The sequence below is a fragment of the Panthera onca genome, chromosome D1 (genome assembly GCF_046562875.1).
Source record: "Panthera onca isolate mPanOnc1 chromosome D1, mPanOnc1 haplotype 2, whole genome shotgun sequence".
NCBI classification, from domain to species: Eukaryota; Metazoa; Chordata; class Mammalia; order Carnivora; family Felidae; genus Panthera; species Panthera onca.
The window spans coordinates 98,604,103-98,665,990 of NC_138348.1; the positions used below are offsets into that span (position 1 = coordinate 98,604,103).

General features: G+C 52.2%; 6 protein-coding genes across 18 annotated transcripts; 3 read left to right on the forward strand and 3 right to left on the reverse strand.

Moving 5' to 3' along the window:
• Nucleotides 1-1,167: 1,167 nt before the first annotated feature.
• Nucleotides 1,168-11,315, reverse strand: C2CD2L (C2CD2 like). Of its 2 annotated transcripts, none has more exons than XM_060604977.3 (14): nucleotides 9,990-11,315; nucleotides 7,864-7,959; nucleotides 7,399-7,518; nucleotides 7,120-7,230; nucleotides 6,912-7,028; nucleotides 6,705-6,816; nucleotides 6,459-6,567; nucleotides 5,493-5,557; nucleotides 5,275-5,402; nucleotides 5,009-5,183; nucleotides 4,220-4,321; nucleotides 3,944-4,080; nucleotides 3,571-3,856; nucleotides 1,168-2,260 (listed from the first exon to the last, which is right to left on the reverse strand). In XM_060604977.3, exons 1-14 carry the CDS (start codon nucleotides 10,341-10,343, stop codon nucleotides 2,049-2,051), a joined length of 2,124 nt encoding a protein of 707 aa, XP_060460960.1. In that variant the 5' UTR covers nucleotides 10,344-11,315; the 3' UTR covers nucleotides 1,168-2,048. The 2 variants fall into 2 exon arrangements, with proteins under 2 accessions (XP_060460960.1, XP_060460962.1); XM_060604979.3 differs by having other exon boundaries at nucleotides 3,944-4,077; nucleotides 9,990-11,314.
• A 3,829-nt stretch (nucleotides 11,316-15,144) lies between these two features.
• DPAGT1 (dolichyl-phosphate N-acetylglucosaminephosphotransferase 1) lies at nucleotides 15,145-20,198 on the forward strand. The gene is made up of 9 exons (XM_060604972.3): nucleotides 15,145-15,537; nucleotides 15,876-15,996; nucleotides 16,170-16,383; nucleotides 16,624-16,770; nucleotides 18,263-18,347; nucleotides 18,708-18,896; nucleotides 19,205-19,292; nucleotides 19,452-19,607; nucleotides 19,686-20,198. The coding sequence occupies exons 1-9, from the start codon at nucleotides 15,377-15,379 to the stop codon at nucleotides 19,749-19,751; spliced, it is 1,227 nt and encodes a 408-aa protein (XP_060460955.1). The 5' UTR covers nucleotides 15,145-15,376; the 3' UTR covers nucleotides 19,752-20,198.
• A 743-nt stretch (nucleotides 20,199-20,941) lies between these two features.
• On the forward strand, nucleotides 20,942-22,264 carry H2AX (H2A.X variant histone). Its single transcript, XM_060604976.3, has one exon. It carries the CDS (start codon nucleotides 21,006-21,008, stop codon nucleotides 21,435-21,437), a length of 432 nt encoding a protein of 143 aa, XP_060460959.1. The 5' UTR covers nucleotides 20,942-21,005; the 3' UTR covers nucleotides 21,438-22,264.
• Nucleotides 22,265-22,587: 323 nt separating this feature from the next.
• HMBS (hydroxymethylbilane synthase) lies at nucleotides 22,588-30,420 on the reverse strand. 3 transcript variants are annotated; one of them, XM_060604975.3, is made up of 15 exons: nucleotides 30,229-30,420; nucleotides 27,391-27,438; nucleotides 27,170-27,219; nucleotides 26,769-26,841; nucleotides 26,263-26,312; nucleotides 26,122-26,177; nucleotides 25,667-25,744; nucleotides 25,360-25,437; nucleotides 25,161-25,236; nucleotides 24,229-24,342; nucleotides 23,938-23,976; nucleotides 23,593-23,712; nucleotides 23,319-23,372; nucleotides 23,126-23,212; nucleotides 22,588-23,028 (listed from the first exon to the last, which is right to left on the reverse strand). In XM_060604975.3, the coding sequence occupies exons 3-15, from the start codon at nucleotides 27,203-27,205 to the stop codon at nucleotides 22,855-22,857; spliced, it is 1,035 nt and encodes a 344-aa protein (XP_060460958.1). In that variant the 5' UTR covers nucleotides 27,206-27,219; nucleotides 27,391-27,438; nucleotides 30,229-30,420; the 3' UTR covers nucleotides 22,588-22,854. The 3 variants fall into 3 exon arrangements, with proteins under 3 accessions (XP_060460958.1, XP_060460957.1, XP_060460956.1); XM_060604974.3 differs by having other exon boundaries at nucleotides 27,170-27,223; XM_060604973.3 differs by lacking the exon at nucleotides 27,391-27,438 and having other exon boundaries at nucleotides 27,170-27,223.
• Nucleotides 30,421-32,097: 1,677 nt separating this feature from the next.
• On the reverse strand, nucleotides 32,098-49,596 carry VPS11 (VPS11 core subunit of CORVET and HOPS complexes). Of its 3 annotated transcripts, none has more exons than XM_081790357.1 (17): nucleotides 49,393-49,596; nucleotides 41,677-41,888; nucleotides 40,944-41,088; nucleotides 40,716-40,851; nucleotides 40,003-40,166; nucleotides 39,220-39,467; nucleotides 38,327-38,528; nucleotides 37,766-37,917; nucleotides 36,511-36,697; nucleotides 35,742-35,888; nucleotides 35,430-35,618; nucleotides 35,161-35,322; nucleotides 34,796-34,935; nucleotides 34,509-34,711; nucleotides 34,214-34,385; nucleotides 32,730-32,952; nucleotides 32,098-32,603 (listed from the first exon to the last, which is right to left on the reverse strand). In XM_081790357.1, exons 2-17 carry the CDS (start codon nucleotides 41,865-41,867, stop codon nucleotides 32,439-32,441), a joined length of 2,826 nt encoding a protein of 941 aa, XP_081646483.1. In that variant the 5' UTR covers nucleotides 41,868-41,888; nucleotides 49,393-49,596; the 3' UTR covers nucleotides 32,098-32,438. The 3 variants fall into 3 exon arrangements, with proteins under 3 accessions (XP_081646483.1, XP_060460954.2, XP_060460953.2); XM_060604971.3 differs by having other exon boundaries at nucleotides 40,944-41,051; nucleotides 41,609-41,888; XM_060604970.3 differs by having other exon boundaries at nucleotides 40,944-41,051; nucleotides 41,600-41,888.
• A 208-nt stretch (nucleotides 49,597-49,804) lies between these two features.
• On the forward strand, nucleotides 49,805-61,536 carry HYOU1 (hypoxia up-regulated 1). 8 transcript variants are annotated; one of them, XM_060604962.3, is made up of 26 exons: nucleotides 49,805-49,995; nucleotides 50,802-50,899; nucleotides 51,115-51,208; nucleotides 51,387-51,465; nucleotides 51,614-51,768; nucleotides 51,862-51,938; nucleotides 52,236-52,417; nucleotides 52,644-52,759; nucleotides 53,990-54,182; nucleotides 54,373-54,507; nucleotides 54,665-54,747; nucleotides 54,846-54,978; nucleotides 55,133-55,320; nucleotides 55,521-55,659; nucleotides 56,393-56,453; nucleotides 56,632-56,711; nucleotides 57,116-57,301; nucleotides 57,393-57,565; nucleotides 57,720-57,807; nucleotides 57,922-58,044; nucleotides 58,229-58,362; nucleotides 58,488-58,572; nucleotides 59,224-59,464; nucleotides 59,559-59,606; nucleotides 59,860-59,937; nucleotides 60,064-61,536. In XM_060604962.3, exons 2-26 carry the CDS (start codon nucleotides 50,809-50,811, stop codon nucleotides 60,126-60,128), a joined length of 3,027 nt encoding a protein of 1,008 aa, XP_060460945.2. In that variant the 5' UTR covers nucleotides 49,805-49,995; nucleotides 50,802-50,808; the 3' UTR covers nucleotides 60,129-61,536. The 8 variants fall into 8 exon arrangements, with proteins under 8 accessions (XP_060460945.2, XP_060460943.2, XP_060460946.2 ...); XM_060604960.3 differs by having other exon boundaries at nucleotides 49,805-49,988; XM_060604963.3 differs by having other exon boundaries at nucleotides 49,805-49,988; nucleotides 60,067-61,536.
• Nucleotides 61,537-61,888: the final 352 nt, after the last annotated feature.

Genomic DNA, 61,888 nt, shown 5'->3' on the forward strand with positions numbered 1-61,888 from the left:
TCCTGGTAAGCAAGTCGCTCCTGTGTGGACCGCTAAGAGTTGCACTTTTTAGATCAGGCGAAATAGCTAGATAAATCTCTTTGAGTTCTCATGACCTAGAGTTGAGCGGATCACTGTATACAAATTAGCTAAATGTCCATACTCTACCACTCTTTCTAAATATCCCATATTCTGTGACTAGCATGGACAGGAACGTGGGGAATATCGCCAGTCCCGTGCTGCCTACCCAAAGGCATGTGCCCTAACCCCCCAGTGATGTAGGTCAGAATGGTGAGGCTGGAGGTGACCTGAATGGTTATCTGGGCCACTCCTCATTTTAGAGATGAGGAAGCGGAGTTCCAGAAAGGAGAAGTGGTCTGTCCCAAGGTCACTTGGTGTGTCTGTGGCACACTCAGGCTTTCTGTCCCTGGTCCAGGGCTCTGTCTGACACCCTGTAGCAGCTTACCCAGGTCAAGTCCTGTGGAAGGTCCCGGAGAACAGGGACCAGGGGTGTAGATTTTGCTAGTATCCCTAGCTCCCTGAACCTTGCCCACACTTAGGAATGAAAGACTTTTCATTGTGATGAAACCCTTATGAGACTTCCCCCTCCCAATCTGTCTCTTCTGAGGCAACAGTTACACTTATTCAGCACCGACCATATGCCAGCAGAACTGTGAGCGCTCGACGCATTTGCTTCTCAGCCACATCCAAGCCATAGCTACTATCACGGTTCCCATTTCACAGATGAAAAAACTGAGGCATTCTGCGGTAACGTAACTTGCCCAGGGTCACGCAGGTAATTACAGCAGCTGAGATTCAAATCTAGGCAGTTCTAGAGCCAGAGTCCCTGCCTAGGATTCTGTTCTATCAGGGAAGCAACAGCCTATTCAAGAAAGGGGAGTGAAGATGCCTGTCCTAATTGATTTTTTTCTTCTCTGATGGACTTCTTTTGCTACAGTATCATCCCTCAAAGGCCCGTTCCCTCAACCTCTCTAGGTCCTCTCAGCCCACCCTCCACATCCTCATCCTCTCTAGGTCCCTTCTTCCCCACGGGAACTTCTTAGCAGCCCCAACACGTGGGTCGCCTACTCCACCTCACCGTCTGGGCCCCCGTCTCTGACCCTCTCACCCCACCCATCCCACAGCCTCGCTGCCCACTCACCTTTCAAAGGATAACCAGTGGTCCAGTTTATAAACTCCAATTTGACTTTAATTTAATAAATTAAATTCCAAGCCATCACACAGCAATGGACATCATCATCTCCCAACACGCGGAGGGTGCAGCCCTGCTCTCGCTCCATCATCATCAGTCTTTAGTAAAGCCCCTGGAGCCATCGCTCTGGGGAAGGCTCCCACCCAGCTCTGGGCTCCCTCCTTCCAACAGAGCCACTGCTCACAGAGAAGGCATCAAGTACAAAAACGGTAATAAAGGGAGGGAGGGACGAGGAGCAGGAGGGGAGGCAGGGAGGTGGGGAGTACCTGCCCCCCAGCCCGGGCACCGGCCCGGCTTTCTGTGAGCTGCCAATGTCCTCAGAGGCAGACACTGGTGCTGGTCAGAGTGGGGACCTGAGGGAGACATGGGAGTCCTGTCCCAAAGGGAATTGCCTACCTTCCTGGGACAGGAAAGAAGGGTCACCTGGGAGAGATGCCCTCTCTCGTCTGTGCACTGAGGGTCCTGGACCACACATATAAATAGAAAAGAGAATAAATAGGGGAGGAAGGACCAGCTGAGGAGCTGAGCACCCTGGGAGTCCTCTGAGGGGCCAATGTCGACAGCACAACCGGTTCCGAGGAATGCCCACAAGTGCAGGGGCAGAGCCCTCCTCTTGCTCCCAGCCACCCACTCCCTTTTCTGTGTTCTCAGCAGCAGGTGCCTGCCTCTCTCATGCTTCCCGTTGTAAGTACCCTTCCAACTGGCCCCACAGCCCAGGGTGGACAGGGCTTCCTGGAACCCAGAGGGCTTCCCTGGCCCAGGCTGTTGGGAATCCAGGAAGGGGAATGGAAGAGGATGTGGAGGGTGGGCTGAGAGGACTCCTGCCCTCTCCTCGCTCAAAAGGTGAGGAGGGCCCTCAGAGCTGGGGGCTGGGGTTGCCATTGGCCTTGGGTTTGGATTTGAAGGAAAAGCGCTTGATAAGGCGGCGAGAAAAGCTGCCAGCCTTCTTTCGGACACTGGGTGTGGCCGTCGTGTTGGAGAGGTCGTCGTGTGATTGGCTCAGACCAGCTTCCTTCTGTCGAGGCCTCCGGCGGAAGATAAGCTTCGTGCCACTGCGCAGGAAGCTCACTGTGGGGGAAGAGGGGAGGCTGAGGCAGACAGAGGGGTATGACAGGCGTGGGGTGAGGTGGGGAGCAGAGAAAGGACCAAGCACGGAGGGGTCAAAGATACAGAACAGAACCTTTCCTTCGCCTAGAAGCCAGGCTTCCTTAGGAAAGAAAGTAGAGACAAAACAATGCCTCTTATCTTTCCTGAGGAAAAAATGGTGGCGCTCATGGGATTCTGCGGGCAAGTCTAACTATTGCCGCTGAGGAGGAATGTCACAGGGCTGCTTCCCTGTAAGGACAGACTGACAAATGGACCTCTTTACTCTGGAAAGAAAAGACGGAGCAGAGGGCATTTCTAAAAGCCCATAAGAATCATGAAAGGATAGGTGGGTGGCCAAATTCCAGGACGCGAGCAGGAAAGCTGCATCTGGAAAACTTCAAGGAGGTAAATTTGGGACCAGTATAATGAGACAAGTGTTTACACAGCGGGCTTTGGACTTAGGAATCTCATTATCCCAAGAAGTGATGCAGGCTTACATCATAGTTAAAATACATGTGTGGTGGACGGACTCGTTGGCAGAGGGATAAAGATGTTTGGGGGCAAAGCCTCTCATCCTTAGAAGTTAGAAAAGCACCACGACTATCCACGGGCTGTGTCACTGCTAGAAGGACACTTCTAGGTTTGACTGGGCGTAGGGTTCCTTATACTCAGAGGAAAGCGAGTACAGAATGGAAGTCGGCGGGGGCGGGGGGGAGAGAAAAAAAAAGAAGAAAGGAAAGAACGGGTGTGCTTAGACCCAGGAAGAAAGAAGAACAGAGGTAAAGGGAAATGCTTTGGCATCGCTCCCAGTCACCTGTGCCTGTCAGATCCAGGCCAGGACCCAAGGCAGTAAGTGCCCCTTCTCTACGCTGGCTTGGTTGAAACAGGCTGGGAAATGTAGCCATCCCTTAGGGGAGGAAGGAGAAGGCAAACTGGGTTGAGAATCCCATTCCCGTAAGTGTCCAGTAGGACCCAGGTCACGATACTGGGCATAAAAGGGGAGGGGGATAAATAAACACTAAAAAAAATTTAAAGGGGTGGCTAAGTGGCTCAGCCGGTTAAGCGTCCAACTTTGGCTCAGGTCATGATCTCGAGGTTCGTGGGTTCAAGCCCCACATTGGGCTCTCTGCTGTCAGGGCAGAGCCTGTTTTGGATCCTCTGTCTCCCTCTCTCTCTGCCCCTCCCCTGCTCCCTCTCTCTGTTTCTCTCTCTCTCCCTCTCAAAAATAAACAATTTTTTTTAAATAAAAAAAAAAAAAAAGAAGTGGAGAGGACATGCCAATATTTCCCCACCTTTGTGATCCTTGAGGCTGCGGGTCTCCAGGGCGCCAGTAGACCCTGTTTCTGACTCAACATCATCCACAGATGGCCTCTCAGAAATGTCCGAACGTGTTGTCTCATCTGCTTCCTGGACGCTCGTGGGGCTGGAGAGGGGATCTAGGGGTCCTGGAGACATGGCCGGTGGGTCTGGGGGAGGTGAGGAGGGACCTCCACTGGTTCCTGCATCATCCTGCATTGAGGCCTCCAGGGATGCCGCATAGCCCAGAGACAGTGCCAACTCGTCCTGAGCGATGGGCACCTGGCAGGAGGGACACATTTTAATGGGCAGGACTGACCCGTTAGGGCTTTCTCCCTATCCCAGCTCCTCTCCTCAGAGCCCTGTTACCTTGGAAACGCCAGAGATGATGAGAGTGCTACGCTTGGTGGGTGTCTTTTTGGCTGCCCGCCCGCTGGGCTCCGTCAGCTGGCGAATCGCTGTCTCTGCTACAGGGTCCAAGCCGTTGGAAAGGTGGCTCTCCCCTGCTGGGGGTACAGAGGATTGGTAACATGACTCCTCCGTGGCTCCTTCTTGGACTTGGACTCCTGTGCCCCACCCAAAATGGTTTCTGACTCTGGGGCTCCCGTGCCAACCGCCACGCATACTTTCCGATCCCCCACTCACGGCTGCTGCTGTGGGAGGCACTGCTGGGGCCGCTGCTCTCACTCAGCACAGTCGTAGTCTTCTCGGTCACCTCCACCTTGGACGGGGAGCGGGAGGGGGAGTCTGGTGGGTGGGGGAGGGTCAGTGAGCCGGGAGGTGCCTTAAAGTGGCCCCCACCCCCTACTGTCTTTATTGAGATGCACGCTTTGGCTGACTCAGAGGGCGGGGGTGACTAAGGGACAATTAATCACATGGGTGATTAATAAGATGCCATGGGGGCAAAAAGACAGCACGGGAAGCAAGGGGAGTGTGGGGAAATGGCATGGGACCCACTGAGGGTATGGGGAGACACCTTGAAAATGCAGAGTGCACAGAGATGACACAGCGGTCCCCTGGGGGTGGGGGGAACCCCAAGAGACCTCTGGAGCTGGGAGAAATGTCCTGGAGGGCCCCTGGGAGTGGGAGAAGTACCACAGAGGCCACTGGGTTTGTTGGAGGATCCCAAGGATGCTAGGAGGTCGAGGGTAGAAGGAGGCGCAAGTAGGCAACCGGGGCCAGGGGGGAAGGGACGGCAAGAGAGCGAAGTACAAGAGTCTCGTAGAGGAGGGCCTGGCCGACCCAGCGATAAAGCAGGATAGGAACAGTGGGGAAAAGGAGGGATGGAAGAGAAGGCTTGAGAGAGAAAGATGATGAGGAAGATGTGGCTGGAAAGCAGGAGGAGCTGGAATTAGGTCTTCCCTTGCCCTTCCCTGTCCTGCATGGGTCTGCAGCCAGGGACCCCTGGCTCAAGCTGGGCTCCCTTCTCTTTACCTAGTTTCCCTTCTACACGAGGCCGGGACTGGACGGTGGTGACTGTGGTCACGATGGTGCCATCAGGCATGATGGTCCGGTCCAGCTCGATCTTCTTGGTGGGAGTGATGCTGGGGCGTGGAGTGGAGGGAGCAGGTGTACCTAGGTTCCGGGGGGAGCCCTCCTCATACTGAAGCTGCCGAGGGGTAGAAGAGCAAAGAGGCAGCACCTCAAAAACTGCGCTTCCCCAGTGTCCTCCCGTCTTCTCCCCAGGCTCAGCTTCTCACCTCCACTGCGATGGTGGCCGCTGGTCCCAGGGCTTTCCCCGGCCCTAGGGTGAGCGGGCATACCTGTCTTCGGGACAGCGGTCTGGAAGGGGAGCCCACAGGCAGCGTGACCTGGCCCAAGAGTTCAGCTGGGGAAAGGGGGAGCACTGTGAGCTGGGCCCACGACCGGGCCCCACTGAGCACCCATCCAGAGGGGTTCCTTCTTGCCCCATACTCACTGTCTCCAGAGCTGCTGTTCCTCAGCACTTTGAGGGTCAGCTCCCGACTCTGGGGGCCCAGATCCCTGTGGCCAAGAGGAGGTGGGGCAGGGAAGGGGAAGATTAGTAAACTGAATCCACCCTTGAACTGATCACAGGCCACAGGCCCGTGGAATAAGGGCTCCAATGGAGCCTGCCCTCCAAATTACCGTCTCTTCCCAGGGTGCCTGGCTGGCTCAGTCAGAAGAGCATGTGACTCCTGATCTCGGGGTCATGAGTTCGAACCCCACTTTGGGTGTAGAGAGTAGTTAAATAAATAAAATTTTAAAAAAGTAAATCTTAAAAAAGTATATATGCTAACTAATTTGGATGTAAATTTAAAAAACTAAAATTAATGTTTAAAAATCTTAAAACAATTAAACACAAGAACAAATACTCTTCCCAAGAGAACGGGACAGAACTCTGCTCAGTGAATAGTATGCTAGGCATTCAGATCCTCCCTGATCCTGCCCCATTTGCCCTCCCTGTCTCTCCATATCAAACCACCCCCTTCCCTTTGCTCAAGCTGTTTCCTCTGCCAAAAACACTTCTCTCTCACACTCTGTTGAAACCCTCTTCTTGCTCTAAGGTGCGGTTTAAATGCCACCTTCTCCACGAAGCCTACTCTGATCTTTATTCCCCATGGGAATTAATCTCCCCACACCTAAGCACGCCCACGGCATTCTGTGTAAATCTTGACTGGAGCCCTTATACCATCGTCTTTACATACATCTGTGTCTGCCTGGAGCCTGTAATCGACTCAGGGGTGGGGGTGTATCTTGGTCACGTCTGTATCCGCAGGACCTAGGCCAGGGCCTGGCATACAATGGGGGCTCACACCAAAGTTCAGTGAAAGCAGAGCTGATTCGTGCTAAGGCTATGCTGGAAGGGTCTGATCTTCAGTCTGCCCGTAGGAGCAGGGGTGGGGTTGGAGGAGTCACTCCTTACAGTGCCAGGTCGTCAGTCCACTCCACGTCGGGACCGGCACTTGTGGGCTTGGTCCACTTCTGTTGTGCAGGGTTGTCGAGCTCAGCTACACAGCATAGCTCCCCAGTGCCTGGGAGGAACGAGAAATGAGAAGATGCTCAAAGATGGGAGGCCACTGAGGAATGATGAAACTACACCCGTGGAAGAAGGGCAGGCGGCACCTGCACCCATAGCCCTGGCAGGCCCCCAGCTGCTTCTAGCTCTCACCTTCCAAATCACCTCCCAGGTGAGATGCTCGAAGCTGCCGTAGGAATAACCGGATAGGTCTGGAGATGGCTGGCTGTGCCTGGGGCACCGTGGGTGGCTTCTCACTGGGTACCTAAGAGCAGAAGGAGGGAAAACGAACGAGGATCCCGACATAGCACCCCTGGGGACGATATGCATACAGACTATTTGCTTTGAGTGCCTACTAACCAGGCCTCCAGGGGCAGAGCAAGCCCTGAGGTTGACCATCATGGCTGGCTGAGTGCTGACAATGGCATCCTCAATCAATTCCTCAATGGTGGAGAGCTCTACTTCCTCCTCGCCTCTCTGTAGGGAGAAAAGGAGAATAAAGAGGTGGGGCCCCCAGCTCTGCACCCCCTCCTTGCTCTGCCTCTTCCGCCGAGCCCTGCCCCCTTACCTCCCTGGCCTGCAGCTTGGGAAGCACCGTCAGGCTGAGATCTGGACGATCAGTGAAGGCCCAGGACACAAGCAGCCCCTCATCAGGGATTTCCTCCAGGCTGACTTCCAACTGCAGAGGAGGGACAAAGGGGCTGGGTTGACTTGCCTCACACCTCCAACTACTCCTACTCCTACCAGGACCCTCCCTTCCCAAATTCTGTCCCAGAAGGAACCAAACTGAAAGGCTGAGGCCTTGAACCGCCCCCTGCCCAACTCAGTTTCCCACATCCCCTTCCACCTGTGTTGGTGGCAGTGTCAGAGTGACGTGGTAGGTCTCCATGGAGACGGCAGCGGGGGACTGCTGGGTCACGGAGACTGGGAACATCACCTCCTCAGCAGAGAGCTGGCAATGCAGCACCTGAGACAAGCGAAGCACAGAGGCCAGGAGGGTCAGGCATGGAGGGAGGTGCCCAACCTTGCTTTGCGCTGCCCTTTAGAGAGCCCTCCCCACTGGGTTTTCCTTGGGACTTCACCCTTCTGGGGTCACAAGCCCATAGAAGAATTAAAGTCAAAGACTCCTCTCTCCAGAAAAATGCAGATATACACACACATGTGCTACATTTCGCATGCAACTTTAATGGGATTCTCAGACCTCCTGAAGCCAATCCTTGCATTCCTAAGGCATTCACAGACTTCAGGCCAAGAACCCTCAGACTAAAGGGAACTCTTGGGACCAGCCCCCCAGTGCCCGGCAGCCCCTTACCATGGTGCGCTCTGATTGGTCTACGCAGGTCACATGACTAATGCTGGCTCTGGGTGGGAGTTGGGGCACCTCCTCAAAGGCGATTTGGATGGAACTCTGAGGGAGTAAGTAATGTGGACACAGGGTCAGGTCTCTGGAGCTGCCCCCCACAGGGCTGGCCTGCTGGGTTGCTGGCTGGGTCCTGACACTGCGGAGTCCTCAGCTGCAGGCTGGCTTCTGGCCCCTTCTTGGCTCAGGGTTTTAGGACAGGGAGTGTTCCCCTTGAACCACACCTCTCTGGGGCCTACAGTTGCTGGGAAGGATGGAGGAGCTAGACCACCTCAAAGACCAGATCACCTTGAGCTGAAGACCCTAGATTCCTCCTGGAATACTAGGAGCCTCCCTCTTCTCCTCCCACCTTTCTCTTCAACCCTCAACCTACCCCCAAAGAAAGGTGCGCACCGGAAAAAAAAAAATAATAAAGGTGTTCGTTGCTACCTACGTATAATGAGGGAGAGAGTGACTCGGCTGAGCTAAAGGTAAAAGCAATAGGGCCACTTATTCAAGATAAGAGCTGGAGAAATGAGGCTAAGCCTACGTCTACATACACAGGATGCAGAGGCTCAAGAGTATGACCCTATCTATATTCTTGGGGTTGAGGACTAGCTCCACATGGGCGTGGGGAACTTTACCAGAGGCACTGGCAAGAAAAGCAAGCTCAGAGAGCTCAAGCTTCCAGAGGCCTGGCTAATTCCCCAAGGCAGACAGCAGGGTGGTATTAGGCAGCAGAAAGCTGCTTAGCTTGGGTCTTGAAAGAGCTTCCTGATTCTTACACAGCAGTGGAAACAGCCTACTGCAGTCCCATCCAGAAAGCAGGATGGGAAGGAGAACTTGAGGAAGGGGCACCCACTGAGCTGGCAGCCCTTCCTCGGGTCTTGGGATGGGAGGAAACAGAGCCACAGGGCCCGTGTGCCTGGCACACCAGAGAACACCAACTTCTCTGCGCCTGTAGCTGGCTTGTTTGAAGGCCAGGCCCAGGGAGATGGGGAGATGGATGCTCGGAACCCCAATCTCCCCACCCCCTGCAAGGGAGGCCAATGTCCAGCTGAGTCAGCTGTCCTGGGGAGTCTCTCCTGACCAAGGGACAAGGTACAGGGAGAAGTGGGTGGAGGCATGAGTTCAAGATGTAGACTTAACAGATGCCATCTGGCTTTCTGCTGGCTAGCTGGACAGAGGAGACTGAGCAACTTCTTACGTGGCCACTTTTGTTTCCAGGCATCTGGGGAGCTAGTGGAGCAAAGCCCTAGTGGGAGCTGGAAATGGAGAACCTTCTGGGTAGGGGGCTGATGGGCTGTGAGAGTGAAGACAGAATACTGGGCCGGGATGGGAGAGGGCCCCATGACACGGAGGCCTCTACCTCCCACCCCACCTCAGTCTTATGACCACGCTTCCTGCCCTACTTCCTGGGAGACCAGATGCCCATGGTGCAATGGGAGGAAGTAGGCTGGGCTGGTTTGTGACTGACCCTCAAGAGGCAGTTCCAGACTCATCTACTGAGAGGGGCATGGACTGTCAATCTGCTCTCCACCTTAACACCTTTTCCTCAATATATACACTGCAGGTCAGCAAAAAGAAGGGTGTGTTAGACTGTATCAGTGAAATTACTAAGGGCCTGGGGGGGGCGGTGTATATTTCAGGCTCCTTGGGGGATCTATCTGCCTGATCAAACCAGGGATTTGGGGCATGAAATGTTAACTGGGTGTGGTGGCATGAGGACCCGGCAAATTTCTTCTGCAGGTGCACCTGTTTCCCTTCTATCCTTGCTCCCCGACACAACCAGCACGCAGGCTACACGGAAGTGCCCTCGGGCCCAGGGATTAGCGTTGCTATGAAAACAGCAACTTGTGCTTGGGTTTGCAGCCAGAGAGTACCTTGACCACAGAATAGAGGATCTGGGACATAGCTAGATTTCTGCAACCTCCAGCCTCACCTGCACCCTTTTCTGTGATCCCAGAGGGGAAGAGAAGCCGTAGGGTTCTCCAGTTGATCCCCACCCCCATCTGGCCCTCCAGGCAAGAGCAGTCCCTCCCTCCCCGCCCTGGAAGGAAAGGCTGAGGGAACCACCTAGGTGCTCCTGTCCAACTCACCCCGTCCCTGCAGGCCTGCTCGTTCAGCGCTCGCACCCAAGCCCGTTGCCAGTTCTCTCGGAAAGACTTGAAGGCGAAGAGCGACGCCAGGAGGCCCCGGACGCCTGGCTCCTCGGGGGCACCAGCCCGAGTCGGCCGCAGCCGCAGCAGCGAGCGCCACACGCCCAGCTCCCGAAGGGAGCCCGCGGGCTCGGCAGCTAAGGCGGGTCCCGGCCCCCGGCCCCCGCGGGCCCGTGCCAGCCACAAGCCCCGGGCATACTGTAGCAGCCAGCCAAAGACCGTGAGCAGCGAGGCGGCGAAGAGGATCAGCAGGGCCGCCCAGCCCACGTCCTGCTGCCCCCAGCCCGGATCCATGCTCCGCACGGGCTCCGGTCCGGGCCCCGGCACGGGCTCAGCCGCTGCCCCGGGGGAGCATGGCCCGGGCGGGCCGCGGGGCGGGGGCGGGCTCCCCCGGGGCTGAGCGCGCGGGCTTGGGGGCTCTGCGGGGATGGGTGTCCGGAACTAGTGGATGCCACAGATCGATGAGAGGAGTCCTGGGGGCTCGCAGCGCCGGGGTCCCTCTCTGCGTGATCCGGGTCCCTCCTCAGTTGGTCCGGCAGTCCGACCTGGGTTAGTCGCCTGCCAGCGCCCGACTCCTCCCACGGCGTGGGCCCTTCTGGACCCGGGCGGGGACTCTTCTGCAGAGACGTGGGGGCTCGCGGACCGGCACCGGCTCCGGAAGGGCTGCGTGCGCAAAGCCGACATTGACAACACGGCCGGCGCCCCGCCCCCACCCGCCCTTAAAGGAGCCGCACCCGCGCTGGGCGGGGCTTGGCGAGCCCGGCGCCCAAGCGCTTAGAGGAGGGCGGGAGGACTACGCCGAGGGGAGGAGGTTCCGGGGTTGAAAATAGGCGGGATCTTTGACCACCCCGCCCCATACTGAAAAAGGGGTACTCCCTTTCCCCCCGAGCTCACAGCAAGAGCAACTTCGCTCACTTGAGGTATCTCCTCTGATTTCCCTTACGCACTTAGATTTCTATAGTTTGGACGCATGTGGGGTTAAGGACATGACCTCCGTGGATGGCGTCGGCTCCTTCTCCCAACACCCCTAGGCGCAGCAGCTTCTTTGGTTCCCATTTCTTGGCCTGAGCTAGGCCCTGGGTGAGTAAATAGGTGCAGAGCATCCCTCCTACATAGAAGTGCCTGGCGGAGGTCCAGGAGACGCCGACCAGAAAGCACTTGAACCTAGTAGAGTCTGAGAATAGAACATGGAATATTAATCTCCCTCCACCACCACCACCTCCCTTCTCCTAGCACCTAGGACCCAGGAACACCGTATTAACCTCCTTGCTCGCGTGGGTTTGTTCTGGAGATATTTCCCAAGCTTGGGGCTGCTTCTGTTTTTAAAAATAATATATTTCCATAGTAACAGCTCTTGCCCATGGAGCACGTGTAGAAGAGGTGGTAATGAGAAGGGAGCTGGCAGCGTAGCACTGGACTATCAATAGATTCAGCCAAAACATGTGATGCCATCCAAATATGTGATACCCCAACAAGTGCACACACATACAAAATGATGCTATAGGTACACTCTGGCCTCAGGATCGATCCCTTTTCCTGGATTTAAGGGAGTAGATTCCATCCGTATGGGACAGGAGCTTGTCATTTCCTTCTGGAGGGAGAGGAAGGAAACTCTTGCAACAGAATTAAAAGGAAGCCCCATTCCCCAAGAGGCCCTTCTCCATGTACATATGGCAAAGTGTTCAGCACACAGGGTAACAGGGTAGGTATTAATCTCCCTCCCAAATCCAGTCAGTAGTCCAAAGAAGGAGTATCTGGGAATAAACAATGCCTTCTAAAGTGCAGGGCTGCAGAGTTAGGCAGAATCTGGCAGGTCAGCAACAGGGTTCCTGAGCCAGAGGAGGTGGTGGGGTAGCCTGGGATGCTGGGAATTCACTGTAAGAAATGATGGGGGGATGGTTGGTAATGGACTAACCTTGCTGTCGTCCTGCCCATGCATGCATCATCACTGGACACCAAAAATAATGAAAGATTCCTAGAATGTGTTTTTTTTTTAAGTTTATTAAATTTTTAATTTTTATTTAATTTTTATTTTTTTTAGTAATCACTCAACATGAGGCTCAAACTCATGCCCTCAAGATAAGAGTCGCATGCTCTTCGGCTTGAGCCAGCCAGGTGCCCCTAGAATGTTTCTAATCATTAGGTGAGGAAAAGACATGAAATGAAGGGAAGAAAGAATCCCAGGCAGGCTCTGCACGGCCAGTGCAGAGCCCAAAGTGGGGCTCGAACTCACGAACTGTAAGACCATGACCCAAGCCAAAATCAAGAGTTGGCCACTTAACCGACTGAGCCACCAGGCGCCCCTATCATTTAAAAAAGTCTAACAGAAAATATTCCATTATGCATGTCAACACTAAGAATTTCTATACTGTTTCCATCTTTTGAAAACTCATTTTGGGGCCCCTGGGTGGCTCAGTTGGTTAAGCGTCCGACTTCAGCTCAGGTCATGATCTCGCAGTCTGTGGGTTCAAGCCCTGCGTCGGGGTCTGTGCTGACAGCTCAGAGCCCGGGGCCTGTTTCAGATTCTGTGTCTCCCCCTCTCTCTCTGACCCTCCCTAATTCAAGCTCTGTCTCTCTCTGTCTCAAAAATAAATAAACGTTAAAAAAATTTTTTTAAAGAAAACTCATTTCATCTCAATGGAATGGGAGATCTTGAGGCTTGCTTTCAGCTAACAACTTTTGATATACTGATAGGGGAGAGATGGGAAGAAAAGGAAAACGTAGCTCAGCTGCCTGGAAAGAGCCTGGATCCTGTAAGTGTCATTGCCCAGACTATTCAAAGCTGTCTCATGGACTTGGTAGGCACTATAAAACATTTTTGGGACAGGCTTTGACAGGGAATCAGACTTAACAATAGATTGGCCTTGCTCACTGGGAGGTGCTCAGGGCTCCCTAGTAGGAGACATGCATCTGAGATGTTGTCTCCTTAGCCCAAGAAACCAGCAGAAGCTACTGACAACTCACCTTATCTGTAAGTTCTAGGACCGGCTTCAGCATTCAGGCAAATGCTTTGAACTTGAACCAGGAAAGCCACAAAATTTCAAGGGTGGCCAAGTCCTGTGTTTGTTTCTCCTAACTAGTCTGATAATCAACTGGGCATTTACCATCATGGGTACAAAAATATTGAGATTATAATGTAAGTACCCAAGTAACCATTTTCTGATGGTAAACATGTATATTGGATGAAAAATCCCTAGTGTCTTGATGTTGAACAAGCCCCCCCCCCCCCAACCCTGTTCCAGTGGGGGTTGCGGGGGGGGGGGGTGTGGGGGGTTGGCTAATGATCTCTGGAGAAGGAAGAGTCAAATGTTCCCACTGCCAGGTTGGGAAGGAAGATTTATTAGGACTGAACTCCTAATAAAAAAGGAAACAGATACACTGTCCCTCAAACCTGCAGGGAGTCTCAACCTGCTCCTGATCAACAAGATAACTAAATGCTGCCTCCTCTGAGGCTCCCACAAGCTCCTCCTTTCCACCTGCTCCTGGAGTCTCACTTTCCCTATTTGGGAGGCCCTTCCACCCTTGCCACCGACTGAAATCTTTGGAGATGCTACTCTTCAACATCCTCTCACCTCCCCCTAATTGCTCTGTGTGCTCCTATTGTGATTTGACCCTCTTTCAAGACCCAGACTCATTGTGTGTGATGATGCCTTGTATACAGATATCTGTGTGTCCTTAGCCCCATGGGGATCCCCTTAGCACAGAAAACACTCACCTCTGGGGAGTTTCCAGTCTAAGAGGCACCGATACACACACACACACACACACACACACACACACACACAGAGAGAGAGAGAGAGAGAGAGAGAGAGAGAGAGAGAGAAACACTACCAGTGGAATAACAAGTACTTACAATCTGGTGGAATACTATCAAGTACGTTACTGGGATTACTTTATATATATAAAGTATATTTTATACAGAGATGAGTTTTTTCTTGCTAATTACAGCTGCCTTCAAGTCGAAGGGACATTTCACACCTGGTTTTGAGAGACAGGAGAGACCATCTTTGGCCCCAAAAGTCAACCTGCCTCTGACTCCTGGTGAGCACCATTTTTGAGAGTGGACAAAGTGAGGGGATACTTGAGTTGTCTTTGTACTCCCTGGTGGCGATTTCCTCTCTGTGGAATGTAAATCATTTTCCACTGAAAGCCTGCTGGTGAATGAAAGGGAAGAAACGGGGGAACCGTTATCTGCAAGGAAACAGGTGCCAAGGAAAAGGCACGGTAACCTAGAGGAAGAAACCTGACTGGCAGTTCCTCGGGCCCACAGGAAACCACGTGTGGGGCTCAGCCTCCTGCTTCCTTAGCTCTTTCCAATTCCACCTTCCAGCTCCACCTCTTAGGTTTGGGAGCTTGGCACAATGCAGTGTTCCAGGACTAAGGAAAGTCAAGTACCAGGTTGAATTCAAGACGTGAGGGCACTCTCAGTCCCTTCAGTGGTTAAGTGCCCCGCTGGGTTGCCCGGCAACTAACAGCTTCGGCGGGGGTGGAAGGCGGGTGGGACTTTGAAAGAAGAGTACCTGAATCAAGGACAAGAAAAACATGGAGTGGGAGGGAGTTTTCAAGTGTCTGGGCTTTAGAATTTACATCATCTTCCAAACTGTAGTTGCGTTTCCAGGAGCCAAGCTGCTTTTACCTTGGCTTCCGACTACGTTGGCAACAAGCTTTCTACCAGGAGCAGGAGTGCTCCTCATCCTCGTCCCTCCTGCCCTTCCCCTTGCCTCCAGGAGCCATCTTCCCGGCTCCAGAGGTACCCCAGAGGAAACGCGGGGTACTGGCCCTTTAAATGTGACCTGAGGCGGCCGGCCGACCTAAAACTGACGTGGAACCAAAAGAAAGCGGCGTCAGACACGTGGGACAAGGAGGTGTTCATTTTGGAACCGGGCAAGGAATTTTTCCGCTTTGGGCTGTACACCTTTAATATGGTCTTAGGAAAGTATCCACTCTTGTTTGTCTTTTTAATTACTTTCCCAATACCCTCGTGGTGACTCAACTCTCGAATAAAAGGGTGAAGTTTAAAATAACACTCCGGTTCCCGCTCTCGTGCCCGCATTAAAAATGGCCGCCGCCGCCTCCCACAACGCTGGTTGCTCTGCGAGCAAGATCCGGGAGGAAACCGTGGGAAGGCAAATGCAGTGGGGCCACAGGCGAGGTTGCTCTATAGAGGCCCGCCGGAGTCCCGAGGGCGGCTCAAGTCGGAGTTGTTGGGTTTCGCTCAGGCGGCTGTGGGAAGACGCAGCCACTTCCCCCTGCTGAGGGCCGAGGGCTCCCGCCCAGCTTGCCCTTTAGCTGCGGAGGCGGCGGAGCGGGCCCCCTGGCTGGTCATCATGTGGGCCTTCCCCGAGTTGCCGATGCCGCTGCTGGTGAATTTGTTCGGCTCGCTGCTGGGATTTGTGGCCACAGTCACCCTCATCCCCGCCTTCCGTAGCCACTTCATCGCCGCGCGCCTCTGTGGCCAGGACCTCAACAAAATCGGCCAGCAGCAAATGTGAGCGGCGGCACCCTGGTCCCGGGCGGGAGGCAAGGGCAGAGGGAAAGGGTGGGCCGGGCAACGGCGGGAACTGGGGTGCCTGAGCGCGGAGACGGAACGCTAACTCCGCAGAGAGCTCCGGGCTCTGGGAGGTGAAGGGCAGAGCTAGTTAACATCGGGAAGGGATGTAGTGGTTTGGGGGACCCTCGTGTGTATCAGGCACTCCAGCACTGGTGCCCTTCCCCCCTTCCCCATTAGATTGCTGCGATGCCTGCACTAGTGAGTGACCACGCCCCCTTTCCTCCTTCCTCCCCCCCCCCCTCCTCCCGCCCACCCCTTTTGCTGCTGGGCCACAGCCCAGAGTCCCAGGGAGTGATCAGCGGTGCTGTTTTCCTTATCATCCTCTTCTGCTTCATCCCTTTCCCTTTCCTGAACTGCTTTGTGGAGGAGCAGTGTAAAGCCTTCCCGCACCATGAAGTAAGTGGGTGAGTGGGGGCGGTTGCTTGTTGGCTGGGGGCTGGCAGCTACTTGAGGGAGTCGGGGTTATTTGGGTTTGGGTTGAGGGGCTGAGGAACGAGCGCAAAGACAGGAATTTTTGAAAGGCGAAGTGGGAGTAGGCTTGAGCTGTGACCTGCCCGAGCCTCCCCCAGTTTGTGGCCCTGATAGGTGCGCTCCTTGCCATCTGCTGCATGATTTTCCTGGGCTTCGCGGACGATGTACTGAATCTGCGCTGGCGCCATAAGCTGCTGCTGCCTACAGCTGCCTCACTACCTCTTCTCATGGTCTATTTCACCAACTTTGGCAACACGACCGTGGTGGTGCCCAAGCCCTTCCGTCCGATTCTTGGCCTGCATCTGGACTTGGGTGAGTAACCCTGCCGCTGCTGACCCTGTGGCCTCTACTTTAGGGCACCTTACGCTGGGAGATACCTAGCAGAGCATCCTTCCTGATGCTCCAGATTCTCCCCTAAGTATCCCTGTCTTGTCCCTGTGTCGTCTCAGATCCTTTCTGTTGCTTCTGTACTTTTTCCTCGCCACTCTTCTCTGAAGAATACCTTTAAACCCTCATTTCTATGAGTGGCACACTCCTGTCTTCTTCCCCCAGGGATCCTGTACTACGCCTACATGGGGCTGCTGGCCGTGTTCTGTACCAATGCCATCAATATCCTAGCAGGAATTAATGGCCTAGAGGCTGGCCAGTCGCTAGTCATTTCTGCTTCTATCATTGTCTTCAATCTGGTGGAGCTGGAAGGTAGGTGGGATTGGGGAGTAGGGAGAGAAGTCTGAGTGTTGAGGAACTTGCCTGATATCTGGCTTTGGGGAGGTTAGGGGAAAAAGCAATGTATTCAGATTTATTAAATGTGAGAAAAATAGCTGCCCTGTCCTTTATAGCTGGGTTGGCACTAATAGGTAGGTTATGGTCTTCTCCTATTGAACGTAAGCAATTTCACAGAACCTCGGAATCAGACAAGGGTCACTCTGTGACCATGACACAGTAAAACAAAAACCAGATTCCTCCATAACCATGTCTGAATATAGACAAACTGCAAGAACACTGTGCATTAATAAAAACGACTAAGACCTCCCTCTTCTGGCCAACATGGGCAGTTGCTGCTGCTTTCTGATAACTCAGTTCCCGCTAATTCTTAGATAAAATTGAGATACTCAATCACAGAATCACTTCTACTGACAGCACCCAGTCTAGGGCAAAGCTCTGCCTCCTTGCTTTGCCCACAATGACTTAAATCCTATAATAGGCGCCTCTTACTGAGGCATCCCCTGGTTGCCTGTGATGTGTGGTCTCCAATGTCTCCCTTATTACAAGTCAGTAAACCCAGCTTTGACTACCGGTGTGTTTCTGGTGGTCTTTGGCTGATGGATATCAGTAAGTGCCTTTTAAAACTAAGTACTTTTAGGAGCATTTAGGTAGCTTAGTAGGTTAAGCGTTCGACTCCATTTTGGCTCAGGTCATGGTCTCACAGTTCACAGGATGGAGCCTGGCATCAGGCTCTGTGCTGACGGTGCAGAGCCTACTTGGGATTCTCTCTCTCCCTTTCTGTCTGCTGTTTCCCTGTTGGTTCTCTCAAAATAAATAAACTTCAAAAAAAAAAAAAAAAACTAACCACTTAAAAAAAAATTTTTTTTAACGTTTTTATTTATTTTTGAGAGACAGAGAGTGCAAGCTGGGGAGGGGCAGAGAGAGGGAGACACAGAATCGGAAGCAGGCTCCAGGCTGTGAGCTGTCAGCACAGAGCCCAATGTGGGGCGCAAACTTGTGAACCATGAAATCATGACCTGGGCCGAAGTCGTACACTCAACTGACTGAGCCACCCAGGCGCCCCAAAACCAACCACTTTTAAAACATGATCTCATTTAAGCTTTGTAACATGTGGCACGTATTCTCATCAACTGTATTTTACATTTGAGGAAACTGAGGGTTAGAAAATTTAAATGGTCATGATCAAAGTCACACAGTTAGGAAGTAAAGCTGATATGTCAAACCTTGGTGTGAATGATCTAAACCCAATTGAAGACAGTAACTCATTTAGGAGGGGTTCATGAACAAGGTGGAATATTAGGAGTTGCCTGGGTGACATAAAAGGGGTAGTGTGTTCTTGAATGTGACTGGGAAGAGGTGGAGAATACAGCTTGGAACAGAACTTAAGAGACAGACAAAAATAGGACCAAGGTATGCAGGGGAAATACCTATCAACTTGTGCTTTCTTTTTCCCCTGCTTCCAAAGGTGATTATCGGGATGATCATGTCTTTTCCCTCTACTTCATGATACCCTTTTTTTTCACCACTTTGGGATTGCTCTACCATAACTGGTAAGTAGGCCTGTGGCTAGGGGTAATAACTATTTGAATATGTAGCAAGTATGGTCCTGATCTTGACCCACCTCCTGCTGGAGAGGCTACACCTGTACACACCTGCAGTGAGTGTTTTCCGGGTCTTTAGTCGGTAATATTCTTCAATTACTCTCTATCCAATCATAGTTAGGGACAAGTGCTATAGAGCCCCCAGAAAGAAATGAACTCAGGGCTTTGGGTTCTGGACAGTTGCTGAAAGAGCTGGAGTCTCTGGGCCAGAACTAGAGTCAGGGCTAGCCCAGGGCCCAGGGTACGTGATGTGCGAGAAAAGATTGGTAGTGCCTCCTGCCCCTGGCTCAGATCCTCTCCCCCACACAGGTACCCATCACGGGTGTTTGTGGGAGATACCTTCTGTTACTTTGCTGGCATGACCTTTGCCGTGGTGGGCATCTTGGGACACTTCAGCAAGACCATGCTACTCTTCTTCATGCCCCAGGTGTTCAACTTCCTCTACTCACTGCCTCAGCTCCTGCATATCATACCCTGCCCTCGCCACCGTATGCCCAGGTAGCCACTTTGGGGCTTGAAAGGGACATCATAGCTTTCTCACTTGGGATGCAGAAAAGCCAGCCTTACACATATGCTGTGCAAAGGGAGTGGGCCCAAAGAAGGGCTAACTCTGGCCATGTGGTTAGCTCTTATAAATTACAGAGCACGTTTACCTACATAATCTGATCAGCTCTGATCACACAGTAGTAAGCAGAGCCAGAAGATCTTAGGTTGGTTTCCACATTCAGTGCTCTTCCTATTAACTGGCCACAGTGAGGAGAGTTCTTGTAGTGGCCCGGTCACATAAAGCTCTCTTCCCCCTGCAGACTCAATACCAAGACAGGCAAACTGGAGATGAGCTATTCCAAGTTCAAGACCAACAGCCTCTCTTTCTTGGGCACCTTTATTCTAAAGGTAACAGGGTAACAAGGAGGTAAGGCTCTAGGCCGCCATCTGGAATTCAGGGACTGGGGAACCTAGGCCTGCATCAGATCCGAGGGGAGTTTGGAAGCATGAAGCAGATCCCCATTGCTGAAGCATGGTTGATGTTCTCTCCACCTCTGATCCTTCCAGGTAGCAGAGAGTCTCCAGCTAGTGACCGTGCACCAGAATGAGAATGAGGACGGTGCCTTCACAGAGTGTAACAACATGACCCTCATCAACTTGGTACTTAAGGTCTTCGGGCCCATGCACGAGAGGAACCTGACCCTGCTGCTGCTGCTGCTCCAGGTGTGGTTGGGGAAGGGCTTAACACTGCCTCGGGTCCCTTTTTCCAGGGTTCTGACTCTAGTGCGTTTCCCCTCACAGATCCTCGGCAGTGCGGTCACCTTCTCCATTCGGTACCAGCTTGTCCGGCTCTTCTACGATGTCTGAGTCCCCTGATCATTGCCCTGTACTGCACGGTCTGCAGGGTTCCTGACTCAGGCCCACCTCTTTCTGGACGCGAAATGCCTCCTGGCCAGGCCTCTCCCACCTTTCATTCTCCTCCAGATTTTGTACTTAGCATTTCCTTCCTGCTGTGATTATTGACCTCTAACGACTGTGGATTGGATTTTGGCTATGGCTTCCTTCAACCTGCCACTCTCCCTCTCCATCCCGTCTTTGCAGCCTCCGAAGGTGGGATACTGCAGCTTTTATGCAGTTATCCACAACTCTGACTCTGAAGGAATATGTTGGGCCTGAGAATAGAACCCTGGCTGGGAATAGGGACACGGGCTTGAAGATCACTTGATATCTGACTATAAATTAAGTATTCTGATCAGTAAGAGCAGACTGGGGGGCCAGGTGCTTCCAGTGGTGACAATAAAGTGTTGTCTTTTTCTTGTTGTTCCGGTAGGTGTATTTCCTATATGGGCATTTTAGGGTAGATTGGGAGGGTGGGTGGAGGCACCTCCTGCAAGAGGACACCTCTCTCTCGGCCCCGTCCTTTTTCTTTCAGTGTATCGGGAAGTGAACAAAGAACGGAGACTGGATAGAATACGTTGAATAAATATTGAAGTCCCGCTACTTCAGGTAGCATGAAAGGCCATAAGATTGGACTTACCTGCTCTCTGGTGTGGGATAGAATTGGGGTGGCGGGCGCGTCTTACCTATTCCCTCTTCAACTTTACCTTTGCAGGATGGGAGGAGGGTGAAAAAAAGAGGGTGACCAAACCTGGAAGGAGAGGCAGTGGTGTTGACCCCTTGCCGTTAAAACTCCTAGGCCCGCAAAGATTTCCCAGAGGCTCTTGAGGTGGCCCAGACTCCACCCTCTTTGTCTTCCGGTTCTGGGCGCCAGCTGGAGCGTTTAAATCTGGCGCCCTTCACATAGATTGGCTACATCAGGGAGTGGCTGGCTGGCTGCGTGCTACCACTCCTCCTCGCCTTTTTCCCCGGGCAAAAGGTTTTCAAATTCGACCAATCGGCGGGCGCGCTCCCTCAGTCGTGGCACGTCACTGAAGGGTTAACTGCAACCAACCGGAGGCGGGTATTAGAGAAAAGGGCCAATCAGGAGGGCGCGGGGGTGTGCCCTGGGGGCTTATAAGGGCGGCCCCTGGGCGCGCGCGGCAGCAGTTGGACTGCGGCGGGCGGCTGTTCGTCGGCCTTTTGGTAGGCGTCCCTCTTCACCGCTTCTCTACCTCGCGCAGCATGTCGGGCCGTGGCAAGACGGGCGGCAAGGCCCGAGCCAAGGCCAAATCGCGCTCGTCGCGCGCCGGCCTCCAGTTTCCAGTGGGCCGCGTGCACCGGCTGCTGCGGAAGGGTCACTACGCCGAACGGGTTGGCGCCGGCGCGCCTGTGTACCTGGCGGCCGTGCTGGAGTACCTCACCGCGGAGATCCTGGAGCTGGCGGGCAACGCGGCCCGCGACAACAAGAAGACGCGGATCATCCCCCGCCACCTGCAGCTGGCCATCCGCAACGACGAGGAGCTCAACAAGCTGCTGGGCGGCGTGACGATCGCCCAGGGAGGCGTCCTGCCCAACATCCAGGCCGTGCTGCTGCCCAAGAAAACCAGCGCCACCGTGGGGCCGAAGGCGCCGGCGGGCGGCAAGAAGGCCACCCAGGCCTCTCAGGAGTACTGAGGGGAGCCCGCGTCGCAGCCGGACCCCCCATGCCACCACAAAGGCCCTTTTAAGGGCCACCACAGCCCTCACGGAAAGAGCTGAGCCACGTCGGGCTCGGGGCGGGAGGCCGCGGCGCTCGGCTCCCCCTCCCGCGTTGTCGTCGTCGCCGCCGCCGCCCGGCCCACCCCTCCCCCGCGCGGGCTCGCGGGTCCTCGCTCTCGGTGTCTCGGGCCGAGGGGCGGCCCCGCTCGCCTGGCGCAGAGACCAGAGAGCTGCGGCTGGGAGGGGGCTGGGGGCGCGCACCTGCCCTCCGCGGCGCCCGTGACTCAGCCGCTCCGGCCCCGGAACAGCCGGTGGGCTGCGGCGAGGCCGCGGTGCCTTCTGGAAGAGCCGCTCGCAGCTCTGACGCAGGGCTGAGGCGCGCGCCGGGGCCGGGACTCTATCGCACGCGGTGCGGGAAAGACCGATCGCCGTTCGTCCTGGCAGCCCCCCCCCCCCCCCCCCGGCTCCCGCCTCCTTCGCCCGGGGGGCCGGCCCGCGGCGGGGAATGGGCGGGGAGCCCGGGTTTGCGGGCCGTGGGGACCGCAGGAGGTGTGCGCGCGCCCGCGGTGTGACCGCCGCCGGGCCCTCTGGCTCCGCCGCTCGCCCCACTTCGCTTCCGGCGACTACTCTACCGGGCCACGCGCCTCGTACCAGCACCGGCCCGTGAGTCCCCGTCTGCACTGAGCCTCCGATAGCTTCGGAACTGGAATTTTGCAGCTATAACCCATCCAAGACTAGTACCTTACATATTGGGGAGTTTCAGATGGACTAATTTTGTTTATTAAAGGATTGTTTTTTAAAAACGCAATGTCTGTGGTCGTTCTGTACGAGTTGTAGGGTTGACTTTGTAGACGCCTATCTTCCTGAGGTCGTGGGGGCTAGTGGGGGAGGGGGGCTATCTGATACGTGGCTCACCTGATAGACACACGGGTTAGCCAGAGAGGGGCAAGTCCTAGGTTTGTCTGATCACGGCTTTCTTGGTGTTCCCTGGGAGACCATTTGTTGTTTGAAATAACTACGGTGGCAGAAACCAAAAATGTCCCAGAAGAACTTTGGACAGACGTCCCAGCCTCTAGAATAAAAGGTTTTCTGTTGGTCCTTGACTGCAACCCCACCAAAAGCAAAGTCGCCTTCAGAGCTGGTTTATTAGTTGAGTTGGTTACATTCAAAGGCTGTGGCTTGAACTTTTTCTCTAAAGAGATGAAACCCCCACCTACTGAGGAGGCAAGGCACTCACACAGCCCCAAGGTGAGGCAAGTCCCTGGGAGTCTCTGACCTTGCAGTTCAGTCCCCTGGGGCAATCACTCCCCAGTTAGCAGTGAGACGGGGGCACTAGGGCTGGGATGCAGGCGCTGCATTATAGCAACCCAGGCACTTGTGCCCCACAGACCAGTTAGTGGGCATCGTTAAGCTGTCGTGCAACATCCAGGATGTTCTTGGCTCCTTTGTTCAGCAGCAAGCTGGCCAGGCTGATGCCCAGGTTCTCAGCAGCCAGCTGGGCTTGTCGTGGAATGTTCCGGGCAGTGATCCCCACCAGCTGTGGATCATCCTCTGGGCCATCTTCATGCTAGGTGAGGGAAGGAGGGGGGATTTGGTGAGCACAAAAGAGGAGGTAACACGCAGGTTTGTTTCTCACCCTCTCCCTCACCCTCCAGCTTTGGCACCTGGGCAGTGACACAAATGGTGGCCTGCATGGTCTCTTGCATGCTATCTGAGCCGTCTAGACTCCAGACTCCTCCTGTCAGGTACAGCTGGGAAAGAAAACGGTTATCTCAGCATATTCTGAGAGAACTGGTTAGAAACCTGGGCTCTTGTGGACAACTTGACGTGCACGGGGACAAGTGTCACAGTGCTTACTTGCCCATCCTTCATAGCTGTATGCACGGCCACTGGCACACTGCAGCCTCCTTCCTGCAATGAGAAGTTGCCCGGTGAACTCCAAGGACTCTGTCACCAGAACCCTCAGAGATAGACTTCTGAAGACATAACTGAAACAGGCAGGGGCCCAGTCCTGCCTATACATTGAATGAATTGCCATGAAATAAAGAGCATCAATTTGAGAAATCTCCCCCATGACTATTCCCAACTCCTCAAGTCCCCACCCCTCCAATCCCCGGAACACAGGTCCTACCAGGTGCCTCAGGAAGGCTCGCTCGGCAATGCAGCGAAGCAGGGTCTCAGGATCATGCAATACACCCACCAGATCCAGGATGTCCTGGTCCTTGGCTCGGACTTCCACGCCCAGGGCCCCCTGAGGGAAAAACAGCCTAAGACATCAGGCCTAATCTTTCCCCAACCAATGGAGCTGAGGATGGGAACCAGCCCACCTCCACCTGCTCCCTGGGGTCTCTTTTAGCCCAGAAATCTCGCAAGCCCTCCCCCTCCCTAGAAATGTTTATGCACAAGGTTGCAAGACCAGCTTTTTGGTTGAGAACAAAAGAGCACATCAACACATGGCTTCCCGGGTCAAACATACCTGACCCACAGCATACATGCACTCCTCCGGGTGGAGTATCTGCAGGGGCAGAATAGGCACTCAAAAGGGTGGAACTGGGGGTACTAAAAGCAGACAGTGGTGAGATGGGGCTTCCCTACCACACAGAAAGCCCAGGTAGGCAAAAGTGGGGGGTCTGTCCTCTGATCCCCAATCTTCCCAGCCTGGGACTCACTTCCAGCTCGTACCGTTAGAGGCACGGTGTTCAGAAAGAGAATACAGGCAGGAACAGGGGGAAGATTAACTGGGGATGGAGAAGGGACAGCCCCTTACCTGTCCCACCCGGTGCTGCCAGCCCATGCGCTGCAGGCCAGCTGCAGCCAGGATGATGGCACTGAACTCCTGAAATTCATCCAGCTTCCGAAGGCGTGTGTTGAGATTTCCCCGCTGTGCAGAGACGCTAAGGACCACAAGCGCCGGGCAGTTTGGAGCCTCATGCTGCTGCTCCCCCTGCCTGAGTCCTTCTGTATCCAACTAACATCTCACCTTTAGTTTTCAGCTTACGGATAACAGCTAACGTTTACTTAATTACTAACACTTAATTGCTACATACCAGACACTGATCTAAAGTGCCTTGCATACATCTATTTAATTTTCACAATCCTATGAGGTAGGTATTATAATTATTTCCATTTTACAGATGAGGAAAATGATCCAGACAGGTTGAATAACTTGCCTGAGATTACAAGATCTCTGGGAAGCATTCCCTGACCCCCAAGTCTGTGTTTATCGATGTTCCAGCTAGAAGCTTCTAGAGAATTCCCTACTTCGTGCACTGGAGCACTCAACGTGTACTATTTTGAAAATCAGCTTTATGAAACACTCGATATATTTAGAACATCAAAATATAGTAGAATATGAAACAAAAATGAAAGCACCCTCCACCTCCCCTGTTCCCCAGTAATCACTGTCCAGTATCACTCTGTATTATCAATGCCTGTTTGTCTCCAGGCAAAAATGTAAAACTCTATAAGCAAGGACATCGTTGGTCTCACCACTATCCCCAGTGCCAGGCACTGGCCTGAGGCTAAGAAAACATAAAAGGATTAGGGATGGATGGATGGATGGATGGATGGGTAGATGGACAAATAGGGCAGACAGTGGAGGACAGACCTGCTGGTCCATGGTCCACTTCCTCTGGAAGTGGCCCCATGGACCCCATCTTCCTCCCTGGCTACTGCCCCCTCCCTCCTCTGAAAGGATACAATGCTCTTGAACTCCAGGTGTGGGAACTTTCTCTGCAGCTGGGCCGCCCTCCGCAGGGAGCTGGTTCCCACCACACTGTTCAGAGAGAGGGTGTAAAATGAGATTTAACCCAAGAAAGGCATGGTTCCTTTCCTCCTCCTCTTAGCCCTCCGTCTTCTGTGCATGTCCCACCGGGATGTCTATCTGGGCCCCACTCACCTCTTCTCTGGCAAGGTTTCTAGGGTCTTCCCAACAAATTTTGGGTGAAAGACAACGGCATCATAAGGGTTCTCCCGCCTGGAGATGGAGGAAAAGTCACAGAATGAGAAAGAGATCTCAGTTCAGGTCACTTCCAGGGTCTCTTGATAGCCAACTAACTGGCATTTTCTGTTTTTGGCCATGCCTGACACCCCTCAGGGCAGAGGAGAGAGCCGTAGAGGCAGAGGGTAGCGTCCCAAAGGGAAAAGCAAAGGTCAACATGATGCCTGCCCCCCTGCCCATCCCCCCCGACTCGCAGCGTTCTTACTTGCAGATGGCTCCAATGGTGAAGCCAGGAGGAAGCACAGTGGGCAGGTCCTTCAGGGAGTGAACGACTAAGTCCACTCTAAAGAGACGGGAGAGGGAGGCTAGAAGGGATCCCAGCAGCAGGCCCCCACCCCTCCTCTAACTACACCTGCCTCTACTTCAGTGGTGTGCTTAGAGCACATTAGGAAGCAGGCACGTCTAAGACCTCAGGACCCTGAGACCCGCTCCTCCCCACCCTCCCTCCTGTCCCCAGTACCCCAGCCAATCCTGCCCTCCAGGCAGCCAGATGGCTAGGAATCAGAACACTCCCCTTTTGTGAGATCTGAAAAACCCGCATATGAGCCTCCTTCTAGCCAAGGGTTGAAGCCCCCAGTCTAGCTGATATCCAGCTCTGATGTGCACTGGGGTCCCAGCGAGAGACTGGGATGGAACCATGCTCTCCCGTCTTTCACATACTCATTCTTTTCCAGCGCGTGTTCCAGCTCCTTGGTAAACAGGCTCTTCTCGCCAATCTGCCGGTCAAGAAAAAGCCTCAGAGTGAATCTTTTCGGGGAAGGAAAGAGAAGGGAGGGAAAGGGATTGGGGGGAATACGTTACCTTAGAGAGCGCAGTATCAAGAATCTTGTCCCCTGTGGTGGACATAGCAACTGAGGAGAGAATCAGTCACGTGCTCATCGATCGGCGTTTAATGAGCCCCTACTGAGCCCAGCACTGTACTAAGACTCCTAATGGATACAGGCACCCCCCCACCCCCGCCCAATTCCTTGCCCTCTAGGAATGTATGATCTAGGAAGACCAGACACACTCATAATAAGACCCAAAGCAGAAGATGCAAAATGCCAGGTTAGCCCAGGGAGTCAAAGCTAGAGGTATTCAGAGGAGGAAATGGCCCTCCAAAATGGGGACAGCTAAGAATTCTCTTTTTTTTTTTTGGGAGGGGGGAACAGCTAAGAATTCTTTTGCGGGGGGCGGGGGGAACAGCTAACAATTCTTAAAGGCACTGGGACCAAGCTTTGGGTCCAGGGAAAGCCAGCAGTGTTGTGTTTTCCCCTCTGGGGTGAAAGGGCTTCCCTTTAGCTTCCATTCCTGTCCAGAAGACTCACCGATTTCAAACTGCAGGCCTGGGTATAAGGCTTTCAGCACTGCCACCACACTGTCTGTTTGTATGCGAGCCAGCTGGAGGCAAACACTCAGATTAGTCCTATCCTTCCCTGGCACTGCCCCGAGCTCACACCCTCACAGGGTTTGGGAGACTCGGAAGGAATTGGAGTCAGAGAGGTGGCTGAATGCCCACGTAGGAAGGAGAGGGGCCTGGCCTGGTCTGCTCAGCCCAGAGAATCTCTCTCCACAGAACGCGATATACCATTCTGCGTGGGATTTAACACCCAGCCCCCCACCCCCACCCCGTTTCCTCCATTCCTAACCCTCTCGGCCCCCCAGCTTGCAATACTGTGGAGCACAGAACACTTGTGACAAACTTGCTCTGCCCAGTAACCGTACTCACCTGGCTTTTTCGGGTACCCACGCGAATCACTCTCATCTTTGGGCTGTTTTCTTCCTGCAGAAAAAGTCCCCAAGTCACAGTCCCCTCTGTTCCTCGTGTGCCTCCACACCTTGTCCAAGAACCAGAATCCCTGGCTTGGAAGAAAAGAACCTCAGCCAGCCCCTGGCCTGTGGCCAGCTGAGCCTTGGAGTGGGAAAGTACCCCAAGACTGGTCCCTTTACCTGCCTCAGCACCTTGTGCCCTCTTCACGGATCCAGAGAAACAGAGACCTGAGGGAAGCAATAGCAGGACCCGCTGTTGCTGTTGCTGTTGCTGTTGCTGTAATAACCGGACAGTGGGTCCAGAAGCCCATCCCGGCTAAGGTGGTGGGAGTGCTGCACACAGCCAGGTGGGTAAAGAGATAAGGCCCATCAGCCTGGCCACAGCGAGGGTGGGCCCTGCAGTAGGCAGGGGCAGGGCAGCTGGGGCCTCGAGGGAACTTGCGCTGAGTCACTGAGGACAAGCTCAGTATCCATAATACAGCAGGCACAGGAGAAAGTTTCAGTGCCACCTAGATACGGAGAGCTACCCCACAGGTGCCACACCATGGATTCCCTAATCTGGCTGGAATGTACACATAAAGGACTGGGATCAAACAGATCTTCTGTAGAGTTCAGGTGACCTTGATCCCATTAGTATCAGTTTGTTCATCTATAAAATAAAGAGGTTTGGACTCCAGGATTTTCTGCCGCTGATGTTTAATTTTTTTTTTTTTAATGTTTGTTTATTTTTGAGAGAGGGAGAGAGACGGAGCATGAGTGGGGGAGGGACAGAGAGAGAGGAAGACACAGAATCGGAAGCAGGCTCCAGGCTCCGAGCTGTCAGCGCAGAGCCCGATGCGGGGCTCAAACTCACAGACTGTGAGATCGTGACCTGAGCCGAAGTCGCACGCTTAACCAATGGAGCCACCCAGGCGCCCCGGTGCCGCTGATGTTTATAAGACTGAAAGGCTGAGCTGCCTACTGTCCATTCACCTAGAGTGCTGCCTCTGGTCTCACCAACCAGAAATATCAGGAGGTCAGTGACCAAGCTAGGGACTCAAAGGGACATGCCTCTTCCTCCTGCCAGGGCACCCTGGACAAAGGCGTTCAGTGCCTAGCAGGTAGAATTGCGTTCCTCAGTCTCAGGTCCTATTTCTTTCTAGACCAAAGAGTAGCCACTGCAGATAATGTCAACTTTCCCTATTCTGAGATCTTTAACCTGTGGAGTTGTTTTGCAGGCAGGATTCTGGGGCCTCTGTTGTTGGGGATGTGACAGCTGGCTGCTCCTGGACCCTAGTCTATTGCATTGCTGTCACTTCTCCCATAAATAAACCCTAGGGACCCTGAGCAAATTAGGCTAGGCCTGAAATGCTAAATATGGCCCCTAAAATTCTGGGCCACTAGGAGCCCAGAGAAAGAAATCTAAGGTCTCAGAAACTGCTGGGTTCAAACAATCCCTGCATCGATTCTGCACAGCATATTTTATTCCATTAAAAAGTTATTTATTGGGGGCGCCTGGGTAGCTCAGTTGGTGAAGCCTCTGACAGGCTCAGGTCATGATCTCACGGTTTGGGAGCTCAAGCCCCATCAGGCTCCGTGCTGACAGCTCAGAGCCTGGAGCCTGCTTCAGATCCTGTCTCCCTCTCTCTCTATCCTCCCCTGCTCATGCTCTGTCTCTCTCTCTCTCAAAAATAAATAAAGGTTTTTCAAAAATTGGGAAAAAAAGTTATTTATTGAACATGTATACTATTGCTTTTAATTTTCATGACAACCTATCAGCTAGACAGGGCAGGATCTCCAGCACCATGTTATGGAAGCAACTGAGGAGTGAAATGACCTGCCCAGAGTCACACAGCTAATAATGGGCAAAAAGTTGGAGCTAGAATTTTCCTACTCCTAGTCGAAAATTTTCCTACTCCTAGTGCTCAGGAATGTGTGCAATGGTAGGGGTGCCTGGGTGGCTCAGTCGGTTAAGCCTCCGACTTCCGTTCAGATCATGACCCCTCGGTTGGTGGGTTCCAGCCCCACATCTGGCTCTGTGCTGACAGCCTGGAGCCTGCTTCAGATTCTGTCTCCTTCTCTCTCTGTCCACCGCCCCCCCTCTCAAAAATAAACATTAAAAAAATAATTAAAAAAAAGAATAATGTGTGCAATGGCAAAAAATCCCTCTCCTCACCAGCAGGCTGGACAACGGGAGATAAGCATTTTTTAAAATGTTTGAGAGAGAGACAGAGCACTGGGGGGAAGGGCAGAGAGAATGACAGGGGCAAAGGATCAGAAGCAGGCTCTGTGATGACAGCAGAGAGCCGGATGCGGAGCTCGAACTCACAAACCGGCTGAAGTCGGACGCTTAACCGATTGAACCACCCAGGGGCCCCTGCCCATCTCAGGCTAGCAGTGGCCTCCACTGGCTGTAGTCTGCATCTACACAAGCCCACAGCTCCGGCGCCGAGCTTGGGAGAGGAAGGCGCAAGGGTGGCGCTCCACCCACCATCGTAACCCGAAGGTGTGTCTCAGCTGGGGACTCTGAGTAGGCCAGGGCTGAGTGACCGCTAAAACGGAAAAAGGGGAGAAGGCGCACTTCCAAGATGTGTGTGTGCAAGTGGAAGACTTGGGGTACACTCTCCTCTCAGGATCCGAAGTGGAACATACTCCTAAAGTGGCCGAATGCTGCCTCGGCCCTGTCTCGTATAAAAGGGTCCCGATCTTGTGTAGACGAACTTATCTGGGCTGTTCACTAAGTCTAGAGCGGATACCAGGCCCGGCGGAACCTCACCCAGATCCTCGCAGGGATGGGGGTTTCGTTCCAGACTATCCCTCCACTCTTAATCCCGCCCCCACAGCTCCCTGATCTCCCGTCCTTCCTAAGGGCAACTCAGCTACTGGTCCTTTAAAAAACTATTTCGGAAAAAAAAAAAAAAAAAAATGACGGATAGTCGCTCGGACCAATAGACGAGCGAGGGTGGCAACCTGGGGCCAATCGTTGCCCGGCTAGTCCGGAATGCCGAAGTTGCGAGGATCACCGGCTCAAATACTCACCGCCGTCGCGGCCGCGTTGCCATTGTCAGACATGGCTGTGCTCAGGAGGTAGGTCCGGGAGGTGCCGCCAGGGTCCCCGGGAGTACAGGGAAGCCGGAGGTCCCGGCCAACGGGCACCAGGTGCACGCGGGGTGCGAACTCCTCCTGCAGCCTCAGACTCCGGGCTCTCCGTCACTTCCGGCGCCCGCCCCCGGAGGGGAGGACCACACTCGGGGCGGGAATTAGAAGGATTGCGACAGACCTGACCTTACCCTTCTGTTACCGCCCCTACTCCACCTGGCTGGTGGGGACCCTGGGGACCCTGTGCGCCCGTCTTCCTTGCTGGAGACCCGGGCCTATTAACCATTCATTATTACTTTTACATATACCTCGTTCTCAGCCGGGAGTACTGATGGTCAGTGACTAAGAGATGCTCCCCAGATTTACCCGCAGAGCAGCCCTCCGACGCCACCCAAAGGGCCAAGCCAAAGTTAGCAGGGCCCGAGAGGAAAAGTATGAACTCTAAAATGCTGCGTTTGAAGTAAATTGTCCTTGGGTAACTTCCATGCCCCTTCCACTGGATTCAACACCTCCAGATAAGAGGATGCTGCAGAAAGTTGGTCACCCAGAATTCTACAGCTTTATCTCCTTGGCTGTGGCACAATTAGTGAAACTGATGCGGTGCTTCCTTTGTTCTATTAAAACCTCGCTCTGCCACAGCCCTGAAATAGGCAACACTCCTATTTCTTAACTGAGGAGACTGGCTCAGAGATCAAAGGTCATGCCCCAAGAAGGGGGGGCGCCTGGGTGGCTCAGTCGGGTAAGTGTCTCACTTTAGCTCTTGGCTCAGGTCATGATCTCCCAGTTCGTGGGTTGGAGTCCCATGTTGGACTCTGCCGACAGCACAGAGCCTGGAGCCTGTTGTGGATTCTGTGTCTCCCTCTCTCTGCCCCTCCCCCTGCTCACACTGTCTCTCTCTCAAAAAATAAACAAACGTGGAAAAAAAAGACAACCCAAGTGGGAGTGCCGTTATCAATGGCACATAATTGTTAGTGGGAAAAGTGCTGGAGAAAGTGCTTGTATTAATAACCATGCACTGAGTGCCCACGTGCTAACTACCACCAAGGAACTGGACACCCATTCGCGCCTCAGGCCTTCACAACAGCTATACGCCATGTTGTCATTCCTAATGTACAGATGAAGAAACAGGTTCAGAGGAGGTAAGAGACAACCTAAATCAAGCTAGGATTCAAACTTAGGTCAGCGGCCCCGAAGTCTGTATTCGTAGCCACTGCAAATACAGTGTACTCTCCCTTTTCCACATACTACCTAAACTCTAAAGCCCAATGTCCGAGTTACTCTTCAGCTGAGTAACACAGAAGAGCAGTCTTCCGACACATTTATAGGCAGACACGCAGCCACACAAACTTCAATGGGCAGCTTCCAAGAGGTAGGAAAAAAAGCGTTTCAACCAAGGCCCTTCTATCTTGTTTATCACTTGGTACTAAATCCGGCAAGACACCAACCTATCCATAATGAAGGCAGGCTCAAACCCCAGGATTCCCACCAGAATCTGCCTCCTGCTTGAATATTTTGTGCAAACAAGAGCCACTGAGACCAGCCAGACTACAGAGCAGGCGCTAGTCTGGGGGCCTTGGTCCAGGTTGCTCCTGGAGCTCAGGTACCAGGCCTTTCGTCACTGAGGCTCTTCGATAAACTGGTCTACTGGAGGCCACCAGCCCCACCCATTACTGGAATGAGGTCTTGTCAACATAATCTTCAAAGAACCCTGCAAGAAGGGAATTGGAGTTCTACAAGAGCAGAGGGAAAGTACATCTTGCACAATTAAGAATCACCAGGAAGTCCCCAGAACAAAACCTTCAACCCCCAAACTACTATATTCTTTTATTTATAGACTCTGGGAGCAAGGACCCAAGCACAGCCTGGTGCCCTTGGATAGAGAACAAAGCAGCTATTGTCCACACTCAGAGGTTGCTGAGGTACCCTCCCCCGCTGGTCTGGAATGATCCACACTGCTCAAAAAGTCAACAGGAGGAATGGCAGGCTGGCCGAAGAAGGGAGAAAAAGTCCTCTTTAGTCCTGAGGGCTATGGCATCAGATCAGGGTGGAGTCCTGGGCATGTCTGCCTGACTCCTGTGCAACAGCCCTGCCTCTGTCCCCCATGTCCCTACTACTGTGCCTCCACTATCACACCCCTTCCCCTGAGCTGCTTAAGTGCCCCTCCTGGAGTGCATGAGCAAGTCCCGCTGCAGCCCAGCCTCCAGGCTTGCAGTCAGCCTGGCCGTGGGAGGGTCGGTCAGCAGAGTCAATTTGTTGAAAACCCCTCGGCCGAAGTAGTCAGCAATCACAGAGAAGCTATCGTTGGAGCACTTGAGCTGCAGGGAAAGAGGAGAGAAGAATCAGAACTGCAGGTGTCCTGTCCTGAGGAGGAAGAAAGAAAAGAAGCGAATGCTCCCGTGACTCTCCATGAGTGGGGCAGTCATCTACCCACTCATGCCCACCTGGTGCTGGAACTGATCATGGAGATCGCGTTTCTGTTCCTGGGCCCGGATCATATCCATGACCTTCCGGTTTTCAGGGAGGCAGGTGGGGCAGTCGGCATCACTTTCCGAGTAACTCTCAAAGCAGTGCTGGTGGAAGGAGTGGCCGCAGAGAAAGTGGACCGAGGGCAGCTCCAAGGCACTGTTACAGATGCTGCACTTGGTCTTCTGGAAAATCTTCGGACTGCAGGCAAGGGAGACCAGAAAGGAGTGGCAAAGAGTGGGGGCAGAGCCAAGAGCCGGGTGCAGAGAGAAGGTGGCTGGAGTCGAGGGGTCCCTGTTGAGGGACTACAAGGTCTTGCTCTTAACCACCAAAAGGGAGTGAAATGAGGATGCCGCCCGGGCCTGCAGAGTCTCAGCGTGCTTCCAGCAAGTCCGGCTAACCCGTTCAGTTTTCACAACCACCACTAAATTGTCTTTCACGGTTTTTAAAAATTTTTCATGTTTGTTTATTTTTGAGACAGAGGGAGCACACACACACGAGTGGGGGAGGGGCGGGGAGAGAAGGGGACAGAGGATCCGAACCAGGCTCCGAGCTGACAGCAGCGAGCCTGACACGAGACTCAAACCCACGAACCTTGAGATAATGACCTGAGCTGAAGTCGAACACTGAACCCGAGTGAGCTACCCAGGCGCCGTTTTTTTTTGTTGTTGTTGTTTTTAATTGAAGTATAACTGACGTACGTTACATTATTTTTGGGTGTACAACACGGTGATTGACAAGTCTGTGTGTTGCACTACGCTCACCACAAGTGTACCTACCATCTGTCACCACACAGCACCATTACCACACCGACTACGTTCCCTGTGCTGTACCTTTCATCCCCGTGACATTCGTTCCACAGCTGGGGAATTTGTACCTTTCAGATCTTTACTTAGATGTGACCCTTCCAGTGAGGACTTTCCTGGCCACCTTATAAACGAGCGCACACACACACACAGCACCCCACTCCCCTTCCTAAACTAGTTTTCTCCTTAGACCTTATCACCATCTGACATACTGTAATATTTCGTTGAATGTATTCAGCGCCTGCCTACCTCTATGTTGTAAGCTCCACATGGCAGGGGTTTTTTTTGTCTGTGTTAAGATCAGTGCTTGCCATCTGACTCCTGATTTTAGCTCAGGTCATGATCTCACAGCCCTCCCCTGCTCTCGCCCTCTCTCTCTTTCCCTCTCTTAAAAAAAAAAAAAAAAAAAAATGTGTCTTTAGAAAAAAAATACAGACTCATAAAAAGAAAAACACCTGCTGCAAGTTAACATCCTCCAAAAACCTAATAAATAACGATCTATGGAATAAACCATTCTTTGGAATTCTTCCATTAAAACAGATCTTCAAAAATGCAAAGTTTGAACACATTTTCATACAATTCTCTATGAAAAGTATTTAATGACACCCAGTGAAGAACAAGATTATCCCCCCTCCACATATCTAGTCGCCAAGTACCTCGCCTTGAGCTCCTGGATCTCCTGGCGGATGCGGGTGGTCTCCTCTCGGTACCGTCGCACCCGGAGCTCGTCCTGTGCAATCTGCTGGCTCTGTTTCTGTAGTTTTTGGACCAGGTAGTCCCGGATGACAGACAGGGTGGCTGTGGAGTTGTGGGCCAGAGTCTGCACCACTGAGATTGGGCCCGGAAGGAAACAAGACAGTGAACCGAGCAGCACCCTCTCGATAGAATGGAAGCGCCCCTGGCCCGGAGCTGTGGGCAGCCTGCACCCCTCCCTACCGCCCTCTGAAGTACCTAGAAGCGGTGGCATGAGGTTCTTGCTCTCGATGTGCTTGAGCACGGCCGCCACATACTCCTTGCAGTCCTCCTCCTTGCGGGCAAAGTAGCTGAGTGCCTGCTCCCACAGGGACGGCTCCTGCTCCCCGTGGCGCTCGCACACAGCAATCACCTGCCGGTACTGCTCATGCTGCATGTGGTAGTGCATGATCTGCTGGAACCTGGGGCCGGGGCAAGGCGCACCTCAGTGGCTGTCCCTGGAAAACCGGATCCTCCCCCTTCCCTGAAGTTGCCCCAAATCTTACAGCTTCCCCTGCTCATAGAGGTAAAGGACCCCATCCTGGAAGTCGTGCATCTGGCAGAGGACCAGGGCCTTGTCAAAGACGTCGCAGAAGCGGCCGCTCTTCAGCAGGGAGATGGCCTCTGCATGAAGCTTCTCTTTGACCTAGGGAAGGAGGGTAGAGTTGCTGGGCATAAGGGGGAAAAAAATCACAAAGGTCTCTTGTGACAAGGCAAGTCAACTGCCTCTTCGATCGCCTCTTCACGGAGGAACCAGTTAGCCCCCAAGGGTGAGGGGTCACTGGTCTAAAGAATGCAGCAAAAGGCAACCACAAAAGATGGAAGGGCTGTCTTTTCTCCAGCACCTGCTGCAGCTTTTGCCAGGCCTCACCTGTGGATCTTTCTCATGGGCCCAGTTCTGTAGCCGCAGCTCAAGGAGTGTGTCATAGATGCCCTGCGGGGAGTCAGGCTGTACTTCACTCATGTGTTCTAGGAAAGCTTTCAACTCTCGAGGGTTGTTGGCAAAGATGGGGATGAACTCCTCTGAGTTGGCCTAGGATGGCAAGGGAGGAGAGAGGAGGCCGAGTGAGTGGGTATGGTGTCCATGAGGCCCCGGAAGTGATCCCTGTTGTCCAAAAGCCATTCTCCGTGACGTCTCACCCTGCAGCCTGGAGCCTCCCTGTCACCTCGGCCTTCGAGGCTAGGCTGATAGTCGGTACACAGTCCCTTTAGCAACTGGGTCGTCTGCTCTGGTATGTGGTGCATGAGGATCTTGCCATAGCGTTTCATGTTGCTCTCTGCCTGCTCAAAAGGCAGCTTGCCGATGTACCGAAGGGCTTCCTGATAATTCTGTGGAGAGGTAAGGGCAGAGTAAGCGCATGCTCCTGCCTTCCCACCAGGAAGTACTTTCATCATTCCGGGGATGTCCTGGAAAAAGAACAGGTCTCTGTCTGGGTCAAGAGTCTCACTTACTTTAATGTCCTCTAGCTGAATCTTTAAGTACCACTCATGATGTGCATGGTTCTCAGCCAAGTAGAGGGCATGGGAGTAGTAGCCAGCCTGCCGGAGCACCTTGATGGCTGTCTCCACATCAAAGTGGACTTCACTCTCACTCTTGGTCTGCCAGGGAGACGTCAGACAAAATCATTCACAGAAAGGTTGTGGTTGGGGAAGGGAGAGGAAACCTGCATCTGAGACCAGATTCTTTTTTTTTTTCTTTAACACGAACGCTAGGCCCAATGTGGGGCTTGAACTCACGACCTGGAGATCTAGATTTGCATGTTCTACCAACTGAGCCAGCCAGGTGCCCCCTGACAGATTCTTAAGATAACAATAAAGTTGAGGCCGGGAGGGTTGGAGACAAAAAAAAAAATTAAAGAAAGTCCATGGTTTTAAAACACTAGGTCCTCCTACTTCTCAGTAAGCTTTTAAGAGCTAAAGTCTTCCTCTTCCCCTACTATTACAGGGACACCTCTGGGGACCCAGGGGCCCACCACTGTTAATTCCCTGAGCTTACATACCCTCAAAAGTTCAAGCATCATAAAACAAGAGGGAGACAGGAGAGAACTAGCAGGAAAGGCTATTCCTCTTCCCAGTTTATAGACCAGAGGGTCCTGGTCCCCAAATAAGGTGAGTCCTTTCTTCTCCCTGCATCTGCTGAAAAAGGGGCAAACCCTGGTAAAGCCACCTCCCGCTCAGCGGGGCCCTCGGGGAATCTACCACCACCACCACCACCCTGCACCTTGATGAACTCCTCTAGCTTCGAACTGTCCTTGAGCTTGGTATAGCAGTTGAGCAGCAGGGTAGTGTGGTCAGCATTGGCCAGGGACTGCCGGTGCAGGGTCTGTAGGTAGGCGGTCAGGTTGTGGATGCGCTGGGCATCCAGAAACTTGCGGATCACATAGGATGGCTCCAACTTTCCAATGGTTCTAGAGAGACACGTGCATCAAACAGCATCTGGATCAGTGTACTTCTCTTTCATGTGCCTAGGAATCACTTGCAGATCCTCAGCACGTCTGGGGGGAGGCCTGTGAATCTGTATTTCTAACAAGACCTGGATGATATCAATGCTACTAGACTGCAGACCACATGAGATGCAAGGCTAACACAGCACTGGTTCTTAAACTTGGCTGAAGATAGGAATTCTAGAAAGGTAGAGAGGCCAGACAGGTTCACACCACCTCTTAGTAGGGCAGAAAATTTCAAGAATTAGGGTTTCTTCAAGGGAAGAAACTGTAGAAGCCAAGAGATGAATACCCTTTCCCTTTAAAGAATCAAATCAAGGGGCGTCTGGGTAGCTCAGTCGGTTAAGTGTCTGCCTTTGGCTCAGGTCATGATCTCATCGTTCATGAGTTTGAGCCCCCCATCGGGCTCTCTGCTGCCAGTGCAGAGCCCGCTTCAGATCCTCTGTCCTCATCTCTCTCTGCCCCTCCCCCACTTGTGCTGTGTCTCTCAAAAGAAACAAACAAACAAACAAACAAACGAATCAGGTCAAAATGATATATATATTTTTTTTAAACTAAGCTTTGTGCCCAATGTGGGACTTGAACTCATGATGCTGAAATCAAGAGTCGTGTGCTCTACCAACTGTGCCAGCCAGGTGCCCAAAAATGAATATTAACAAAGGCCAGCCTAAACAAGAACAGGTGCCTGGCCGGCTCTGTCAGTAGAGCATGTAACTCTTGATCTCTGGGTTGTGAGTTCAAGCCTCACATTGGGTGTGAAGCCTACTTAAAAAATATAGATACGTAGGTAAAAACAAAATAAAGTTTAAAACAAGAGATACTCATCAGCTCCACTGCACCCTGGTCACGTAATATTTGACCCTAAATGTTCCCTTTACAGTGAACTGTACCAACTTCTCACCCGGGCCATCAACAGTTTCTGCAGGGAAAAAGGATGGCTCCTTTTGGTGGAGTCCATTCCCCTAACCCAAGCCCAGGTGTTAGTCTATCAGGCTGCATTCAGAGCTATATCCTAAAGCACCCAAGACTAACCGGATATACTGTTGAACAGCCCCATCGTGGTTGCCCTTGCTGTAGAGATGGTCCCCATACTGCATGAAGATCTGGGCCAACCCATCACTATCTAGGTGCTGGCTCTTGGCCAGGTTAATGGCCATCTCAAATAGGTTCTTCTTAAACAGCATCTGCAAGGGGAGAGAGATTAGAAAATTACTAGAAGCAGTCCTGAGGAGACACCCTACCAGAAAGCAGCTACAACACACAAGCCAGACGGTCCTGGATTTCTGATCTGCCTAGATCCTAGACAGGGCAAGACCTCTCAGATAACCCGAAGTCCAACGTGGCCTTACTTTCCAAGGCTCCCTGCGGCAGAATGGACCCTGAGAGTGGACTCGGGCTCTCAGCCATTACTTTACTCTTAAAACCTCATCCCAGGCCATTTACCTTGTAATTCGGCCCTAAAGGAGCTAGGTAAGGCTGTGCCCCAAAGGGAAGGAAACACCCCGGCCAAGGTGACTTGGCCTCCAAGAGGAGCCTGTTCCTACACCTGCGTCTGGGTGCCCGTGGCCAGCTCTGGAAATCTGGTGGCCTTGCCTCCAGTTTGGTCTGTGTGTCCTTCTCCTGCAGCGCGTGGACCCGCCCATCCCGCGTCAGCACGTACAGGGAGCCCCACTCAGCAAGAACGTCCACTACGTCCTCAAAGACGGCACTATAGGCTATGAACTTGTTGCACAGGTCGTAGATGTTGAGGATCTGCTTGTCGGAGCTCTGGGAGTCCCTACTGGTAAACTCTGACCTGTGTGGGAAAGAAAAAGCACCGGCTATTTGCACCAGCTCCTCTTTCCATGACAACTTTGGTGCTGCCTACTCTGCCCAGAACAAATCACCCTCTGGCCCCTCTAGCAGCATATCCCATAAATGCAGCATTGCATAGGCAGTTGTAGGAAGAGAACACATAGACCTGATCGTACCTTTCAGGATCCTACCATTAACATAAGGGGTGGCTTAAAAAATTAAGAACATCCAAACACCCATTCATATAATTAGCCCCTGGTATATGGGAGATACTGCGCTTAGTGCTGACTGAAGATAAACACCGACACAGATCATTCCCATCATGAGGAAGAGCCTGCCACCCCTTTTCAGGTGGCTCAGAATAAAAATACTGTGTCCTGCATTCCCCAGCCCTTTATAGCTTCTCCACTGTTCATTTCCTTGTTCCGCCACCCAGTGTGTTTTGACTGAAGAGTAAAAAAAACAAAAACAGGTCAAAAATTCCCTGGGGCGTTCTAGGGCACTTAGCAAATACCTGTAGCAAAAATACATTTTTTCAGTAAAAATGTTACAACTGAATCTAAGTGTGAGGACAATGAACAGAAAACCAAAGTAGCGGACTGACAGGATTGGGGTATTAGGATTTTAAAATCACGTTAATTCTGGCAAACAAGTGCGGACTTCTCCCTTTCCCTTCCCCCTGGAGTCCTTACTTGGGAGAAACCTTCCGGTCACGGGAGACAATGACAAGGTAGCCTCTAAACCAGTGAGCAATGAGTTTATGGCCCTCGAAGGCAAAGCAGGGCCCACGTTCATCAGGCTGGTACAGGTAGACACATTCGTCTCCAGCCACTATGAACTGCAGGTCCTGAGAAGGGTCGCTTAGAGCTGAGCAGCGCAGGCCACAACCATGGGTGTCCAACTCCACACGAGGGTAGTCCTTTCCAGAAACTATATAGGACTGCAAGAAGAAAGGCGTTAACAGGCTCCCTTTCAGGAGGGGGCATCTAAGCCTTCCCAAAGGTATTCCCATCTCCATACTGGCTCTCTTTCTTTTTGACTCTTAGCACCCTAACACTTTCCCTGGCTCCTTGCTTTGTCCATTACCATCACCCACATTTTCTCCCTCTGTGTGTATGGTCGCTAACTACAGGAAAACTGCCACTACAAGAAATGCAATAATTTTGAACTTTTACCAAGACCATACTTGAGAGTAGACTGTTAGAAATTAAGAGCATCAGACACCAACAAAGTAAAATAACTTGTCCAATGTTACTTAACAAGTTAGGGGGAAAAAAGCAGGTCTTTCGCTACAAGCCCATTGTTCTTTTCCTAACTCTGACTCTTCCTTGCCTCTTAAGTGAAAAAATAAAATATTAAGCTGGGCAAATGAGTCAAGGCTACATGATGAAGAGTTTAAGAACCCTACCTCTCGTCATTTCCTTATCGTAGGCCCCTTTCTTGCCTGCCCCTAACAGTGCAGGCCCCCATCATACCTGAACGTTCTCAGTTGTCACAACAAACAAATGAGTGGTCTTTCCCGCTTGGCGAAACGCCAGTCCAGTAACAGGATAGTTGCCCTTGTGCAGAATCTGGGTCTTGCTATGCCGGTCCCGTGTGATGTCTCCTTTGTTCAATGTAACACTGCCATCTGTGAAACCTGTAGGAGACCAGGAAACAGCACTTCATTGAGGCTGAAAAGATCAGGGAGCACAGAAGGGGAAAAAGACCATTTAAGGCACTTGTTAGAAGCGACAAGCTTTCAGGGTGCTTGGGTGGCTCAGTCAGTTAAGCATTTGACTCTTGATTTCGGCTCAAGTCATAACCTCATGGTTTGTGGGATTGAGCCCTGCGTCGGGCTCTGTGCTGACAGCATGGAACCTGCTTGAGATTCTCTCTCTTTCCCTCTCTCTCTCTCTGCCCCTCTACCTGACTCATTCTCACTCTCAAAATAAATAAACTTAAAAAAAGAAGTAACAAGCTTTCTCCTTATATCTAACTCTTCCAATGGTTATCATAAAAATCGGTGCACACAGGCTCTTTTTCAAAGAACAAAACTAAATGCTTTCCCGCTCCAAACTTTACTATCTCAAAGACCTTAGTTCAGTATAAAGTGGTCTCATTAAAACAACGAAGACGAGCTGCAGAAGCAACTCTGAAGAAAATCTATAAAAACCACGGAGTGTTAGCTTTGCCTTCTTCCGCTTACCAATGGCCATAAAGTTGAGATTTTCATGGACAGTCAAACAAGACACAACAGTTGGCTCTGTTCCTGGGATGGCAGGGAAGATGCGAGTGCAGAGTGGATTGCCACCATCTCTCTTTTCCAGGTTCCAGATTTTTACCTGTGAACAGACCTCAGATATGTGAATACTAGTCACCCTCCAACAACCATTCCCAGGGCCTGGGTCTTTCCCACTTCCTTTCTGGGACTCACCAGGGGGTTGATGCCTTCTTCATCTTCACCAACAGATGCCAAAATATTGTGCTGCTTCAGCTGATATAGGTGTGTCACCCGTAGTTTGTAGGCTTGGAAGCCTGTAAGCTGTAGAGAGCGGGGCAAGAACCAGATTTGGCCTTCCATATGTGTAGAATAGTCAAGGAACCTCCTTTCCAAGGAGAGAGACTTCTATTTAGACCAGATCCCAGATAACTACTAACATATATTATTTAATCTCTCTCAAATTTTCAAGAATTTCTCCACATATTATCTCCTAAAAGTCCTCCATCTTAAAAACAGTGAAAACGGAGACCAGAGTTTAGTAGCAACAATATGAAGAACAAAGCAGCAAACTTCTAGTCTCATGTATCTCCTTGCCCACAATTTGGGCAGGAGAGATCACGCCACCTTACACATTCACCTTGTAAAGCCAACCTGCATACGCTGTTTAGATAGATCTCAAAAATAGCCTTGCCAAACTGGTATCTTACACCTCTTTCACAGAGAAGTAAATGGAAGCCCCAAGAGGTTGCCTTGCCCACGATTGCTCAGTTGGCAACAAGTTACTGAATGGACTTCCTCCTTTTCTTCCCTCAGGCCACAGAAGGAGCCACTGGGCGCCCACCTAAAGGAAAGTGTCACGTAGCACGAACCCCTCTGACCGACAGATTCCATCCCAGCTGGATCTCTTCAGGGATCCGGGGAGGGAACAGACAGCTCCAGAGGAAGGATATCTCCAAAGACGAGGCTCCCTCGGCCTGAGTCGCAGACAGTGATGCCAGGAGGAAGGCAAAGGAACTTAGAAGCAGCGGGTCCTGAGGCAGGTGCAGCCGCGGGAGCAGCACCATCGTTGCCCAGCGGCTCCTTCACCAGCTCCTTGTCGAAGAAAACGAAACGCCGCCACTGCAGGTAGGCCGCCATCTTGGCCGAAGGTCCCCGCCTCTGGGAGAGAGGTCATGTGAGAGGGGCGGAAGGATCACGTGAGCCGACAGCTTCCTGGGGCCTGAGTGCACATGCGCCCTGGCGGCCAGGTGACAGCTTCCCGCGGCGGGGAGAGTGGGCGGGGCCGCGTGAGGTAGGACTCCCCGCCGGTCCCTCGCCCGGCTGTTGGCCTGTTTACCGGCTCTGTACCTGCGCTGGCTAAAGTGCTTCTGAAGTGCTGGGCCCTTCACCTCTTTGAGCATCAGTTTCCTCCTTTATTAAATTCGTGGGCACTGAAGGATCAAGATGAGGACTATCACACGCTTTAATTGTAACCCACTGTGCTCAAGCGGATTATGACCTCCTACGACGGTTTTGAGGCGTGAATAAACCAATGTATATGAAACTGGCTTTTCAGCTGTAGGAGCGGAGACATAAAGTTAGAAGTTTGTGTCTGCAACGAGATACGGATTGCGCACCACAATCGGTGTCTTAGGTTCGTTTTTGTGTCCCTCTGTCAGTGTGGCATGAATTAGACATGTAAAATCTGTTTCTTAACGAAGCTAGGAAATACTTGTGGGGCAGGAACTCTCAAGAACGTGGGCTTTTTTTTTCCCTTTCCGTAGTGGGAGGGTATGGGACATAAGCCGAACGTGGGAAAAGGCCTGGAAGTGGCAGCTCTGGGAGCTGAGTGATTGAACAAGTGGCAAGTGTCTAAGATATTCCATGGCCACCCACCATTTACATCTCTGGCTAAAGCAAGTGTTCCTGGGGAAAACTGTAGGTGTACACTTTGGCGTCACAAGGAGCTCTGTACAGGAGTGACATTTTGAGATCATACGGACATATGAAAAAGTGACCATGTGGTATCTGTGAAGTTTGTTTTTGCACCTCTCTCCCCCACAGCTTTTTATTTCCGGAAAGTTTTATCTTGATTCCCACCAGCTGGAGATCCCAGAACGCGGGGGCTGTGTTTTGTTTACCATGACCAGTCCTAACAGAGCCCGGTAGAGGCTTCGTGTTTGGTTGAAGGAATAAATGTGGATGATTTTCTTCTTACCCCCGCCTCTCCTCAATCTGGTTGACGGGAAAGGTAGTGTCCATTTGCTAAAGAGATAAGTGAGGGGAAGAAACTGTATAGCACATAGATTTCCTGACTTCTAGCTCAGATTTCTTTCCTCTTTCACAGTTTCAACATCCAAACCCATGTGAAGTATAAATGGGGAGTAGCCTGGACCCACTTTCACCTGCTGAGTATATTTTGTACTACTCATCGGAATTTTTGCAAGTGTGTTACGTCAATCGTGAAGTCTATGAATAACATGTTAAAAGAAGTGATGTGGGGGGCACCTAGCTGGCTCGGTAGAGCATGAGGGTCTCTCAGGGTCATGAGTTCAAGCCTCATGTTGGATGCAGAGTTTACATTAAAAAAAAAAAAAAAAAGCAGTGATGTGAGGACAAGGGGTGAAGGATGGATGAAATAGATAAAGGGGATTAAGAGGTATTTACAAAAAAAAAAAAAAAAAAAGACAGGGATGTAATATACAACACAGGGAACACAGTCGATAATATTGCACAAACTTTGTATGGCCACAGATGGTTTACTGGATCTATGTGGTAACCACTTTGTAATGTATATAAACACCATGTACACTTGAAATGAACACAAGGTTGTACATAAGTCACTTTTCAAGAAAACAAGCAATGTGAAATATAGAGACGTGAACAGCAGAGTGGCATCTTTGTTGTTGACTTAGGTGCTCCCCCTACTGTCTAACGGCAGAGGTCCAGAGTTTTCCTACTTCCTATTTGAACCTGGGAAGGCCGATGCCCATTTGGTCTTATTGATGAGGGTACAAAGGCAGGGATTGGTGACCCACTGCATTTCTTCAGACTCACTGCCTTCCTTCCCTTCCTCCTTTAGACAAACATGTATCAAGTACTCACTATCCCTGCAATTGTACTAAACGCCCAGAATATAAATATGAACAAGAGGTGGTTCTTGCCCTTTAGGGAGCTCAACCACCACCATGGGAGAGAGACATAGAAATGACTGCCAGTAACCAGCCCTGAATTTCATACAATTAATTATACCTAACAGAGTGCTTTCACTTTTTATGGACTTTCCTAGCAACCATCTACAGAAGTATCATTATCTCCGGTGAGAAACGGGAGTCTCTATGAGGTTCAAGTGACTCTCTGGGCAAGCACATCAAAGTTCTTCAGTTCCCTAACCATTAATTAGATGCTTTTCTGGAGTGTGAAGCTAGGCTGTACTTGTCAGAACATACACCAGGATTTGTCTTTTTGTTACACTTGTCTGAATCCAGGAACTTCAGTATAGTGAGGAAGATAAGCAGAGAAACTACACAGAAAATGATGTACTAATTGTTACAGTTCTGCATTTGGAGAACTTTGAGTTCTGAAGGGACTAAAGAAGCAATTCAAGTCTTTAGCTTGAAATTAAAGGGATCGCAACTCAGAATCAAGGATTGCCTAGCAATGGCCTCTCTTTTCTGCATTAGCAAAATGCTGCCCATGATGTATAAAACAGTCATATTCACTGGAGCAAAACAGGAACTTTTCTTGTTTTGGCTTCAAACTTTTATTTTCTATCAGGTTTTGTTTTTTTGTTGTTGTTGTTTTTTTCCTGCCTCATGTGGCTCTCTGGGTAGAAAACCATTTTTTAGACTACTGAAAAGTCTGGGTTTTTTTCTCTTAACCCCTAAAAGGCTATCAAAAGTTTCCACCTTAACAACAGGACAGCTAAAGTGTCCGCTTCAGCAACAAACTCAGAGGTCTCCCCATACAGGTTCCAAAGTTACAGGGAAACAGGAGGAAGCAATTAGCTCATTATTGATTGTGAAAATCTGGCCAAAAAAAAAAAAAAGGGAAGGGAAATTCCCCATGAACTTGGCAAAGCACTTAACCAAGCTTTTAACAACTGCAGTAGTGCCCATTTTTAAGTTGTATTTCTCTAGAGTAATAATAAAAACAAGTGGTTAACTAACGTGTACTTGGTGCTTAGGATGTTCCAAGCACTCTACTAAGCACTTTACCCCCTTGTACATCAACCTTGTGAGGCATGTACCAGCGTGTCACTTTTAATGATGTGGAAATTGAGGCTCAGGAAAGCTAAACAACTTGCCTAGAGTCACACAGGTAGGAAGTAGTGCTTACAGGCAAATCCACGTCTGTCCAACTCTGAAGCCCCATATTCTGGGTGCTTGATTTATTTTTTAAACAATATTTGTTTATTTTTGAGAGACAGAAAGAGACACAGAGCATGAGCAGGGGATGGGCAGGTAAACACAGAATCCGAAGCAGGCTCCAGGCTCTGAGCTGTCAGCTCGAACCCACAAGCCGTGGCATCATGACCTGAGCCGAAGTCGGACACTCAACCGACTGAGCCACCCGGGCACCCCTGGGTGCTTGATTTCAATTTTTGTTTTTAGAAGTCAATTCCATAAATTTGTTCATAAATCTGAGTGATTTTCTAGGTGTTCGTGAAATCACAGAATTCAAGAACACAAAAACCTTGCTTTCTCTGGACACATAATCATTCCCATCTCAATGCAAACTGGGAAATGTCCCCAGTACTTTGTCTCCTCATCCACTCCTCACTCCATCCAATTCAAATTCATAATACCAGGACTGGAGAATTGCATCAGTATTTTTTTCCAATGTTTTTTAGTTTTATTTATTTTGAAAGAGAGAGAGAATCCCAAGCAGGCTCTGCATTCCTCAGTGTGGGGCTCAAATTCATGAACAGTGAGATCATGATCAGAGTTGAAATCAAGAGTCAGATGCTTAATCAGCTGAGCCACCCAGGCACCCCTGTATCCTTAACAGTATTATTAAAGATACAGGGGCTGTCATTCACTGCTGTTGGTAGTGCATATGGTAAACTTTTCTGGAGGGCAACTTGGCAATATGTATCAAATGCCTAAAGAGGAATTTAAGCCTGCATAGGCACTTCTAGGAATTTATCCTAAGTAGATTATAGGGGACAGATTTGCATAAATATCTGTCAATAAAAGTGTCTACTGCAATTTTATAATAGAAGGGAAAAAAGGAAGCAACATAATTGTCAAATACTAATGTTGGTAAATAAAATTATTGTAGTTCTTTATACAAGTCTATAAAAATAGCCACTGAAAATTCTGTAGAGGAAAAATGACATAGGAAAATTAACGGAATTACAGTCACAAAATATTATCTCCATTAAAGTTTAAAGTGTGTGCATATACATCAGAATGCTAAGTGTTTAAAAAATGGAATTGTGGGTGATTTTTATTTTACTATTTGTTTTTCCTATGTTCTTCAGTTTTCTTCAATCACATTTCTTTCGTAATTCTAAAACCATTGGTGAAGAAATAGAAAATAAAAACAAAAACAAAAAAAAAAACTTATCTAGGTACAGCCTCTCCTGCTAAAAGTGAGTTTTCCCCTGTCTCAGGGTTCCAGCAAAATCAAACTTTCTAGTCTTTTGAGTGACACAAAATAACTTCTAAAAATTTTCTAAAATAACTTCTAAAAATTCTATTAAGGTATAACATATATAGAAAAGCATACATACCATGGCCCATTAAATTTTCACAAAGCCATTGCAACCAGCATGGTAACCAGAGCGCGGCAAGCACCCCCAAGAAGCGTGTTATGTCCTCTTCTAAACACTAGAACCCCACAAGGGTAAGCACCGTTTCCACCTCTATCACCATAGCTTAGTTTTGCCTGGTTTTAAACTTTATATAACTGAAATCATAAAGTATGTACCCTTTAGCTTCTGGCTTCTTTCACTATTAGCTTTGTGGGCTTTAGTTAAGTCGCAGACTGTAATCATAGGCCATTTTCATTGCTGTATAGAATTATATTGTGTGAATTCACCACAATTTATTTACCGATCCAACTATTTTTTTGAGAGAAAGAGAGAGAATCCCAAGCAGGCTCTGAGCTGTCAGTGCATAGCTCAACATGGAGCTTGATCTCACGAACCACGAGATCATGACCTGAGCTGAAATCAAGAGTTGGATGCTTACCCGACTAAGCCACCAAGGCACCCCTACTCATCCAACTATTGATAGGCATTTAGGTAATATTCAATTTGGGGCCGTTATGAATAAAGCTATTACAAACAGTCTCTTAGTGAATATATATAAACATTACCTAAACCTAAGATGGAAGTTGCTGAATGACAACTAATTTTTTTTATTTTTATTTTTTTTAACGTTTATTTATTTTTGAGACAGAGAGAGACAGAGCATGAACGGGGGAGGGGCAGAGAGAGAGGGAGACACAGAATTGGAACCAGGCTCCAGGCTCTGAGCCATCAGCCCAGAGCCCGACGCGGGGTTCGAACTCACGGACCGTGAGATCGTGACCTGAGCTGAAGTCAGATGCTTAACCGACTGAGCCACCCAGGCGCCCCGACAACTAATTTTTAAAATTCTCCTGAACCAGGATGTTTGTCCTGATTAACACTACCCTCAGCACATGATGTTAACATGCACGGTTTATAACGTATGCACATGCTCCTGCTAATGTGTTCACTTTAATCTTCTGACAGTTGCACATGTCCTGCAAGATGGCAACTTTAGGGTTTCTGCTCAGGGTGGGGGAAGCGATGTAGTCCTCAAATGTTCTTAACATGTTGTTCTAAGTGAGAACTAGTGAATTCAGCTGCCTTCGTCAATCTAAATCAGGTGTTTTACCTTAACATTTTCCCATCATTTTACAACTTGTTCTTGTGAAACACTAGGGTCCTCTCTGGTCAGAAAACAAAACAGGTGACTCCAGAGCACTCGCACCTGCTGCACCTCCCAAGGGGACAGATACCCAGGTTGAAAACCGTAGCTGCAGCAAAACTGTACTCCCACCAAGGATAACCCGAGGATGGGAGCTCATTTAGGAGCAGATCAAACTGACTTTCTTAGTGTCCCAATTTGCACACATTCAATAGGTTTTTAATAAGTACACTGAGAGGCGCCTGGGTGGCTCAGTCGGTTGGACGTCCAACTTCAGCTCAGGGCATGATCTCGAGGTTCATGAGTTCGAGCCCCACATCGGACCCTCTGCTGTTGACTCAGAGCCCGCTTCAGATCCTCTCCCCCTCTCTCTGCCCCTTCCCCTCTCGCTCTCAAAAAATAAACTAAAAAAAACAAATAAATAAATAAGTGCACTGAAACCATAAACATGTTTCCCAACAGACTGACTTTTCCAAAGGCAAGGACATGGTCATCCCCATCTCTGGAATCCCACACCTAGTGCAATGCTTATATCTGACAGAGGCCCAATAAATATTAGAAATGAATAATCTGTTTGAAATGGATGGAATCTATCCTACCAGACTGCTACCCAAAAGTTGGGTCAGTCATACAGTAACAAAATCTTTCTCTGTGGAACTGAAATGACAACTTAGCATGTCTCATAGAACTGAAATGACAACTTAGATATCCATCACTGTGGCTGACCAACCCCCATGCTATGGAATGTTCTACAGCAGTAAACAATGAGGTGAATCTTTACACACTGATCCGGAAAACGCTCCGTGATACGTTATTACTTTCAAAAAAAAGGGGGACAAAATGCAAGCTGCAAACAAACTTCATTACACAACATTTTATCATTTAAAAAGAAAGCAAAAGCTACAGATTTCAACAAATGTCCGTAAATGCCCAGGAGGAGGCCTGGAAGGTTACACACCACGCTGTTAACAGTAGATAATTCCAGAAAGAGTGAGATTGAGCATGGTATCAAAGGGATTTATTTCCCCTTATTTCTACCAAGGTCTCTCTACACGAAGACTGAACAGTCCACAAAGGGAAGAAAAATAGACCTCTCCCTGATACTACCAGTAGATGTGTTTATCTTCCAAGTACAGACACCTGACTACCCTGCCTCCCTAAGCATCATGAAAAATGTAGGGAAAGGAACAGGTTAAGAGTTCCTTAAACAAGTCCTGGCCGTTACAGCCAGGACCTTCTAGGGAACCTTCTGCGAAGGGAGGCTAGGAGTCGATTTCGGAAGAGGGAGGATACAGGAGACCGATTTTCCACATTTAAGAAAAGTGCGCTCAGGTCAACAAAACGGGGGTGGGGGTGGGGCAGGTTGAAAAAAGAAAAGTGAGCTCTCCAAGCGCTGTGCACACTTCCATTAGGCTATGAAGTACACAGAAGGGAGGGAGGAGCGCCAAACCTGCCCGAGATACTTTAATTCTGACAGAAGCAGGAAAAAAGAAAATATACAAGATTTAAAGGAACGGAAACATGAGGTGATGCATTTATGCTCAGTTGATCACAGCCTCATAGATAAGTGTCTTTTGCGTGCAGCGCTTTCCATTTTGGAATATTCTGTCTCAGAAAAATGGGTCTTAGAGTAAGGGGTCCAGGCCAAGTTCTGTTATGTCTGTCCCACCAGCGAAGATCTGTCTTGGTATCTTTAAGGTGAAACGAAGGTGGGGGTGGACCAAGCCTGAAGCGTAGCCATTCTGGATTTCTATCCGAAGCCTAAGCAGTTCAATACCAACCAGCAAGCGAGAGCCTCTTCCGCGTGGCTGCGGAGGGGATGCCGGTCATTCCTGCTCTTCGGCCGGGGCTCCCCTGGTGACCGGAGTAAGGGGACCGACTGCGGGACTGTCCGGGTGCTCACTTGCACCGGGCACGAGTCACTCCCGATACCGGCAGTCCGGCATCCAGCGCCGAGGCCGGAAAGGTCCCGGAACGCACCGGGGCGCGCGCCAGGCCCCATGACGTGGCCCAATCCCGAGCCGGCGTCGGCCGTTTCCCACCCACAACTGGCGGACTGGCCCCTCGGCAGCCTCCAGACTGAAGCCGGCGACGGAGGAGGGGGCGGGCCTAGGACGTGGCCCAATGGGAGCGCGCGCCGCGGCGATGGGGGCGGGGCCCGGCGCGCGGCGCAGGGCCGGGCGGCCGAGGCTCCAATGAGCGCGCGCCGCGTCCGGGGCCGGCTGGTGCGCGAGACGCCGCGGAGAGATTGGTGGCTAATGTAACAGTTTGCAAACCGAGGGGAGTTGTGAAGGGCGCGGGCTTGGGGGCGCCCTGCCGGCCTCGTGGGTACGTCCGCCGCCGCGTTTGTCCCAGAGCTGGGGCCGCAGGAGCGCAGGCAAGCGGTAACGGGGTTGGGGATGGCGATGGGAGCCGGCCACCCCTCCTAGGAGAGGCAACGTGCTAGCTCCGGGGGCGGGTCGGTAGCGGGAGCAAGGGCCGCACGGACGCCGGTGCGCTTGACCCCGCAGCTCGGTCCCGGGGCGCCCCCACGCTTTAGGGGAGGGCCGGGCCGCGTTTCCGGGGGTGGGAGCCGCCGCCTTCGCCAGGTGACGCTTAGGTGAACTCGGGGGACTCGGTACCTGCCCGGCGAGGAATCTTACCGTTGCAGGCGCGGCGTCTGTGTAGGCAGCGGGGCGGGGGGTTGGGATGGAGAACGGGCGGCGGGCGGGACAACCCGAAAGGATACCGAGGAGGAGACAGGCCCTTCTAACATCCCAGCCTCCTCCAACGTCACCACTTCTCAGTTCCCGTCCAGGCCCGGCCTGGCTTTCCCCGCCAGCGGGAGAGCTCCAGGTGTAGGGAGGCAGTTGAGCTCTGGGTGGGGATCCCTGGCCGCACCCCAGGTGTCTAACAGCAGGGGCAGTGCTAGGGTGAGCCAGTTACAGCCTATGCCGTGGACGGAAGGCTCTGGTCTCCTTTCTCCTGTCCCGGTACCTTCCCTGTTTAGGGATGTGGTGGATGGAGTCCAGGACCCTTTGTGTGATTAGAGTGCTGGGTCCTTATCAGGAGGGCGGGGAGGGGGATGTAGGCCCCTTTGCCCCCTGGTGAGGGTGGAGTATGAATCTTAAAGCTTCTCTGTTCTGGGATGAGTTTCTGTCTTCTTCACTCAGGGCATCCGGTTACAAGTGTTGTTTTTCTCCTCCCTCAGAGGCACAATGGCAGCCACCGTCAGGAGGCAGAGGCCAAGGAGACTAGCCTGTTGGGCCTTGATGGCTGTGCTCTTGGCAGATCTCTTGGCACTGAGTGGTATGTACCCCAGTAGTGGGCTCAAAAGAAGAATTGATGAATGAACTATGGTGGGAGAGGAGGCTTTTAGTTGGAAGTTGGACTCTTGAGTTGCTGAACCTAGGGTTTTATCTTTGCTATCTTTCCTTCTCTTTGGAGGGTGAAGTGCTTTGGTTAGAGGGGACTCAGGAGTGTTGGGGAACAGGGGGTAATCAACAAATCTCTTTCTTTTTCAGACACGCTGGCAGTGATGTCTGTGGACCTAGGCAGCGAGTCCATGAAGGTGGCCATCGTCAAACCCGGAGTGCCCATGGAAATTGTCTTGAACAAGTGAGGGCGGCCCCAGTGTCAGGGGTGGGGGAAGAGGGAAGTCTGTGCTCCAAGCCCGAGTGTATTCTTGCTAGGGCCCACAACAGGCTGGTGTCGGAGTGATTGTATTTGGGGTGTTGAGGCTCCTGAATCCACATCCTGCTGTAGGCACCTGGGCCCTGTGTCTCTTTTTTTTCAGGGAATCCCGGAGGAAAACCCCAGTGACTGTGACCCTGAAAGAAAATGAAAGATTCTTTGGAGACAGTGCAGCAAGCATGGTGAGCTAACAGCCCACCCCCTTCCCATAAGCGATGGGCAGAAAAGAGATGTCAGACCCCAGAGCCTGTTCTCTTACCAGCCTCTGATGTGAGAGGTAGGTGATGGTGGACTTGGGAACCTCACGCCATATTCCTTATTTGTTCTCAGGCCATCAAGAATCCAAAGGCAACACTGCGTTACTTCCAGCACCTCTTGGGGAAGCAGGAGGGAAACCCCCATGTGGCCCTTTACAGAGCCCGTTTTCCAGAGCATGAGCTAGGCTTCGACCCACAGAGGCAGACTGTGCACTTCCAGATCAGTCCGTGAGTGTTGTGCTGGGGACAGTGGGCTCAGTGGGCCTCATGGGCTCATGAGCTCATGGTTGTCCTTGCCTTTAACTCATCCCCTCCCCACAGGCAGTTACAGTTCTCACCTGAGGAGGTACTCGGCATGGTCCTCAATTACTCACGTTCCCTGGCTGAAGATTTTGCAGGTGAGCAGCTAAGGTGGGGCCAGCGGTGGCCAGGTTCCCTAGGGTCTCAGTGGGACAGTTTTGCCTCCCAGGGAACAGCCAGCCATATTTGAGGACATCTTTGGTTGTCACAACTGGGGAGCTGCTACTGGCATCTAATGAGCAGAAGCCAGGGATGCTGCCCGAGATCCTACAATGCACAGAATAGCCCCACACAGCAAAGAGTTACTTGGCCCAGAAGGTCACTAGTAGCAAGACTCGGAAAGGGTCGTCTTGAGTATGGAGCTGGTGGGAACCCTGGTCTGTTGCCCTCTGTAGAGCAGCCCATCAAGGATGCAGTGATCACCGTGCCAGCCTTCTTCAATCAGGCCGAGCGCCGAGCTGTGCTGCAGGCGGCTCGCATGGCTGGCCTCAAAGTGCTACAGCTCATCAATGACAACACCGCCACCGCCCTCAGCTACGGCGTCTTCCGCCGGAAAGATATCAACGCCACTGCCCAGGTGAGCTGGGGAGGAACTTCTCACCGGACTTGGAGGTTGGCTGGCTGTGACGACGGAGACCGCTTGACTCTGTTTTGCATCTCGTTTGCACGACTAGCCCTTGACAAAATGCAACACCAGGCCCCTCTCGGCTAGCGTTGGGGCTTTTCGGCTTTCAGTGGAGAGTCGATACAGCACCTTGGAGTTAGAGAAGGTTTCCGTGACAGTTGTCTCGGTGTCTCCACAGAACGTCATGTTCTATGACATGGGCTCTGGCAGCACCGTGTGCACCATTGTCACCTACCAGACGGTGAAGACTAAGGAGGCGGGGATGCAGCCACAGCTGCAGATCCGGGGAGTGGGGTAAGTGGGTACTTGCTGAGACACCTTCGGGTCGGGGGTTTCTTCTTGGAGGGGCAGCTGCCTCCTTTTCCCGCTCCCTGCACGAACGTTCTCCTGAAGCATCGGTCACTGTAGGGTACCTCTTGGAAGAACCGGGGAAAGATGGAGAGAGAAGGGGACAGTTTGGGAAGATTGAAAGGCAGGGAACTTACCGAGAGCTATTACTTAGGAAATCCGTGGGGCTACCGACCATGCGCAATGTCAGATGCGGTCATTTGCTTGTTCTTGTCACTTTCAGCGTACTTACTGGTGACGTGGTCTGATTTTCTGAGCCGTTCTTTTCTGTGCGGTTCTTCCTCCACCACTCTAGTCCCAGCTTCCATCATCTCTGACCTGCAGGGTTACGATAGAAGGTCTCCCCGTCTTCACTGTGGCCCCCCTCCAGTTCTTTCTCCACGTTGTAGCCAGAAGGTTGTTTTCAAAATGCCAACCTGAGTATAGTCTATTTCTTTAAAAGCCTTCAGTGGCAGGGTGCCTGGGTGGCTTAGTCGGTTGAACATCGGACTCTTGATTTGGCTCTGGAGCCTGCTTAAGATTCTCTCTCTGCCCCTCTCCCCTGCTCTCGCACGTGCCCACATTCTTGCCAGCTTTCTCTTTCAAAGGAAAAAAAAAAACTTAGTGGTTCCAGACCTTTATCGTGGCCTGTGAGAGCTCTGACTCCTCCCTTTTGTCTCTACCCAGAGCCTTTGCTTTTTGAGTTCTACCATGCCTGTCCTTTGGAGCTTATTCATTGGGCTGTTTCTCACCTCAGGGTCTTTATGCACACTGTTCCCTCCATCTAGGGTTGTTTGCTCTTCAACCCATTAACTCCACTCAATCCTGCAGGTTTCAGCTCAGGCATCACATCTCCACAGAACTTTCTATGGTGTCTGTAAATAGGGGGCATTTCCCTTCTACGTCTTCTAACGCTGTTGTCTGTCTCCCTTATAACTCGGGGTGGTTGGCATTTTTTTTCGTGTAATTGTTCGATGCTAGACTGTAAGCTCCTTGACAGCAGGTTCCCTGTCTCTTTGCTGTTAATTGCATCTCCAGAGACAAACAGATAGTCAATGCCCAGTAAGTACGGTGGATTGGATACGCACGTGAACTCCCACTGAGGTGTCAGCCACGTGGGAGGAAGGTGAGGTTCCTAGGTCGATGAAGGGACACTGTGTGTTCCTCACGCTTTTTCTGTCTCTTTTCCCTGGATAGATTTGACCGCACCCTGGGGGGCTTGGAGATGGAACTCCGGCTGCGTGAGCACCTGGCAAGGCTTTTCAACAAGCAGCGGAAGGGCCAGGGAGCTAAGGATGTGCGGGAGAACCCCCGTGCCATGGCCAAGCTGCTACGGGAGGCGAATCGACTCAAAACCGTCCTGAGTGCCAACGCTGATCACATGGCACAGGTGCCCACTCATGGCTGGTCGAGGGCAAATATTCTCCATCCTGAGCTAGGCCCCTTGTGTGCGGTGTGGCCCATCCCTCTTCCCAGGCCTCCTACCATTCTCCCAAAGTCCAATTCCCTCGATTTCTGACCTGCCCCCGCAAAGAGGAGGACCTGGGTGGGCGCTCTGACTTGCCCCATCCTCCTCCTAGATCGAGGGCCTGATGGATGATGTGGACTTCAAGGCAAAAGTGACCCGTGCGGAGTTTGAAGAGTTGTGTGCAGATTTATTTGAGCGGGTGCCCGGGCCTGTGCAGCAGGCCCTCCAGAGTGCCGAAATGAATTTGGTGAGGGGGTAGTGAGATGTGGGCGTGGGGTGGGGGGCATGTGGGATAGAAAGTGGTTAGGTGGCAGGGGGGAGGGGGCGGGAATGTCACCGGATGCGTCGGTGCCGAGGAGGAGGGCTGATGATGTGCCGTTCCATTTCCCATTCTCTGTCTGTAGGATGAGGTTGAGCAGGTGATCCTGGTTGGTGGGGCCACTCGGGTCCCCAAAGTTCAGGAGGTGCTGTTGAAGGCTGTGGGCAAGTGAGTGTGGGTGCTGAGGCATTGGGGCCAGGGCTGCGGAGAGGGCGGCCAGGCTGGGTGCTCCAGAGTAAACGTGCTGAAGCGCAGGACTTTTGCAGGGAGGAACTGGGGAAGAACATCAACGCAGACGAAGCAGCTGCCATGGGGGCTGTGTACCAGGCAGCTGCGCTCAGTAAAGCCTTCAAGGTGAAGCCGTTTGTAGTGCGAGATGCGGTGATCTACCCCATCCTGGTGAGTAGGCCTGTCTGATCGCCTCACCGAGGGTGGTTTCTCTCGTCTGCCGTAGCCTGTACACTTGTTTTCTGCCAGTTGACGGCTTCCACATACCCTTACCCCAGAACCTGCTCTGGCTCTCCAGTGTGCTTCCTCTCTGCCTGCTGTGTAGGTGGAGTTCACAAGGGAGGTGGAGGAGGAGCCTGGGGTTCGCAGCCTGAAGCACAATAAGCGTGTTCTCTTCTCCCGAATGGGGCCCTACCCTCAACGCAAAGTCATCACCTTTAACCGCTACAACCATGACTTTAACTTCCACATCAACTATGGTGACCTGGGCTTCCTGGGGCCCGAGGATCTTCGGTGAGAGGGTGGGGCGAGGTGGGGGCTCCAGAAGGGAGGATCTGGGGCCACGGGGCTGACGGGGAAGCGGGCTGTGCGGTCAGGATTGGGGTGAGCATTTTCTCTGGAGGGCCCAACATTTTGTGCTGGGAGGCCTTGTAGTCAAAGGCTGGAGGCTGGCTGGCTGAGTTCCCTGGACTTGCTCTCTCCTCCCCAACCAGGGTATTTGGCTCCCAGAATTTGACCACAGTGAAGCTGAAAGGTGTGGGTGAGAGCTTCAAGAAGTATCCCGACTACGAGTCCAAGGGCATCAAGGCTCACTTCAACCTGGATGAGAGTGGCGTGCTCAGCCTCATCAGGGTGAGAGCAGAATGAGACCGTGGGTACAGGGCAAGGGTCCAGGCCCCACCAGCCTTTGCAGAGCGGTTCCACCTGGTATTAGAACATGATAAGCGGGAGAGGCTTATGGAGGTAGATAAGTCCTGGCTCTAAACACAGCTAACCAGGGACCTGGTGGGTCAGGGCCTATAAAAAGTTACAGATGTTGTAAATTTCAGGATCTGTAGAATGGCCAAGTAATCCGTTCTCAAAGAATGGTTCGGGGCTGGCCGGGGGGGGAGGGGGGGGGGGTGGGGGCACCAGGGTTGCTCAGTCAGTTAAGAGTCCCAACTCTTGGTTTCAGCTCATGTCTTGATCTCGTGGTTGTGGGTTCAGGCCCTGTGCTGGGCTCCACGCTGGACATGAAGCCTACTTAAAAAAAAAAAAAAAAAAAAAAAAAAAAAAAGTAGTTCTGGGTGTTAACGTCTTTTAGAAGGTACCCTGGGAAATCACGGCCCATTCTGTTGTCAAGTGGAGAAGTGCAAGGCCGTGAGGGAAAGAAGGAGCTATGACCCAGTCCTCAGGAGGGCTCATAATCCAGGGGGGTAGTGATGACTTGATTCAAGATCCCTTAGAAGAAGGCGGGTGAGGGAATAGGCCAGCACCGCCACGGGTCACGTGGATGTGTGTGAGTAGACACCCACTGTGGCAGGACGTTTGTGGGGACGAGGTGGCTTAGCGTGTGCGTCTCGTCACCTCGCATCCCTGTTTCTAGGTGGAGTCTGTGTTTGAGACATTGGTGGAGGACAGCCCAGAGGAGGAATCTACCTTGACCAGTGAGATGAGTGTGTGTGTGTGTGTGTGTGTGTGTGTGTGTGTGTGTGCGTGCGCGTGTATGTGTGAGAGAGGATGTACTTGTGTGCCTTTGAGGGAGGCGGGCAGACCTTGCCCTTGGGCAAGGAGGTGGTGTCACTGCTGTGGCCCCTTTGAGTCTTTGGGTTTTCTTCCTCCTAGAACTTGGCAACACCATCTCCAGCCTGTTTGGAGGTGGTACCACACCAGACACTAAAGAGAACGGTACAGACACTGTCCAGGTAAGGCCAGCACGGAGCCAGGGGAGCTTGGAGGATGGTAAATGGGGCCGGGTAGTAGCAACAGAGGCAGGGAGGGATTGGGGGCAGGCATTCCAGCTGCCTAGGACTGACTAGACCCGCCCTCCCCGCTTTACCCGGGCCCTTGCTGAGTGAACCATACCCTCCTCTGGACCCTGAGCCGTCCCTGTGCTCGGGCTCCAGGGCACATTCCCTTCATCTCGAAGCACTGCTCCTCCGACCAGACCGCCTGCCGTAGTCTGCACAGCCTGTGACCCTATGGTCATCTGCCTGTCCCCAGGCTGTGCTGGGAGCAGCAGGCCCCTTCACAGCAGAGCCTGGGGGATTTGGCGTTGCCCGCTGAGCGATTCATCCATAGGCTCTGCTGGGGACCTCTTGTTTCCCAGGAGGAAGAGGAGAGCCCTGCTGAGGGGAGCAAGGATGAGCCTGGAGAGCAAGTGGAGCTCAAGGAGGAGGCGGAGGCCCCAGTGGAGGACACCTCTCCGCCCCCACCCACTGAGCCGAAGGAGGCTGCGGTTCCTGAGGAAGAAAAGGCCACAGAAAAAGAAAACGAGGAAAAGCCTGAGGCCCAGGTGAGCCAGAGGCGAAGGGAATAGATGCCTGCCTGTGGGGAATAAAAGGACCTGAGCTTCTCCTGACCTCCTCGTTTCTTTCCCCCACCAGAAGCCAAGTGAGAAAAAGGAGGCAGGGTCTGAGGCTGCCCCTCCAGCCCCAGAGGAAGAAAAGAAGCAGAAGCCTGCCCGGAAGCAAAGAATGGTAGAGGAGATTGGGGTGGAGCTGGTGGTTCTGGACCTGCCTGACTTGCCCGAGGATGAGCTGGCCCACTCAGTGCAAAAGTGAGTAGAAATGTGCGCGCGTGCGTGTGTGTGTGTGTGAGCATGCACGCACAGGGTGGTAAGGGCAGTGGCACCCATGGGAGGGAGAGCCGTCTGCCCCAGGGTCTGAGGTCAACATGCTCTCTCCCTCGTGCTTGCTTCTGTCATCCCACAGACTTCAAGACTTGACGTCCCGAGACCTAGAGAAGCAGGAACGGGAAAAGGCTGCCAACAGCTTGGAAGCTTTTATCTTTGAGACCCAGGTTGGTGGGCTGGGAGACACAGCTGCCCCGGGACCTGTGTCTGAGGAGGGTCTGCCTCTGTGAGCCCTGCTCTTGGGGTTCGGTGCATGCTTGGGCCCGTGTGCACCTCTCTAGGACAAACTGTACCAACCCGAGTACCAGGAAGTGTCCACAGAGGAGCAGCGCGAGGAGATCTCTGGGAAACTCGGCGCTGCCTCCGCCTGGCTGGAGGACGAGGGCTTTGGGGCCACCACAGTGGTAAGCGGCTTCCCAGGACGTGGTGGGTGGGATGGGAGCCCTCGCTTTGCTCTTTACAGGCAGAAGGTCGGAGAAGGTGAGGAGAGCTGGGGTGTGAGGCCAGGAGAAGGACGCGGGGCCGGCTTCAGGGCCAGCCTCTCATCCCTTCAACCCCCTCTGCCCACTCCCACCCTGCATCCGTCAGATGCTGAAGGAGAAGCTGACTGAGCTGAGGAAGCTATGCCACGGGTTGTTTTTTCGGGTAGAAGAGCGCAAGAAGTGGCCTGAACGGCTGGCTGCCCTTGATAATCTCCTCAACCATTCCAGCATGTTCCTCAAGTGAGCAGCCCCTTCGATTTTCTTCCTTATTCGGTCCTGCCAAGCCTGGAAGTCCATCAGCTTCCCATGCCCACACCCCAGATCCCTCTCTCCCCTGGGCTCACCGTCTCCTTCCTGGCTTACAGGGGCGCCCGGCTCATCCCAGAGATGGAGCAGATCTTCACTGAGGTGGAGATGACAACGCTAGAGAAAGTCATCAACGAGACCTGGGTAATCAATCCCTGCATGAACACTTACTGGGATGCTCCCCTGGCAAGGTGTGCTATGCTGGGCAGAGAGGAGATGCCGAGAAACCGGGGTTCAGCAGCTACTGCTGCCTCCTGGCCCGGCAGCTAATCGGGAAGGCGGAAGGCATTTACATTTGAGGCCACGTCTGATTAGCCCCAAGCAAGGGTCACGGCCATGAGTTTTGTCAGACTGCAGGAGCAGCAGAGCCCATCCCTCTGAGGTTAGAGCAGCTGCTCCAAGCAGCTGGGGCTTGAGCTGCGCTCAGAAGGTGAGCCAGGGAAGACTCGTCACGGGAGGCCGAAACTCTTCCTTTTGGGTGTGTGGAGAGTGATATTGAGCCAGAGCTCAGAAGTGGAGAGACCAGGGAATAATCAATCAAGAGCTTCAGCTGTAGTTGGTCCCTAGTATTGTAGGCCACAGACATGGCTACGAGTTTGGGACTCCTTTGTGGGGAGCCTCAGATGCCGTTCCGAAGAGTCTGCTTACCATCGTGGGGCTGACGGCCAGGAGTAGTGGAGTGGTTTGCCATCTGAGGGAAAAGCCTAGGGCCGGTCTGGGGTGTATTTCATCCGGGCCAGAGATAACCTACCCTCTCCAGGGCTAGCTCTGAGCCTGTCCTGGGCTCACCCACAGGCCTGGAAGAATGCGACCGTGGCCGAGCAGGCCAAGCTTCCCGCCACAGAGAAACCCGTGTTGCTCTCAAAAGACATCGAGGCCAAGATGATGGCCCTGGACCGTGAGGTGCAGTATCTGCTCAACAAGGCCAAGTTTACCAAGCCCCGGCCCCGGCCCAAGGACAAGAATGCAACCCGGGCAGAGCCTCCCCTCAATGCCAGTGCCAGTGACCAAGCAGAGAAGGTCATCCCTCCACCAGGTGAGGGCAGGGTGCCTGGCTCCAGGTGCCACTGGGCGGGAAGAAGGCCTCCTTTCCCTCCGGGGACTACATTTTACCCCTGGTTTTCCTCCAGGCCAGACTGAAGATGCAAAGCCCATTTCAGAACCTGAGAAAGAGACTGGTGAGTTGAAGAAAGTGATTGGGAATATGGATATTGCTAAGCCTAGGGGTCGGCAGACTTGCAGGCACAGCCGGTTTCTAGAAGGTCCACAAGCTGTGAACAGCCCTTACGTTTTTAGGTTCTTACATATCCACACAAGCATGTCTGTGCAAAGAAGCCGGGTGTAGCCCACAACCCCTAAAACATTCACCATCTGTCTTTTTCTAGAAAAAGTTTGCCAACCCTTTCATTAGTCCCTTCCTCCCTTCTGCAGAGGCTAACCTCTTCCTCCCTAAAGCAGGATCTGAACAGGCAGACACCGAACCTCTGGAGTTAGAAGGTCCTGGAGCAGGTGAGCATGGGGCTGGGGGCACCCGGGAAGCCTAGTAGGGCCCAGCAGGGAGGATCTGCCCGGAACGGGGCCAGTTACCTTTGTCTCACCTGCTGCTGGCATTCCTTCGCTCTTCCCCACTCCCAGCAGAACCGGAACAGAAGGAGCAGCCGACAGGACAGAAGCGGACTTTGAAGAATGATGAATTATAACCAACCCCCCCAGCTCCCCTTTCACCCCTCCCCCTTCTCCTACCTCCTCTATTTATTAAACATCGAGGGTCGGGGGAGGGGTTGCTCCTGCCTTCAGAGGCTTCGGTTCCTTTTCTCTCACCTTGATTGGAGGTGTGGAGAAGGGGGAGGAAGGGACAGCTCACCAGTTCCTTCGGCAGTGGTTCTGTGGTAAAAACTGAAATTGTTTCATTTCCCAGTCCCACCCCTGGTTCCTTACCCATCCAGGCCCTCATTTGGGGAAAATCACTATTATGTCTTAATTACTTGCCTGTGGGTGGGTGAGGGATTGGCTGTTGATGGGGTCGATGGACCTGGCAGGTGGGAGAGGGATGCCCTGGGCTATTAGAGAGTCTCCAGTCTTCTCTGTCCTCCTCCCTGCTTCCCTCTTCCACTACCAAGTCCGCCCCTACAGGGGCCAGTGTCTACAGAGCCTTGGTTACCAGGTCTGGTTTCTGAGTGCCTACCTATGCTCTTTCCTCCTCCAAGGTCTTGTCTTTCCCTAAAAGGCCCCATCCCCGGTGACGACTCTTCCCCTGGTTTCCTTGGCTTCCGGTTGTGAGTAAGGCAGCCGTCTGCCTCTTGCCCCAGCCTTTCCATCTGGACTGGCTGCAGTAAAGCTAGATCCATCCCCACCCGCGGTGGCCAGAGTAGGCAGCAAGAACGTGAAGAAGGGAAGCCAGCCGCCTCTGTGGGAGAGACGTCTGAAAACCCGGGAGCTCCCACTTAAGGCCTCTCAGACACAGGAAAGCGTGCGGAGTGGCCAGGGTGGGATGCCAGCATCCTGCGAGCATTGTCGGAGTCTGCATCTTCCCTGTTCCTGTCCCTCCGTGTCCCTGTGACTCCTGGCCCTCTCTGCTCTCCTGTCTTCTGCCCTCCTAGATACGGCCTTTCCCTGGTCCCTTGGCCCCCTGGGCTGACCAAAATGTGCTTTCTACTGTGAGCCCCTATCCCAAGACCCCGGGAGAAGGAGAGACCATGGCGTGAATGTAAAAATACCACCTCGCCCTCTTGGAGGCAGGCCGTGTGGGTGAAGGAAGAGGGTGTGGGCTGGCCTGCCTTTCTTGCATTGCTCTGCTAAGATGGAGGCTCTTTACCCATCATGCCGATGTTGGGGAGCCTGTCCTCCAGTGTTCGTCTGGAGCAGGAGCCACAGCACCACCCGGCTCCCAGGGCAGGGGGGAACCTGGTTGTGTCTGTCCTTTGTCTTTTTTCCTTTTTTTTTTTTTTTTTGCCACATTGGCAGATGTGAGACTTAAGGGTCCCACCCCATCCTGTATGTTTGAGTTCTTTCACTAGCGGTTAAGGCTGGTTGGACAGGTTTGAGTCAAATTGTACTTTGGTCCATTGTTAATTGAGAAACTGTTTCAATAAAATATTCTTTTCTACAGTTTTTGTGCTATGGTTTTTAAAATGTTTGTTCCCTGGGGCAGCGTGGTGGCTCAGTTGGGTTAAGCATCCGACTCTTGATTTTGGCTCAAGTCATGATCCCAGGGTCAGGAGTTCGAGCCCCAGGTTGGGCTCCTTGCTGAGCATGGAGCCTGGTGCACTTGCTCTCTGTAAAAACAAATGTCTCCTGTGTATGAACAATACATGTTTATTATAGAAAATTTGGACGCTAGAAGTTTGAATCTTAAAATTACGTATCCTGCTACCGCCAAAATACATTTTGGACTTAGTTGAGATTCGTATATGTAAGTTGTTTTTTCATGAGAACACAATTGTGGTTTTATTTTTCCCTT

Excerpts from the sequence above, each read along its gene's own strand:
- C2CD2L (XM_060604977.3), bottom strand. The coding sequence starts at position 10,343 with ATGGATCCGGGCTGGGGGCAGCAGGACGTGGGCTGGGCGGCCCTGCTG. Across the intron at positions 7,519-7,863 it reads ACCAATCAGAGCGCACCATG|GTGCTGCATTGCCAGCTCTC; the intron begins GTAAGGGGCTGC and ends CGCTTGTCTCAG. Across the intron at positions 7,231-7,398 it reads TGACACTGCCACCAACACAG|TTGGAAGTCAGCCTGGAGGA; the intron begins GTGGAAGGGGAT and ends CCTCCTCTGCAG.
- DPAGT1 (XM_060604972.3), top strand. The coding sequence starts at position 15,377 with ATGTGGGCCTTCCCCGAGTTGCCGATGCCGCTGCTGGTGAATTTGTTC. Across the intron at positions 15,538-15,875 it reads AAAATCGGCCAGCAGCAAAT|CCCAGAGTCCCAGGGAGTGA; the intron begins GTGAGCGGCGGC and ends GCTGGGCCACAG. Across the intron at positions 16,384-16,623 it reads TGGCCTGCATCTGGACTTGG|GGATCCTGTACTACGCCTAC; the intron begins GTGAGTAACCCT and ends TTCTTCCCCCAG.
- H2AX (XM_060604976.3), top strand. The coding sequence starts at position 21,006 with ATGTCGGGCCGTGGCAAGACGGGCGGCAAGGCCCGAGCCAAGGCCAAA.
- HMBS (XM_060604973.3), bottom strand. The coding sequence starts at position 30,261 with ATGTCTGACAATGGCAACGCGGCCGCGACGGCG. Across the intron at positions 26,313-26,768 it reads AGGCCTGCAGTTTGAAATCG|TTGCTATGTCCACCACAGGG; the intron begins GTGAGTCTTCTG and ends TTCTCTCCTCAG. Across the intron at positions 23,977-24,228 it reads GGCAGCACCGGGTGGGACAG|ATACTCCACCCGGAGGAGTG; the intron begins GTAAGGGGCTGT and ends CTGCCCCTGCAG.
- VPS11 (XM_081790357.1), bottom strand. The coding sequence starts at position 41,867 with ATGGCGGCCTACCTGCAGTGGCGGCGTTTCGTTTTCTTCGACAAGGAG. Across the intron at positions 35,619-35,741 it reads TTCAGCTAGAGGACATTAAA|AATTATCAGGAAGCCCTTCG; the intron begins GTAAGTGAGACT and ends ACCTCTCCACAG. Across the intron at positions 34,936-35,160 it reads CCCATGAGAAAGATCCACAG|GTCAAAGAGAAGCTTCATGC; the intron begins GTGAGGCCTGGC and ends CTCCTTCCCTAG.
- HYOU1 (XM_060604962.3), top strand. The coding sequence starts at position 50,809 with ATGGCAGCCACCGTCAGGAGGCAGAGGCCAAGGAGACTAGCCTGTTGG. Across the intron at positions 54,979-55,132 it reads CGGTGATCTACCCCATCCTG|GTGGAGTTCACAAGGGAGGT; the intron begins GTGAGTAGGCCT and ends CCTGCTGTGTAG. Across the intron at positions 57,302-57,392 it reads AGGAAAAGCCTGAGGCCCAG|AAGCCAAGTGAGAAAAAGGA; the intron begins GTGAGCCAGAGG and ends TTCCCCCACCAG.